We start from the raw sequence: 72,089 nt of genomic DNA on the forward strand, positions 1-72,089 counted from the left end.
TGGTAAAAGTGAAGAAAGAGATTGCTACTAGTGTACCATCGATATCACTTACATTAAAGAAGAATGTGGTAAAAGAGGAGGAAGTGGAAGAGGAGGAACTGATTGCTACTAAGCGACAGATATCAAAGAATGAGGTAAATGTGAAGGTGGATTGTAAACAAATAATTTTACATATATGAGTTCTTAGATTGTTACTTAATTGTGTAAGGTAAAAGCTTCAAGGTCGATGACAAAGGAGGTGGAAGTTACTAGTGCACCATCTAATCTACCAATTCAATTGAAATATATTCTCCGATATGTTGAAAGGGTAATGGTTGATGGGTCTAATTTTTCCTTTCAACTACCTTTTGAGTTATTTGGTATATGTCGAAAGAGGTATGTCTTGCGAGAAGATGTCATTGATTTTTCCAACATGCAAAAAGTGAAGACTTTATCAATTGTTGCTTATATCACGTAAGTAAATGTTATTTCTTTATGATATATGTACTCACACTTTTTAATTAGTAATAAGTTGATGTGTGCAATTGATTTATTGTAGGTACTTACACTCACTCATTATTGATTTAAAGAAAGTTTCAAAGTACGTTTTTGTAGATCCATCTGTTATTTCAACTGGCCATAGTACTCGAGAGATTAGAGCTCGAAACCTTTGAAGTAAATTAATGACTTCTAAACAAGATCAATTAGTTATTGATCTTTATAATTTTGAGTAAGTATAATTTTTATCAATTTAAACTTGGTTAGTAGCAAGATACTAATTACTTGCATATATATTTCATTTAGTGATCACTGGTCATTAGTAGTCATTAATGCATATGATGATGTGAGTTACCATCTTGACTCATTGAGAACAAGTTCCCGAGAAGATATCAAGTACATAACGAATACGTAAGCTAACTCCATTTATGTTTTTTTTTATCCCTAAAAAAATCAATTTAATTTTGATTTAAACTATACTTTGGAAAATGTAGGGCCTTGACAATTTTTCAATCTCAGAAGAATTTGAAAAAGACAAGAAAAACAACATTTTGGAAAACGGTAAAGGTAAATATATTTATAAAATAATTTTTATTTTAATCTAGCACATAATATAATATATATGCATTGTTAATTGGTTGTGTTATAGTGTCATTTACAAATAGATACTATTGAATGTGGATATTATGTCATGAGATACATGTGAGAAATTGTGACTAAGGACACAAACATTGTCACTCATGCGGTATGTTTCTAAACTATTTACATTATAATGTTATAGATAGTAGGATTTTTTTTTAAAAATAATGTCTTTTGTAAAAGTATTTACAAAAATAGGGTAGTTGGGAAAGTATTTTCAAAAATAGGTGACTGAAGTCGTGTAGGGGGTACACGACTTCCACAAATCGATTTGGTGTCGTGGACCGGGCTTACGATATTCGAGTGGAGTCGTGGACCCGGCCCACGTTTTTTGACTGGAGTCGTGTACCGGGTACACGACTCCCGTACAGCTGGCACATTTTGCCGCGTATGGTGGAAGTCGTGTACCCCGTACACGACTTCCGTACAATGAGTCAACGGTCAACAGTCCAGTCAACCGTAGGGTTCACGGGTGGACGTAGGGTTCAGAGGGTGTGGACACGTGTCGCGCATGCAGGAAGTCGTGTACGGGGTACACGACTTCGCCTATTTTAAAAACCCTAGAATTCCCTCATTCTGCCTTCATTCCAAATATTTTTTCCTTCCTCTCTAAATTTTTCCTCTTCCTCTTTTTCGTTCTTCCTTCCTCTTTCCTTTCCTCTTCCTTCATCTTTCCTTTCCTCTTCCTTCATATTTCCTCTTCCTTCATCTAGTTTTCTCTCTCTTCATCTTTCCTCTTTCTAACCCATTCTTCCTCCCAACTTCATCTTTCCTTTCCCACTCTTCATCTTTTCTCTTCCTATTTCATTCTCCCTTCCAACTTCAAATTTTCTCTTCCCCTCTTCTCTTTTCCTCTCATCCATTTTTCCTTTCAAATTTTCTCTTCCTCTCTTCACTTTTCCTCTTCTATTTCGTCATAAAGGTATGTTTTTCTAAAAATCGTGGATGAGTATACGATTTTGTTGTTAAAATTATTTTATTTTATTATTATGTTGATAAAATAATTTATTTTTTGTTGTAGGCTTCCCCTATCCTCCATTGTCTCCTATCCTCCATTGTCTCATTCATCTTCACAAGGTATGTTTATTCTAACCCTAATTTTATTTAGATTTGTTATTTTATTTTCTTATTTTGTGGAAAAAAATTGTTTGAATTTAGTTATATTTTTTTGAATTTAGTTATATTTTTTTTAATTTAGTTATGTTTTTTTGAATTTAGTTATGTTTTTTTTTAATTTAGTTATATCTTTGAATTTAGTTATATCTTTGAATTTAGATATATCTTTGAATTTAAATATATCTTTGAATTTAGATATATCTTTGAATTTAGATATATCTTTTGAATTTAGATATATCTTTTGAATTTTGTTATATTTTTTTTGAATTTTGTTATTTTTTAACCTTAATAATAATAATAATTTAAAATTATTATTATTATTATTAAAAATAATCATTATTAATAAAAATCAAAACCTAACCTAATTAATGTTAAATATACTTTTTTTTCTTTCCCAATTGATTTGACTAATAATAATAATAATAATAATCATAATAAAATTATTATTATTATTATTAAAAATAATAATTATTAATAAAAATCAAAACCTAACCTAATTAATGTTAAATGTACTTTTTTTTCTTTTTCGATTGATTTGACTAATAATAATAATAATCATCATAATAAAATTATTATTATTATTATTAAAAATAATTATTATTAATAAAAATCAAAATCTAACCTAATTAATGTTAAATGTACTTTTTTTCTTTCCCGATTGATTTGACTAATAATAATAATAATAATAATCATAATAAAATTATTATTATTATTATTAAAAATAATAATTATTAATAAAAATCAAAACCTAACCTAATTAATGTTAAATGTACTTTTTTTCTTTCCCGATTGATTTGACTAATAATAATAATAATAATAATCATAATAAAATTATAAAAATAATCCTGAAATGAAAGGTCAACGATTGAGCCTTCCTTGGTTGGCAGAACAGTTCACAGAATTGCCACCGGATGCTGATGTAGTGAGCGTTCAAAGATACGCTCGTGCATACATTATGCAGTTAATTGGAGGCTTTCTATTTGCAGACAAATCAAACACCCTGGTCCACTGTATGTTCCTCCCGCTTTTAATTAATTTTGACCAGGCTGGTACGTATGCTTGGGGCGCTGCATGTCTCGCATGGTTGTATAGGGAATTGTGTCGAGCGAGTAATGCATGATCTTTTGAGATTGCTGGCCCATTAATATTGTTGCAAGTATGGGCGTATGACAGATTTCCTATTCTGGCACCACAAGTACCAGTTGAGGTGTCAGTTGGTTGACCTTTGAGTTTAAGGTATTTTATATATATATATATATATATATATATATATTTTTAGTAAAATTTGCAGGGTTTATAACTTATTAATGATTTCATTTCTCACATTAGATGGAGCGGCGTTATACTATTGTCAGAACTGTCTGCAAATATGTTGATCACCTACCGAATGTTTTTTGATCGGCTGATCAACTCTCAGGTAGTAAAATGTTATACCAATATTGCGTAGGCATGTTTTTTGTTGTTTCCTTATGTTCGTTTTTTTTAACAGATTAATTGGACACCATACACGTCCCACATTATGGCATTGCTTCCACGTCAATGTTATAACGGTCAAGCGATGTGGACATATGTGGGTCCTATGGTTTGCTTTCATCTCGTTGAGAAGCATAAGCAGATCATGTATTGCGACAGTTCCATATGCTACAAATGCCACCAGAGTTTTGCTCCACAGATCAGGACCTACACCAAATTGATTTAAGAGGCAAGCACGATCAAGATTGGAGTAGGATTCATGCAGAGCATATAACAATGTGGCATTCACAAAATAATTTTTGTGCCGAAGCAGAAGCAACACAGAAGCCGACAGTATCAGATAACTACTTTTCCTGGTACACATCGATTACCCGACGCTTCATGACACGTGATGGCGCTTCCTGTTATCACATGGTAATAGTTTTAATATGATTTATAAATTTAATACAAGCATGAACATTTTTTAATTATATTATTTACAATCGTTCAGAATAATTTTGTTGAAGACGTACGTCGAGTCTCCATGGAAAACAATTTTGAAATTTTTAGTCCAATGTGTGACGAAGTCATGGGAGATATAGACAGCCTTGTTCAGCGGACTCGACGTTTAAATGTTGTCGACACAGATCGTAGACGCATTCGACGGCGACGACGACGACAAGGCGATGATGTCGTAGAGGGAGATGGGGAAGCTTCTTAAGTTGTATAATTTAAGTGTTTTTAAATTTTGCTAGAACTTATTCAAGTTGTATAAATAAAAAGTTGAACTTTTTAAAATTAATTATAAATTAGAAGTTGCTAATACATGATTTAGATGTAGGAGTATTCTTAATAATATCAATATATAATATATATTTTTTAAAAGTAGAGAACCAAGTATTAAAAAAAACGTTCAAAATTCTTATAAGATATCACTAATGATGTGTTTATCTTTGGTTTATTTTTTTAATTTGTTCATAATAAACATAAACTACCAAAAATTTGGCCATTTAAACAAAAACTAAAATTTTCACATATTTAAAGTTGAAGATTTAAACAAAAACATAAATTTCCAACTACCCTAATTTTGAAAATACTTTTTAAAAACACATTATTTTAAAAACAAATCCGTCTTTCACAAATGTTTTTACCCTAAAAATGGTTAATCTTTTAAAATATAATAATTTTAAAAACACTTATTTAGGAAGTCGTGTACCCCGTACACGACTTCCGTCCACGTGGGTCAAACTCGTGCATACGTGGAGCGAAGTGGTCAAATGTGCTGACATGTGCATTTAGGAAGTCGTGTACGGGGTACACGACTTCGTTCAATTTCATTTGGAAGTCGTGTACCCCGTACACGACTTCATTCAATTTCAAAAAAACACCTATTTTTGAAAATAGTTTGGGAAACAAACTTATTCTTATAATTTCTTTCCCAACAATCCTATTTTTCAAAATATTTTCACAAAACACATTATTTTTTAAAAAAATCCTAGATAGTATAATATGACTAACTCAAATATTTTACAAAGTGTATTCTACTTTTTATGTTTTATCGATTGATACGAGAAGCCCATACACAAAACTTGAATTGGATGAAGTACGAGGGAAGTGGGCTGAATTTTTAGCTCGGTACATATATATGATAGACACACCTAGATATGATCATGTCAATTTTGTAAATGGCTAAGATATGGGAATGCTCATAACCATTTTTGGAATAGGAAACAAATAGGAAATTTTATATGTTTTGGAACAAAAGACACAGATGAGTTATAGCATATCGAACATGTTTTGGAAGCACGGATCTGATGGCAACAGGGAGCAATTGTTGTAAGAGGATATGACAATCATGAGATTTTAGACCGTTCAGTTTTGAATCTTCTATTGACACAAGATTCCTAATATTGGAAGAGTAACCCCCGAAACTTTCATTTCTGATAACGTCTTTAAAAGAAAACATTTTTCTTTCTTAGTAAGAGTATAACAAGCAGGGGGAATGAATATGTTTTTATCCTCATTAATAGGAGTAAGCTCAGGTCGAATCTTTAAATAAGTTAAATCACGTCTAACATTCAAACCGTCCTTAGTTTTTCCTGGAATATCAAGAAGTGTACCTAAAATATTCATGCAAATGTTTTTCTCAATATGCATCACGTCTAAACAATGTCTAACATGAAGATGCTTCCAATAGGGGAGCTCAAAAAAAGCAGACTGCCTATTCCAACAACTCATTGTGCTTTTTTTAGAGTGTTTTCTTTTCTTGTTTATTTTTCCTCTTTGAATGTAAAGATTTTTAGTTTTGTCAAATACAACCTCCCCAGACAAAGGTTCGGAAATACTTCCAAGTTCTCGCTGACCATTAAACGGTTTCTTTTGACGACGAAAAGGATGATTCTGTGGTAGAAATTTTCGATGCTCAAGGTATGCCATTTTTTCCCCATATTTCAATCGTATTGAAGATGTGTTATCTCCACAAATTGGACATGCCTTATACCCTTTCACACTACATCCACTAAGGTTTCCATATGCTGAAAAATCATTGATCGTTCATAATAAAACTGTTTTTAAGTTGAATAGTTCTTCATTGTAGGCATCGTAGCATTGCACACCACTTTCCCACAAAAGTTTTAAATCATCAATCAATGGTTCTAAGTATATCCCAATGTCATCCCCTGGTTGCTTTGGACCTGAAATCAATATTGATAACATCATGAACTTTCGTTTCATACACAACCATGGGGGAAGATTATAAATCACCATCACAACTGGCCAACAATTGTACTTGGAGCTCATATCACTATGTGGATTTATTCCATCTGCTGACAATGCTAAACGAAGATTCCTAGGTTTGGAACTAAAATTTGGCCACATGGTGTCGATTAACTTCCAAGATGGAGAGTCAGCAGGATGCAGTAATTTATCATCAATTTCTCTTTCATTAGCATGCCAAGTTAAGTTTTTAGCACATTCAACACTTCTAAACATTCGTTGAAATCGTAGAATTGGTGGAAAGTACCATATTATTTTAGCATGAAGTTCTTCGCCATGCCAAAACCAAATCTTATAACTTTCATCAATACCATTAAAATATAAATGATCTCTAATATAATGAGTTTTATGTCTTTGACAATTTCCACACTTTAAACAAGGACAACGTATAGAAGTATTATTTGTATTGGAAAATCCAAATCGGATAAAGTTATCTACACCCAACTCAAACTCTTTAGATAATCTACTCTTTGACATCCATGATTTATCCATACTTATAATATGTTGATCTTGGAGCTACAAAAAAAAATTACAATATTCCAAATTAGGTAACTCATACAATTCATAAATATTATATAAAATTGATATTTCTTATAGAACATAAGTATTTGTGACCCAAACTATGATCAAAATTACATAAGAGATAGTAACACTTATTCAACATATTGCTGCATGATTCAAAATTAAAACAAAAAGTTAATCAATATCAACATTTTGCTATCATAAGGAAACATACAAAGGATTTGAAAGAGCACATTCAGAAGGATCATGAAAAATCTAAACTCAACCAAAAACAAATTTTTTTATGGTTCCTAATTCAATACAACAATCATTAAAAACCCATTAATTTACATATTAGGGAATGTTTGAATTGCCTCATACGCCCATTCTTTTTAGTATATGATTAAATATGAGGGTTTAATTTAATTATATAGATAAGTTGGATCACTTAAATATTAATTTTGAAAGTTTAAGGAAGTAAATTTAATTGTCATTTGCCATAAAAAAAAATGTACAAATTGTAATTGAATTGCATTTGAGGGTATTCATCTAAAGTATGAATCTTACCAATAAGAGTAAATATATCAATTCATTACTCATTTACTATAAAAAAAATGGCATTCATCTAAAATATGAATCTTACCAATAAGAGTAAATATATCAATTCATTACTCATTACTATAAAAAAATCAACACTGTAATTATAGCCATAACGATAACTTAACTACTGTCTTTCTAAAAAAACATACAAGAGTCACTCTTAATTTCTTAATTTCTCATTACTCATTACTTAGAAAAATGATAGTCTTTTATTTGTCAATTAGATTATATCATTTGTTTACGAATTTGAACATAAACAGTATCAACACATAACACAAATAATATATAAACATACGAGAGTCACTCTCAATTTCTCATTACTCATTACTGTAAAAAAAATAACAATGGTAAAGAAAAATGATAGTCTTTTATTTGTCAATTAGATTATACCATTTGTTTACGAATTTGAACATAAACCGTATAAACACACAACACAAATAAATATAAACATACCAGACTCATTCTCATATTTATTCTCTTTGTGTTTTTCTCACTTTGGATTTACAATGTCATCCTTAATTACAAGATATAAATCAAATTCAAGGGAGCATTATTCATAGAAAAATGTTAAATACAATAAGAATGGGGAGCATAATACATTTGAACGCGGAAGAACTTCGCTGTTCGGAAGCGGTTTGTCGTTTGCCGTTTGCCGTGGAAGCCGTTGGCCGTGTGGAAGCCGTTCGTCGGGTGGAAGTCATTCGTCGTTCCCGCTCTGTGTTGTGTGGAACTCGAGTGTGGAGATGAGAGTAGGGTTTCAACAAACGTGGAGACGTGAGGGATTTAGGGAAATAAAAGATTTTAATATATTTATTTGATATTTTTAATTAAATGAATTTAATAAATTTAATTAAAATATTTCAATAAATATATTTGATAATCTTTTCAAAAATTTATTTTTTTCCATATATAAATATAAAATAAAACAAGCTTGGGAAGCAAGAATTTTTTCCATATATATTGTTTTCAGGTTAAAACTTGGTAAGCAAGAAATTTTTCATCTTTTCATTGGATACATCTTTTAACAATATATAAAAGAAAGGAATTGTTATTGAGGAAATTGAAAAAAAAAGCCCACTAATCATTTTCAATAATCAACATGAAAATTTCCATAGAAAAAAAAAATTAAAGAGACATTAAAAAGGAAAGAAAATTACATGAGTTTTTGTGAACTTTTGAGGAAGATCCATGGATTGATGAGAATATAAAAATTTGAGATGATAGATATTTTTTGAATTAGGGAGAAAGGTTTTTATAGGAGAAATTAGAAATTGATAATAGAAAATAAGTTGAAAGGGTGAAAATTTGGAAACAATGGATTTATATAGAATAAAAGTAAAACGGTTTAAGGGAAATATAATGTATAAATGAAAAATAAAATAGTGGAATGATTTTTAATTTAGTATCTTGTTTTCTCAATTTATTTTTATTATTATTTTTTTTTCTTTCTTAGTTTTTGATATTATTATTTTTAATTATATCATTTTTTTAAAATTAAATAGAGCGGTTTGTTAGTGTTTGTTTCAATTTATTTGTTTTTATTAATTTATTCTTAATTTTCACTATCATTGACCAATTTTCTTTTTAGGTTTCCAAGATCTTTTAATTTCTTTTGGTAAATAACCTAATTGAGTTATATAGGCTCACTTTAATTCTAATAAAATAATTTTTCTATTAAAAAAAACTTCATAAAATCAAGTTGATGATGTTTGAACTTAATATTCACTTACCAATTCAATATTTAGATATGCATCTCCTGAATATCACCTATTTTTGTCTATCAAATTGTCCAATTATGTCACAAAATTTGTAATTTCTAATAACAATTTGAAGTTAGATTTTCACTGAAACCGTCCGTTTGAATTTTTTTAAACGATCATATCTTAAAATAATGACAAACATAAATTCAACATTCTTTGATTATTTACGTTCCAAAATATTTATAAAAAAAATTGAATTTAAACACCTCAAAAAAGTCGTATTGTTATAACAATTTAAATTTTAAATTTTATTATTTCCTAAAATCGCCTTAATTACATTTTTCACTTATTTTATTAAAAAAATTATTATCCCATTAAATTGTGGAATATTTGGTTGATATCCAAAAAAATAATGACAAACATAAATCTAATATTTCAGATTATTTATATTTCAAAACCTTTATAAAAAAATTTGAATTCAAATACTATAGTTAATAACATTATGAATTTAAAATTGTATCATTCCCTAAAATCGTGCTAATGGGTTGTTCCTTATTTTAAAAAAATATTTCATAGTGAGAATTACTATTATCTTAATTTTTTTTTAAAAAAATTATATTCATGTGGGAGTTATATAGATTTTTTTTAAAAAAAATAAATAGAAAATATACCTTGGTTGTTTACTATGTATTTGCTGGTGCTTCTGAAAATAGCTCGTATTTGCACATTAAACTACCCAAAACTCAAGATTCATATCATGAAACGAATGTATAAAATTTGTTGAAACTTAACAATACATCCTCATTATCTGAATAAGTTGGAATATGCGATTGACTACAATATAAATCTTATTATACTAATACAATGTATTTTAATTGATTTACAAGTTGAGAACACCATGCAGATTCGAGAATAACTGTGAACTCCCCAAATTTAGGTATTTTTCTTAACATAATTATCTTATTTTATTAAGATTTTAAAATTTTAGACGTTAATTTATCGGACTTTGGTGTGAACAGTTTTTCCGATTATACCCCTTTACATAGGACAATTCATCTCTTACAAATACAGAATACCACAGATTCACAAAAACCACATAGGCATAGTTCAAAACTGTTTCACGAATAAGTGTATTTGCAAACAACATTCAACTTTGATAAATCTTAACTAAATATGATATTTTGCACCAACATTCCGTAAAAATATGACGGTATTTTCTACCATATTTTTGGATTATCAGGATTCAAATCAACTAATTAACAATTTATTTGTACTAGATTTGATGAGCACCTTCACAAGGTAGAAAAGGATAAAGAAGAAGATTTTCCGATTAATATTTTAATATTTTTCGAATTCTTAGAATTTAAATCAATCAATTAACAATTTATTTCTGTAGTTCATAATAGATACGTTTAACAACCTTTTGAATTCAAATTTTAGATCTTACCCGTAAAATAATGGTAAAGATAATGACAAAGATAAATTCAACAATTTCCGATTCTTTATATTTTATAATATTTATAAATAATTATTAAATAAGACATAATTCATATTTTTTATAACAATTTGAAATTAGAATTTATATCATCCAATTTGTATTCAAATCTTACATCATATCCCTAAAATAATGATAGATAAATTCAATATTTCAGATTCTTTATATTTCAAAATATTTATAAATTGGGCCGTGTAGGAATATAGACAAATTGTTTTTTTGAAAGATTTAGAGAAAATATCTAAATTTACTACGAAATTTCACAAATGTCTTAAATTAAAATTTATTATCTTGATTTGGATTTCATATATTTTTACGACAGTTATAACATTATCATAATTATTAATTATATATAATTTTTGAAATTAAATTCAAATTATTTTCTTATTTATGCTACTAATTATACAACTTTATTATGAAAATAATTTGGAAATAGTTTATTAATTAAATATCAAATAAAATCTTTTCTAAAATGAAATAATTTAATAATTAAATATAACCGTATATCCTTATTTTCACCACATAAAACATCTGAAAAATTTCATCCGGTGTCGACAACGACTTCTTCATCCTTCAATTTTGGTCTTTTCTTCTATCAATTCCGGTGTCTTCAATTTTGTTCTTCATCGTTTTTTATTTGGTCTTTAGTTTATTTCGTTTTTTCGTTCTTGTCAAACTTCTGGTGGGTTGTCTTACTCAATTCCATTACATCGTACTTTACCTGAACGTTTTAACTTTTTATTCCATAATATTGTTTATACATCTATACCACTTTATATATAGAATAAATATATTGACATATAGTAACACGCCCAAATTTTTTCCTTCAATAATGTTCTTTGTTATTTTGTTTATCATATAGTAATATTAAATTGTTAGTCATATAAACATTATATTTAAAATATAATGTAAACTACACGTAGTAAACTACATAATTCCGACAGAATTTGAATTTAAAAAATATATATAATAAAATAATACTAAAATAGTATAATTATTGGTACTTTATATTGAATGTTTTAACTTTTTATTCCATAATATTGCTTACACATACATACAGTAAATACAATAAGACATATCGAGTGACATACAGTAACATGTCAGAATTTTTCCATTTAGTAATATTATTTGTTTTTTTGTTTATCATATAGCAATGTCAAGTTGTTATTGTAGTAAAAATTTCTATTTTAAATATACGGTAAATTACATGTACTAAACTACATAATTTCGACATAACTTGGATTTAAAAATATATATTTTATATATTAAATAATAATAAAACAATACTATAGTATCTATAGTATGTAGTGAGAATATCATCCATACACATTCTCACTTCATATTATATACCTTATATTTGTCATATATTTTTTCAAATGAACAATATATACTATAATTGTCACACCCCGTTCTAGGTTTTCAACCTAGATCGTGGTGTGAATATACACTTTAAAACATTCTCTTTTTCAAATGTAAGGTTAATAGAATATTTTTTCAATCAAAATTCTACAAAAATTTTGGCACCACCTCCCCTAAAACATGGGTAGCCAAACTTGAAAATAGGATATCTTCACTTCTAAACACATATAACTAAACTTCAAATACTACAACGCAATAAGTGTGTCACACCACATACATCCAAGCGATCTTAGAGTTCAAGTAGAGATTAAGAATCAAGCTTGATATTACATACAAAATTATTACAATTTATTCAAGAATATATATTTCAAAACACAAGTCCCTAGTGTCTCTTTTGCTACATCTAACCCATGAAGCAAACACAAAACTAACTATATACATACAAAATGAAGATCTACAATCGATGATAGAGATTCAACTAACACTTGATACTTGACCGCTACCTGGGGGAGGAGGGGACATTGAAAACATGAGCTAAACTAGGTGAGTGACAAGTTTAGTTTCTAGAAGTAAAAGCTTGTAAAACATACTTTCAAACGGTTTAAATGTAACATCCATAACAAAATAATAATTAAAACATTAAAATCATATTTTACCATAACTCACAAGTAATACCAAAAAACCTGTAGTCAATTTGACCCTGGCAAGATGCCTAAATATACGGTCAAGAATAGCTCGCACATGATCAAAGAATCATGCGGCCACAACTAGCTCACACATATTTAGTACCCACCACAAATAGTAACCTCCATCCAATCCGATCATAATAACATACTAAATACACGATCCGTAATAGCTCACACCCGATCCATATCCATAAGGAAACACGCGGCCAAATGAAGCTCACACATACTTAACACCTACCACAGTAACAACATCCATCCAATCCAACCATGATAGCATGCTAAATACACGGCTCAAAATAGCTCACACGAGATCACCACAAAGAAACATGTGGCCAAACAGAGCTCATACATATTTAGCACCTACCACAATAATAGCATCCCTATGCTCCTATGTGCACGTAGAGTCACCCACCATGGGTTAAGCAAGACTCGAAGCCATATCAAAATCCTCCATCCACATCCTCACCTAGGCTCAGGTTCTCGGATCTCCAGTCACGACCTCTTTCAACCCCGAAACTCCTTGACAACCATAGGTGGTGCTATGAAAACACATTCACGTAGTCTACTGGTAAAATCACCTTGGTACATCAGTTTTGTGGTTCAAAAACCAACCTTAACATTCCATTATCATAAACCAACATCTATAAATATGTTTCATAATTTTTCAAGCAATTCAAAGCTAAAACAGAGTTTTCTTAATAAACAAACAAAACATTCTCATCGATAAAACCAAGGTAAACATATTTTATCAACTCATTATAAAACACATTTTGATCATAACTCACAAAAATCGTAATTAAATCAAATTATGTTCAAGAACACGTATTACAAATTCACATTGTAGAGAACTCATGCAAAGCCAAAGACTTTCGTTAGAGATCATTATCAATAGTACACTTTTATTAAAGCAAGTTATACCAACACTTATTCACAAACTAAGTTTAAAAGTACGTTTAAAACAATTTTCATATCCAATGTTTGAAAGTAACCACACTCACCTTAAAAACTCGATCCCCCGAGATTTTAATTTGGCCTAAAACATAGAAGGTCTCATCATTGTTTGCACATAACACGAGGCTACAACTATTTGCAAAATACCTCATAAGGTAACCTAAATCCATTTTATGTTTCTAAGGTCCTCAAATTTTCATAGTGGTTAGGACTAGACTAGACTTTTCACCTACGAACCCTTAGACTTGAAATATAGATACTTAACCCAATAAACATCCAACTTAGTTCAAGCTCAATGGTTCTTTTAGGTGGATACACTTTTGGACCCTTAAACTTCAACTTCAACTCTTAACCATAAGCACCTTAACTTAAGTCATCTTTTAATCCCATAAGCTCTTATATCAAATATTCCTACTTTAGAAGTTTAGATCCATTAACAATCTCGATACCAATCTAACAAGTCAAATACTTAGGAACTTACTTAAACTTGTCTAAAACGATCTTAAATAGTCTTATCTTTCTATAATAAATTAAGATGACGCACAAACTATGATGCTCATGAATTCTACACTTAACAAATAAAATCATAATTCGTACTTTTCTAGAAATTGTTAGCTTTAGTAGGCTAGCTTCAACAACTCATAACTTCTTCAATACTTAATAAAATTTAATGTATTTTATATTAAAATCTTCATTTTGGAACCCCTACACCTTACTTGAAGAAATAAAAGTGAGATTCCCACTTAATTTATCCATAATTATCTCAAAAAACAAGTACTCCAAAATTACACTCTGCAACCTCCTACTTTCATCCTAAATTTAAACATATTTCTAATCAGAATTGGCTAACGAGTGCTTCATGAAAGTTATAGGACATTGAATAAGATTTCCAACCATATCCAATAGGGATTTTAGTTCCATTTGTACACTCTAGGATACTCGAAAAACCAGAGACTTCTTGAAATTGTGTGAAAAGTCTGTGACCTGTTTTCTACTTCAAAAGTCATTCACTTAGCTTCAGAATTTGCTCAAGTTTTATTCACAAAACTTGTTAGAAATTGAGTTAAATTTCAAACAAATCCAACCTTACATTTTTAATTTTTCTTGTGTAGCTCAAACCAAAATAAAAACTAGAGACGGTATGTGAAAACTATTGTAAACCTTACCAAGAGCTTAATAAAGTACCCTTAACTTCAATGCACTATAAGTACTTTCTAAATTTGAAAACAAGCATCCAACATCATAGGTTATTCAATATTATCGCTAAGATTAGATGGGTACTTAAGACCCACTCCATAAAGCTTAGAATCTTATCCAAATTTGTGCCAACACCCAATTTCAAGTCTTCTCACGGCTAGACAACGGCTAAAATCTCCCAATACTCTAAATCTAACAGCTAGAAGTAATGGGTATTGCAAAATCAAAGTCGAAACTTAATAGGTATTCTAAATATTTACAGGAACTCAACTAAAGCAATGAAATTTTATTCCAAGACTCAAGTATCAACCTTTCAACGACAATGCATCGATAAGACAATAAAGATTTGATACTCACCAACACACCGGAGGCTCAATCAACACACTGCAGACAGGACAACTAGCTCAAAACAAATCTCAGAGGTAGCGTGACTGTGGCCAAGCGGCAACGTGCAAGACAAACAAAAATGGACGGCCAGGAGTTGGTGAACGACTTCCAATCGTTAAATAGTGGCTGATCGGAGAAGGGACAAAAAGTACCACACAGATCGGCTAACCTTCGATTCCGTGCGAAAATAGCTGGCGGTGGTGCGTTTGTCTGGTCGATGTTCAATCATTGTAGTCGACAACGTGTAGCGATGGAGAGAAAGAGAGAGACACGGACTCCAGCTGTTGGGTGTGGTGTTCTGACGTTGGAGGAGAGTTAGAGATCTAGATGGTAGCGTGAGGGAAAGGGATCGGTGGAATGGAAAGAAAAAAAAAAGAGACTCAAATGCTCCTTTTGCCATTTTCTTTAACTCTTTAAAACTCACTCATTTTTCCAATTCTTTTACCAACTTAAATTATTCCAAACTCTCTTGTTAAAGTAATTAAGGTTCTAGTGGGTGTAAAATGTGGTTCAACATTGATTTACACATATAAGAAACATTAGAGTAAGTAGAAGAGAAAAACTTACAATAATATACCTTTAAAATATATCGAATATCTAAAAGATACTCAATATATCTTAATCTACTTACGATTCAAAATATATAATACTAATCTTAAAGTTTAGATCCAAAATCTGTCGAAAATCTACTAATTTTGCCGGCTGTCGAAATCTCACAAATTTCTTACTGTAAATGGCTACTTTTGCGAACATAATGGAAGGAGTAGACCCACCGTAACCCACATTTGAAGAAGGAAAGTTTGAATTGTGGTTGATTTCCTCCCAAAACACTAACCCATGTTTTTTTTCATTTATTTATTTTTAAAATAATTTAATAATAGGAATGTGTATATATGTGTAATTTGGGCTCTACTTTTATGTAATATATAGGTCCATTTAAGACATTTTGTGAAGAAAGCTTTAGACAAAAGACATTAATTTAATAAGAAATGTCACAACTGTCCTAATTTGAAAATTATTTTATTAAATAGGAAAGATAATATTTTACGAGCAATCATAACCTTTCATTAATTATTAACTATATAATACGAATATTAATGAGATATTATATTTATAAGATTATTTGAAAAATTACCTTATTTAAAATGATTTGAATTTAATATGAATTTCATATCTTCCATAAATTTATTTGATTAATTAATATGGTAATAAATATCAAGTATCTTTTAAATTAATTATAAATTAAAATATATTATAATATTTACAATTTTTTTCTAATTTGTAGTAAACTATTTATATATTCTTTCCAAAATTATATCTTTACCTAATTCTTCTCCCTCTCTGAAAGTCGCAATATACTTATTCTTCTTCATCACTGACAGCTATTTTTACCTATTATTCTCCATCATTTGAAGCTTTTAGATATTCAATCATAAAATTCGAACTTCTTATTACATTGTTTTCTCAATTTGTATTCAAATTTTTCATAACCGTAAGCTGCATAATCTTAACAAGTCGTCGACATATACAATTCTTCATCACCTTAAGCTACGATAAAGTCATAGTAAGTCATTTGTTCTTTTACCCATTTAAAATTAAATAGTTAAACAACAAAACTACCTGATTAGTTCATTCTGAGTATATCATATGCGTATATATCGTATATATTAACAATATACCCCTCATTTTTAATGTTATTCTGATATGATTTTATAAATATATACCACATATTATTTATGATTATACTAGTTTTATAATATTGTCGCATTATATAATAGTTTATATACGTGATTTATTATATATATACCATATCTTATTTACATTTATATTAGTTTTATATATTACCCGTGAGATATAATACTTTTAGTTGATGTTTTATATGATATATTATATAAAACATCAACTAATGTTTTTCTCAACATTACATATACTATAAAATAATTAATATTCTAATGACATATATTATACATGTTCATCATAATTATTTCTCATTCATGTTTCTGTTGTCATAAACAACTTTAATACATAATCAATATTATTTCAAACACAACGTATTATTTACCATATAAAATATGAATATTTAAATAAAAAACATAAACAAATGGATATAAGAACCTTTCACTAATAAAATATACACTGAATTTATATATGTTATTTAGTATATATACCTCATATTATATACAATAATACCTTATACATAATTCCTACAGAATTTGTGTTTAAATTTTTTGTTTGTAGAATAAATATTACTAAAACAGTAGTAAACGACATGATCATACATACATATTTTTCTTTTATAAATGTATTTGATTACATTATACTTTAATATATCCGCAATCTATAATAGTTATGTTCTATGTTTTAATATATATATACCTCATATTATATACAATAATACTATATACTGACATATAGTTCTATTATTTTTTTTGATAGAATGACCGTTCTTTTTCAACGTTGAATTCTTAATAAACTCTAGAATGTATCACATTCAAAACTACATTTTCATTTGATTGGCTATTTAATTGAATATCTAAGATATACCTAATATACTTAATGTTTCATATGTGTTGAATATATACAATACTAACCTCAAAGTTTTTAACTAGATTATGTTCGAGAAGTTTTGTATTTGTCGGCCGTCGACTGTCTTTTCTTCACCTCCGAACTCTATAAAATTTCGAAGTAAAAATCCTAATCCACGTTGGAAGGAGTAGGCAACCGTTTTCGTGGAAGGAAAGCATGAAAAATTTTCAACTTCTTTCCAAAATCGTATATCGTTATTTTTTCCATTTAGATATTTGTTATAAATCAATTAAATAATAAAAATTTGTATTAAATTATTTTGGGACCATTTATTTCCAAAACGGTATCCCACCATTTTTTCCATTTAGATATTTCTTATAAATCAATTAAATTAAATAATAGAAATTAGTATTAAATTAATTTGGACCTCACTTTTTTTCAAAACTATATCCCACAATTTTTTCCATTTAGATATTTGTTATAAATCAATTAAATAATAGAAATGTGTATTAAAGTAATTTGAGCCTACATTGATGTAATATACTAGTCCATTTAAGACTTTTATGAAATTTATTAGTAATTTGGATCCTTCATGTAATATCATATAACAATTTAGGCTATATGAGTTAAAGACCCTTTTGTGAAATTTATTAAAAGCTTAGGTCCATAACCTAATATCATATAATATTTTAAACTATTTTAACGAAAGACCCTTTCTTTTTTATCATATTATTAGTGAAAGATTTAGCAACATTCTATGATCTTTTTTAAAATTAATGTAAAATTTGAAACATATATAAAAAATAGGGTGGGTGCAAAACTATTTTTAAAAATAGGTGATTTGAGGTGATTTGATCCAACATTCTATAACTAAATTTTTGCGACCATTTTGGAACATTTTTTTTTCTCTTCCCATCTTTTAATTTCGTGATATTCTAAAATATATATCTATATATATATAATTTCTCAATTTACTATTACTTACATCAACATTTTACTTTTTGTTTTTTATTAAATATTGTTAATTACTCTTTTTCTCATGGATAATTTTAAATTTTTTTTAATTCTTCTCTTGTTAAATTCATTTTCTGAATTTCAACTTTGTTTTTGTTTTTTTATTAAATTGGTTGATATTCGTGTGTTGGATTGATGTTTTGTTTTTCATTTTAGAATTCATATTTTCTTCCATACTTATGGTTGAAATTAATTACCTTTTCATTGAGACCTTAAGCATATGTCGAATATATAGAAAAGTTCAAATATACATTACCTTTTTGCTTTTTTTGGTGTGTTTACACATACATCACATTAAATGATTCTAATAGCGACCTAATCAATTCAACACAGATTAAATCTAGAAAACAAACCAAGACAACTAGTAATTTGGAAAGCTTAATTACCAATTGATTAGATGCTTGGGTGAATGTTTTATGACAAAATAAATTGTCGTAGACAGTTTGGAATTAACTCACAAAGCAAGCCATAAATTCAAGCCCTAATTGAGATTTATGCACAAAGATGCTATTATCTCAAGTAAAACATAGAAGAATTAGTAAAGTCCAACATGAATTCAAAGTAAACAAGTCTCAACCAATGTACACGATCAGTTCAATCCTATCCCTAAGTTAGAAATCACTTAGACTTACCTTAGCTACTCATAAAGTGCTAAGACGAAGTTCCAATGTTTAAATAAATGAAAAATACAAAGAAGTTAAGGATAGGAAGGTGAAAATAGAGAGATTGACCTGAATTAGCAAAATGATCATATATAGAAGTGTTGTAGCATCGGTGCCCAATTCATGACTTTGCCCCCAACCTCAAGTGTTGTGCAGCAGCGTAGTTGGGGCACAGAGGCATTAGGCCCGTATGTCTTTGACATTATAACAACACTCCCTCTCAATCTTCTAACATCTTATCCTCTTCAAAAACGCCTGCGCGGACCATCGAACATCTTCCAACGTCGATCACGGCCGACCATCTTCGAATGCGGCTAACCATCTCTGACTCCAAACGCAACCGACCTTATCCGAATGTCGTTGTCATCGACTATCGTCGACCATCTTCTAATGTGTCCGACCATCTCCAAACACCCTCAACCACTCCAAATGCGGTCGACCATCTCCCAACACCGTCTGTCATCGAATTTGTATTTTTCAGGTCAGGGTTTGTATTTTTCATCCGTCGGCATCGTTTCCTGAAATTTGTTGTTTCCTCAACCTCAAATTTCTAATACAATGTAGTTTTCTCCTTCTGATAGTGCAACTTTATTGAACATACTGAAATTTGTGTTTTTAGCTTCTAACTCCCTCTTTTACAACATTTTAATAGTATTGTGATTTTCAATGACGGACTTAGGTTATGTTGGAGTAGGTGAAATGAACTACTATTACTTCACATTGTTGAAATGGCTGAGCTGAGACTATAATGCTTCTACTTGTCTTTTCTTGTTATGTTCTTTTTACGTTATTATAATTATGCAAAGATTTTTTAGGTTCGCAAATCTTCCAAGAAATTATATAAGGACAATGAATATCATTTGCTTGATTTTTTTCTTATGCATTGACATCAGTAAGTATTTCATTACAATCTTGATATCTTTTTTGCACCTTTTTAATTTGATTGAGGGAGCAGAGGTTTAATAACTATACTCACCGTAGAATTCTTGGCATCTTAATGTTGCTAACTTTTGGAGGACTTGGAATCATAATTTTTTGCACCTTTTCAAATCAAAGTTACATGTTTTGGTATTTTCCAAGTTAAATGAGAAATAATGACTTGGAATCTTCACATTTTACTGTTGGTAACTGTTGGAGGACTTATGTGCAGGTTACACCCATAACTTTGTACTTTGTTTTGCATACATTGTTGTTAAAAAGGAAGTGTTTGAATTGTCAAAATAGTTTTTTTTTACCCATATTCAAAAGCTATCTTCAAACCTCAAAGCACTTAGTTCAAAATGTATATTTTTCACCGTGAGAGTGGTCTAAGTATTATTTGTCTTATTCTTTCATGAAATGATGAACTTTTGGTAAGACAGAGAGCTCATCCTTCAATAGTTTTGTAGTTTTTGGATGCCCATACTCATCCTATTATGTTTGAGTAGTTTTAAATTATTGTTTCACCTTTTTGTTTCAGGGTTTGTTTATTGGGGTCATGATCATTTTACAAGTCAGTGGTGGGAAAAGTTTGCATCTATTGCTCTTTAGCAAAGACACGTTCTTCATTTATCTTTTGCCTTTGATTATATTCAACGCCTGGTAAAGTTTCTGCACCATATGATTCATGATGCCTGCAACAAATTTATACTGGTAGTGGTCCTTTTATACATCATAAGCAATGGGTGAGTTGTTTTTCTTCATGCATAATTGTTGACCATGACCACAGCTACATTTGGTCTGTACTTGTTGCTGTATTATGGTTTATTTAGAAAGAAGTCAGATTGTAGAATTGAACTTCTTGTCATTTGTGCTGCGCATGGTAACCTAAAGTTATGATCCAACATGTTCTAGAGGTTGAAGCAAACATCTTTTATTGAGGTTGAATTAGATTTTAGCCAATTCATTGTTTTTCATGATGTGTTTAGGCTAATAAAGTTGTAGTTGAACGTAGTATAATAACACTAAAGTTTAGGCTAATAATTTTTTCGTAAAAAAGTTGTATGTGCTGCAGCCACATTCATTTCCAAAAGAAACGAAGATTATGAGGAAGTGGAGGTGTGCTTTTACATATGAATCTATATCTTCCTAGTTACAATGTTTTTGTGTCATTGTCTAAGAAGGGCATGCACCTGCATTTTGCTTATGTGTCCATGTTTCATGCATATTCGTTACTTGGCCACTCCAACACTTGTTACAAACACATCAAATACTTGTATGACACAATAGAGACTTTAGACAGGTGTAAGACTTCAAAAGTTAATATGGGTCAAATATTTGTTAGATGTGTATCAAACACTTGTTCCATGCTAAATAGACACATACATTCATCTTTTAAGCATTTCTTTTTTCCAAGTTTTTTGAAACTTTACTAAAGCAAAAGGTTAATAAATTCCCAAGTTGGTAGTGTTTGTTTATGAAATTTGTGTATTGTAGGATGTAGTTACTGATTGATTTCCTTAAGTTGTAAGACCATCTATTTTGTAACTAGGTTTGTTTAGAGGCCAATTTAGAAGATTTAATTTTTATACAGCTACACAATGGACAAGTCATGGATGACAGAAAACAGAATGTATAGAGAATATGATTTAGGAGTTGAAAAGTTCATTTAATTTGGTCTGAGTCATGCCAAAGGTTCTAATTCAATTAGATGTCAATGTTTGAATTGCGAGAATCGTTTACTTAAGGATGTTTCAATAGTTCGTTATCATTTGTATGCCAATGAAATTGATAAAAGTTACAAGGTACAGTTATGGCATGGTGAAGATTTGAACTCAGAGAATGTTACTAGCATAATGAAAAATACAGTGGATGAAAATGATGAAAACGAGGATTTATTTATTGCATTTAATATGGTTCAAACCGTTCATAGACAATCTAATACGTCCAATACCTTTGATACTATGTTCGATGATGCAAAGAAACCCTTATACCCAGGATGTAATAAATTCACCAAGTTGTCAGCGCTTGTGAGATTGTACAACTTAAAGATTAGGTATGGTTAGAGTAACACTAGCTTCTCTGAATTATTGTTCATAATAAGCGGTCTTTTACTTGAAAACAACGAAATTCCAAGTTTCTTATATGAAGCGAAGAAAACACTAGGTGCCTTAGGACCGAGTTACAAAAAAATAGATGCATGTCCTAAGATTGTTGTTTATACATAAAAGAGTATGAAAACATGACAAAGTGCTCTAAGTGTGGTTTGTCAAGGTGGAAGATCGTTAAGAACTTTAAAAAATGAAAAATATGGAGTGGCTGCCAAGCAGATGTGGTACTTCCCAATAGTTTCAAGATTTATAAGAATGTCCAAGAGATTTGAGAATACTAAGAACTTGCGTTGGTATTCAATTGGTAAAAAAGTTGATGGTATTTTGAGACATTCAACTGACACTCCATCATGGAGGTTGATTGATCAAATGTGGCCAACCTTTGGGTTAGAACCAAGATATCTCTGTTTGAATTTGTCCACTAATGGAATTAACCTATTTGGAGATCTATTAACGACCTACAGTTGTTGGCCCGTTATTACTACAATATATAACCTTCCACCATGGTTGTGTATGAGAAGAAAGTATTTAATGTTGACAATGATAATATCAAGTCCAAAGCAACCGGGATATGATATTAATACGTACATATCACAATTAATTGATGACCTAAAAATGTTGTGGGAAGATGGAGTTCGATGTCTCGATGCATAGAAAGAAGAATATTTCACATTACGGACTGTCTTATAATGGACTATCAATGATTTTCCAGCATATGGTAATTTGCGGTTGTAGCGTCAAATGATATAAGGTTTGTCCAACTTGTGGAGAGAAGACTACTTCAATAAGACTACAACATGGAGAAAAAAATTCTTATATAGGACACATGAAGTATTTGCCAAGACATTATCCATATAGAATACAATTTTTTTTTTTTTTTTATGGTAAACAAGAGCATGAAAGTCCTCCACAACCCTTGTCGGGGGAGGCCATATACTTCAAACGGGAAAGACATGATATTTTCATGTGAGAAGAAGTGTGGGAAGACATTGTCTAATGAAGGTGTTAATGACTATTGAAAAATAAGATCATAATTTTTTGAACTACCATATTGGAAACACTTGCATGTACGACACTGTCTAGACGTAATGCATATTGAAAAGAATGTATGCATGAACATAGTAGGCACCTTGCTTGATATACCATGAAAAAGTAAAGATAGGATGAATACTAGACTTGATTTAGTTTAAATGAAAACTAGACCAGAATTAGCACCAATGTTTACAGATAATAGAACTTACATACCTGCGACATGCTATACATTGTCAAGAGAAGAAAAGTATCGATTTTGTAAGCTTTTGTCTAAAATTAAAGTTCCTGAAGGGTATTCGTCAAATATTAGATGTCGTGTCTCTTTGGATGAATTAAAACTGATCGGTCTTAGATCGCATGATTGTCATGTTTTAATGCAACAACTGGTTCCAATTGCAATATGCTCAATCCTACCGAAGAATATGAGGTACACTATCAGTAGAATGTGCTTTTTCTTCAATGCAATTTGTGCGAAAAGTTTTTCTATCTTAGAGCTTGATGCATTGCAAGAAGATATAGTTATGACTTTATGCAATCTTGAGAAGTATTTTCCACCCTCGTTTTTCACAATTATGGTTCATCTTGTCGTTCATCGTGTGGGAGAAGCAAAGCTTTGTGGACATATACATTTGTAGTGGATGTACCCATTTGAACGATGCATGAAAGTTTTGAAAAGTTATGTTCGTAATAAAACTCAATCGAAAGGATGCATTGCAGAAGCAAAAATATGTGAGGAGGTTGTTGAATTTTGTTGGGATCTTCTTTCTAGATTAGGTCCTATTGGGCTTGGGTCACTCAATTCAAGGGAAGACAAACAAAGCGATGGACCACTGCTAGCAGGAACATACGTTCGGCTTGACATACAACAACTGAAGCAAGCACATCTTCACATTTTACAGAACACTGAAGAAGTACACCCATACATAGAGGAAGCATTGCTATGATTATACACCCCCATTTATTTACCCTTCACAATGAACGATTTTAATATATGACACATTTTGTAAACAACATTTGAAGTAGTTAAAAATGAAAAATCGAAGAACCAAAAATGAAGAATGGCTACAAGTTGAACATAATCGATCATTCGGTGCATTGATACAAGATTAGGTTATTGAACTATCAACCCTGCATTTTGTTTTCTTATTATTGGCTACTAGTTATAACAAATGACTTTTCTCTTCAATAGGTGATGGGTGAATTACATGAAGAAAAGGTTGTCTCGAACACCACACTTTGGCTTGCACATGGACCCCCACTCTACTTTAACGACGTATGAGGGGTACATGATTAATGGATTTTGTTACCACACAAAGTTCTGTGATGACCACCGAACTGTTCAAAACAGTGGAATTATGTTAGTTGCAACAACAATGCAAGTGTCTAGTGCGAAGGACAAAAATTCGGTCATTTTGTGACATGTCTTTCTATAGGACGATTCAAGAGATTTGGGAAGTCAGTTACAATACGTTTAAGGTTGTTCTTTCAAATGCAATTGGGTTGAAAATAATGGAGGTGTTCGAATGAACGATCTTAATTACACGTTGGTTGACCTCAACTGAATTGGACACACTTCAGATTCGTTCGTTATTGCCACATACGGTCGACAAGTATTCTATGTTACAGATCCTGTTGATGCAAGATGGTCGATTGTTGTCATACCACCTGAGAAGGACTTTCCTTACAAATGTTTTAATGATGACATATAAGACATGTTGCCGCACTATCCCCTAGTCTCGAAATGTACAACATGTAATATTGATGAAAGTGGGGAAATATACGCTAGACCTGAACATGAAGGCACATGGGTTACTAGTTGACTTTCAGAAGTATGTATAGTAAGAGACATACATTCAGTTATTTGGTTGTGTTCAATGTTCATTACATATAGTTAATGATTGTCGTTTTTTTTTTTTGTGTAGAACAATGTCATTTTCATATACGACTATAATCTACCGTTATCAAGTTTTAATTTCATGCTCATAAGTTTATTTTTTTTCAAAATTAGACACTATAATGTATTAGATCTGCTATATTGAAAGTGTTATGTGTTCTATCATAGTTGTTATGAACTTTGTGTAAGTAAGTGTGTAGAAGAACAATTTCTTTATTTATTTTAGAACCAACAACTGATTCACATTTCACTATCAAAGTCCCGTTGTAGTTATCAAACTAGTATTCTCTTTCTTTCTTATAATTACATACGTATTGTTACTAATAGTCTCGTGTGTTATGTTTGAAACCACATTTGTAGTAATGGTTCATTTAGGGAATGATGATGCGGTATGCGACCAGCTTGCTACACCCCATGAAAGAGGGGAAAGCAGTAGCCACAAGAGAAAACGTGGCCCTACGGGAATGAAGGAGATAACACGTGTCAGTAGTGAGGGATGAAAAGATTGACTAGGAATAGTTCGAGGAGTGGAGAAGTACGTCACCAAGAAAAAGTATTTCCAAATCCCGACATTTCAAAATTGAAACAAAGTAATGAGGAGAAGACAATGTATGAAGAACGAGATGAAATGGCAAAAAGAATTAACGAGTTAGAAGCAGAGCTACTAAAATGAAAAAAAAAGGTGAGTGTAGCATAGGAGCCGAAGAAGAACAATGTAGTATGTATTTAAGAGGAACACCATCAATGAAAGGGGATTTAGATAATGAGGTTGAAGATGTAGCCACTAATTTAGAACCAGAGAAAGTCGTTGATGAGGTGACCGAAGTCAAGAAAGAAATGGATGTTTATTTTTTACGAACCCTTAAGTTAGATGTTTTGTTTGCATACTGTTCTGACAAGACATTTTCTTTACTAATGGTTAACGTGGAAGGAGAAGAAGAGAATGTTGAGATCAAATCAAATGAAGGTTAGTTTTGATCACAGTTCATGATTCTAAAGTGTTGTGTGATTATTTACTATATCTACGTGTACACACACATATTTAACAAATACTTCTACATAGGTTGGAATCCTGTGTATGTTGACATTTGAAACGCAAGATAATATCATTGCCCGTGGAACAATATTTGATTCAAAAGGTGACAGTGACAACATGAAGGTGTCAGTTGATGTTGTCTTAATGGTGAATGTGCAATTCCCATCCCGAGGAAGAAAGAACTCACCAAAATGTCACAGAAAGTGGGTTCACACTTAATGTGGCCACAACATCTTGTCATCACCAAGAATGAGAAGGTAATTGTCTTCTTGCGTTGCTATTCTATGCATCAATTAATGCTAACACTAGTTGTAATCTTTGTGTTACAAGGAGACTGCGAGTTTGAGTAAGAATCCGCCCACATTCTCGAGCGCAACATATGAGCGTGTTCCAGTGGCCCTTCGGTGTTTGGTAAAATTAGTTGAGCATATGGGGTCGCCTATTCAAATAACCACGCTCGTTGAGGTCTTTCGTGTGAGAAGGAAATGTTACGTAATGATTGAGTCGTCGAGAGATTTCTCCTCGATGCAGCCAACATGTACTGCATGTCTCGATACATACATGATGTAAGATTTGTTAGTAGTACTCTTTATTATTTAGTAAAAGAAGCATACATATTTTTTGCATTTCCACTTATTGTAATTCCATTTTATTGCATTTGCTTGTCATTGCACTTGTAGGTACCTTTACATAATTATAGATGAAGGCAAAAGTTTGAACTTATATAAGTTCTTGGATGCCAGAACTGTAAGTTTTTCGAGCTACAAAGAATTGCGCGCACAGTTATTGAATGCTCGATTGCTTGGAGCGAAGTATGACCAACTAGTACTATTTTCTTACAACTCCGGGTAAGTGCATGATCATGATCTTTTCATTGTCATTCATGTTTGAAACCACTAGTTCAATGTGAATTCATACTATTTGAAATGTATTCTTAGCAATCACTGAAGTTTGATCGTTGTAAATCACACAAAGGGTGCTGCGTTTTTTATTGACCCTTTGAAGAACCGGATTGAAAAAGACATGTCTGAAATACTTGTAATGTATGGCATACTTATATCATTAATTTATTTTTCTGTATGCAACAACTTTAAGTACATAACAATTCTATATTATTTTGTAGGTCATTCAATATATCGAACAAAAAAAAACCAAACTAGAAGGTCGTGAATAATGTATGTGAATTTGTTAGTTGGGATAATTGTAAATTTGTTATTACTTTTAATATACATGTATATTGTTGTATGTGCATCCACAATGTCCCAAATAATCAGGGTAGTAGAATGCGGGGACTATGTCATGTGGTTCATGTGTGACATAATCTTGTCAAGGAGTACTTATATTGTAGGTATCGTAAGTACACCAATTTTAAAAATATCATCATGTCATTTATTTTGAATCATACTCTCTCATCGATGAAGTTAGATATGAATGGGCAGAGTTTCTATTTAAGCATGTATATCGTGCTTAGCGTTAGATTTTTTTGCAAACTTTTTTGAAGTATTTTGTCGATCTTTTTTGGTGGATATAATTTTATTGAACATGAAAGATACATATGTAAATGTTTAAACCATATTTTTTAACAAACTAAAGGAGCACAGAGGTAAGTTCATAGTTCTCGTCTCACATTTATATATATGTTCCCGATTGAGAATTAAACTTAGACAAATATGAATGTGTGTGCATTTCTTTTTTTTCTTAGGGCTGCAATTCGATCCCTTCTCAATCACCCACAAGTTTGTCGATCTCGTAATGCACAATTGTTTGGGATTCTACCTTGGTACGTTATTTGTAATTTTATAATTTGAATCTACTTCGTTTTTCATTTTTCATTTTCTGTAAGTTCATATTTTTCATGAAGAATTGTGCATCTTGTTTCATGCCGAGTTTGCAAATTAAGTTATATTTCATTTAGAGGATATACTTATGTTTCAGTTAGGAGAGCGTTATTTGTAATTTTAGAATATGAATATATTTTGTTGCTTCATATCCAATTGGACAGTTTACATGGGTCAATTTTCAGCCTTCAATATATTTGTAACTTCATTTTTATTTTATGCATTTATTTTATGCATTTTCAACTTTACCATGCTTCCATACCTATTGGTTTCTTCATTTTTTTTAAATATAGATTTGGTTTTTTAGTTATGGCGGGGGGAGGGTGGAGAGTTTACATTATTGTTTTCAGCCCTCTTGATTGTATATACATGTTTTTTTTTGCAGAATTTGTAACTTACTGCTTATATACTTACATGTTTTGACACTCTAGTTATTCTTTTATAATCTCACTATTGTTTTTGATGTACTTGTAAATTTTTTCAAACTTGATTGGAAATGTTATAGTTGAAGCTATGATTGCTGTTCTCTTCTATGTATTAATTACTTTAAAATGAGATTTTGTTTTCTTACTAGGTTTGGAAGAATCTATTCGACAGTGAAGCCAACAATGGAGCAATGGATTGATATAGGACTTTTTGTATGGTTGGTAGAAAAATCTTGGTTCCAATGTATTGATGTTAGGCTTATTGGTACCTAAAGATCTTAATGTTTATTCTTTTTGTAGGTAAACTACCTTTTATTGGGTGTACGAATATTACAAATATTACAAAGATCTTAATTGTTTTCATAGAAGAGAACAGCAATCGTAGCTCTCTACACGATCCCTTGGCTTCACATCATGGTGCATTATCAACTCATGGTCATTCTCTTGAAAATTATCCAATCCAAAGAATGCATAAATAACTCATTATTTAACCACAATTTCCATAAATCTTAATTAACCCCTAAAGAGCATCATGTTAGAGTTTAAGCATCATTATCAATTCAATTAAAATTTTCAAATAAATTCAATAACCAACCTTAAGTCCTCCCAACTCATTTTAATGTCCATTTTTCAAGTTAAAGTATCTAGCTAATGCTTTCCAAATTGTTAAGAATAGCTTCAAATTACTTAAACGATCTTAAATCCGATTCCCAAAAATAAGCGTATCATACTCATATATTTAGACTCAAATAGAAACAACATGCATCATCTACCCTATTATGAAATATATTGAAATTGATAACAAATGTATACATATAGATGCAATTTAAAAAAACTGAAAATCCAAAGGGACCCAGATGAGAAGTTATCTAAATAGTTATAAATTTTTTCTTCAAAACAATCAAAAGTCATCGTTAATGAGATAAAGGGATGAGTGTCACTGTCTTAGAATCATTAAAAACAACAAATTTGTGAAAACAGAAAAGTGGTACCTGAAGAATATCAGCATCAGTTTGAACTTTAGAACTTGTTCCTTCCCATAGACCTGCTGTCAACCAAGTATGCAATATATTGAATAACAATGTGAAAATGAATATTGCTTTAAGCTTCATTCTGAAATGAATAAATCCACTTAGTGAGGATTAAACTAGCAAATCAGCTGTCCGCAAAACAAAATCTAGCAAATAAGGTGAATATAAGGTAGAAATACCTTTTTGGAGATAAAGAAGTCGTCCTCATCGTCTTCCAGATCACCAAAACCTCTCCTATTCTCTACCTTTTTCATAAACATAGCATTAAATCAATAAACACAGGCCAATCTCACACCAACCATTCATTTCAAATAATGCAAAATTTCATTTGACTGTCTATTGTTATGGGTTCCATTCAAATTGCCTCCAAAATCATCAGATTTAGAACTAAATTAAACAAAATTAAGAAAAACAATAAAAACGAAGTGCTAAATAATAGACTTCATAAAGACATAATCAATATCTAACATCATCATCAAGTAATAAGCCACTACTAAATAATAGACTTCATAAAGACATAATCACTATCTAACATCACTACTCATTGGTGCGAAATAAACACAACAATCACAAAACTAAACATAAAGAGAAAACATAGTCTCCCAAAACAAAATATTCAGCCAAATGTACAACCAAATCAATACTATAAAAGAGAACACAATATTATAACTGAAACTACTTCAAAATTTAGAAAATTAAGTTGTGATGGATGAAGTATATATCAATGTCACTCTCTTGCACAAAATAGAAAATGTTGGATCAATGCTCACAACTTAAAAATTATATATCTAATATTTTAAGCTAAGTATGGCCGATGATTATTTTTAGGATTCAATGAAGGCATTAGTTCTTTTACTGATAGATCATGTAAAGTAGTAGGGTGACCTGCTGTTGCTTGTTCAAGTGTCATTTATAGTTTAAACTTAAAGAATGGAATACATTCAATGCATCCACTGTATGTGAATGACATTGAATAATACATTCAATCACACTAGAAAGTACTAGAATAATGGATGCACAAATGACAATATTGAATTATACTCTATACACGGTCCAGGTACTTTTTATACTTCAGACTTATAAGATTAAGACCTTAATTTGTTGTCTGGTTGAAACTTCAACACAAAAAGGTAGGAATCTGAAAGGCCCATATACTTTCCAACCATGAAAATACGAACCTAATAGTGGCATATACGAAGATAAATGTTAAAAGAAATAGTAGACAAGCTAAAACCTGAATTTAAAACAATGGGGAGTAGTAATTCACCGGTTCATGTAGTGAATCATACATTTTGGCCCTAGCAGTCCACTCCTCTAAAGCGAGACCACCAGCTATACTGCATATGCCATAGAGTACGAGTGCAAGAAAATGAGAGAGTACAAATCCATCTTGATGTGTACTGCAATCATAATTGAGCTCATCAAACAAACCTGTGAAGATTCAGCTGTTTCAAGATTGCTTTATGCGCCTTTTGATCCTAATAGGAGAGTTAAGGAGATCAATATTTGCTTCTTCAAGTCAGGTCAACCTTCGTAGTTCCTTTAACACTATGCAGAGTTGATTTTGTTTTCTTAACATAGCAAAAGGCCGACCAAATCAGAAATTAAATTTAAATAAAAAATTAGTAAAAATGAAATAAAGTTTAGGAACTACTAAAAAATTTAAATCCCTATAACCAAACTTAACATAAAATTGGTAGATATTTCTCAAATAGTATTATATACCACTCAATGATAGATAGTTAAGTAATTTCCATATCAAAATACTTGAGAATGACTCAAACAGAAACTTCTTTTAAGGAAATTGTTCCCTTAACATACTGATTTTTAAATTGTTCTCTTGACATAGCAAGCTCGAAGTCTCCAACAATGTAGGCCTCTGCAACACAGCTTTTGTGATTTTTTCCTCTAACAACCCCATCTCTATCAAATTCAACCTAAAAACACTTTCAAGAAATTTAGTATTCAATCATTATTCCTGAAAATGAAGACAGTATATAGATTGCAAAATAGTTGAAAAAAAACCATTAAAAATCTAGTCCTCATCCTTGTGATCACAAGAAAACTTGAACCATTCTTTCACAGATCTTGTACACTCAAACCTGGTGGAAGGGATTGCTTCAACTTGTCTGCCTTCTAAGAGTCGAAAAGACAAAGTATAAAGATATTTGGAGCATCGAACTTTGAACTTCACCACATCTTTGCTCCTCTTAATTTTCACAGAACGAGCATCCTTCCTTCTAGCAGCGAGAAGGAAACCTTTGATCTCATGAATTTGTTTTGGCATTTTGGTGGCAGAACTGAGACTGCCGCTTAGTTGCTAATTGTGGAGGCTCCCAGTATTCAATCATTATTCTCGACAACATGCACATGGAATAATACTATAAAACATAATTTTCAAATAAAAAATAGGGGGAGAAAGAAAATAAAATCTATCCATACTCCCCTCGACAACTCCATTAATATCATCCTAAACCATATTCAATATAGAGCCAAATAAAAGGGAATCATCAAATCATAAATATTCAACATAAGTATAATCAAGTTGAGACATATTAATAATTCCAAAGGGTATTGGTTTTCTATTGGTAGAAGGGTAAAACCCACACTAAATTAACCATAATTCAGGCAACAATAGGAAGAAAAAAATCAGCATCATGATTGAAATATAAACAAAAGAACAGACCGAAAAACGAGAGTTGAACTAGTTCGTTTCTAATAAGATTAGGGAGTATTGAAAGAACCTGATAATTAAGAAGGAGAGTGGAAGAAAGAAATCTTGGTTTGCCCAAATATTTTTGTTTAGGTCTTCCTCTCGTTGTGGTGCTCTTAAAATCACTGTGTTTTTTAATGGGAGCTCGAACATTGAAGAAACTTTTAAATTTTTTTGAAAATTTTGAACTTACATTGGTTCCATGTATGCCCTAAATGAATCATTATGTGACTTTGGTAGCGCAACCAAATGAAGCTCGAGGATGCTTGATGGTGGTGGACGGGTGCCATACCTTAAACCACAATAAAGGAAATATGATAGTGATTTAATTACAACCTTGAAATTATCGTACGATTTTTAAATATCCGGAGAAAATATAATGCCACAAAAGTTGTACCGAACGCCAAACACATTCAAAGACATTCTTAATACGAAAAACTTAATGTGATCAATTCAGCTAAAACTTGCACTTTATTAATAACAGACATTTAGTACAACAATGTAAAAAAACAACTCTTAATCAAAAGTTAGATTTAAGTACACTCTTAAACGCCTTGTAGCTTTCTCATCTCGCTGCAAAACCCTCTACTTCCTTCTTTACTTGGCCTAAATGCTTGATCTCGAAAGATTAATTTTGAAAACATTAGTCAAATGACTCAGTGAGATTTTATGAAAACCTTTCGCAATACATTTTCATAATCATTTCTAAAAAATAATATCAAATCATTTTAAACATACCAACAAATCATTTCATTTCACATAAATCTTTCTTTATGCTTAACAAATCATTTCCTTTCGTCAAGGATCTCAAATCGTTTTCTATGTGCGGTCTCATTACATCGCGTTTAGACTACTGTATTAACAGCATCTGAGAACATATAGATTCGTCCTTGTTGCTCAGGTCGCTAAGCTTTATACACTCCTTTCAACGCATAAGCCAACTTCTTATCACCACACATAGCCCGTACACCCCATGTCGGTCTTAACTCTTTATGTGCACATAAAAATTAGCATTATTTCAAAGAAACAATTAATGACTTGAAAACCATTTTATAGTATTGAAATCATAATCATGAAATCAAGCTTTAACATTATAAATCATGCTTGAAAACATAACTTTTCATATAAATCTCTTTGAATCATTCTCATTTGAATTCTTCTTTCAAACTAGTAAAGAGAAACCATAAAAAAGTTTTTACCACAAATTCATTTGAGAGAAAGCACTCACAAAACTTTACTAAAGAGGTTCTTCTTCTTCTTCTTGCAAGCCTCTTTTCGCATAGCTAAACCAACAACACTTCAACATTTCAACAAAAATTCCATCATCCCTTCCTTAGTTACCCAAATCCTTTTATTTATAAATCCCTTAAACTAACTTAGTCATGCATAAACTATTCTCAGTTCGCCAGCTCCTAGTTAAAACTTTACACGTGTAAATTTAATATTCAAACTAGCCATGCTTAAATTCTTAATCTTACATGTTAACCTTTGTCAAATCAGATTTGACATTTTCTTTGCCAGACCTTACTTTTCGCCTAACTCAAACCGTGAATAACCTCAACCACTTAACATTTCTTGCGAATAACCTTATTACATGGTTATATTTTTACTATAAAAAACCTTCCACGTGAACTAACCAACTTTTGCTCGCATAAAACTCTTATCGTGAACTTAAACTCTAAAGCTTCCTTGCAGACTTCTTTTCCACGAAACACTTGGTTCTTCTTGCAAAAACCATCCAAAACACCTAGTCTAATACTAGCATTGTCAAAACTTTTACTTCTTAACTTACACGAAGACTTTTTCTCTTCTTATCACACAACTTCTTTCGAGAACTACCCACTTAATCGCAAAAAAGTATTCTTAACAATAAAAGATATTATCGCTTAATCCTTGATGCAGATTTATTCAAATGCCAACTTCTTAATACTTTAACTGAATTTTACTTCCTTACTCAAATTAGAAATGGGTCTCACAAATGGTGCGTGAGGAAATTGATCGACAGCTACTCGAGCGAGCGACATTATGATCGACATCTAGTGGCATGTGGCATGGGTCTCACAAAGATTTGTTTTCATTTTTTTCAATCGACATCAAAAGCCATATTTCTTATTGTGATTATTTTGGTCAAAATAAATATTATTTAGTTGGACTAAAGTTCAATTGAGCCTAAAAATATGCTTAGTTTAGCCTGAATGCTAAATATGATCAAAATCTATGTGTTTGAGCCCATGGGTATGGTCCGTGGATGAACTAGACCCAAGCACATAAAGCCCACCGGAGAGCTCTATAAATAGAAGAGTTCTCTTTATTTGTGGGGTACATGATTTTTTTACTCCAGAAGGTCTATAGAGAATTCTTCCAAGATCCTAAAGACTCCTTAACTCTCGAAGTCGACCGTTCAAGAAGATTAAAGTTCCTTTGGAGATACAAGTTTTCTTCCAATACTCCAATTAACTTTTAGAACACACGTGCTCTGCTTCCTCAAATCAAGTGTAGACCATTCAGCTAAGAGAGAATCAGAAGATCAAATACTAGAGATTCTACCACATCGCATCAAATCAATACAAACACAATATAAATACAAGTTGAACTCCACAAATTAAATTTCTCCAGAAATCTCGTGTGAACTGGTTTTATCTTTTTTGAAAGATTGAATGTTATTGTAAGGCCCTGATCTAGAAAAGGAAGTCCTATGAGGAATGATCCTTGTTGAAAGTTGTTGCAGATAAGTATCAAGACATCCCAAAAGAAATGATGCGAAAAGGGAGTGGGCAATAGAAAGAGAGACAAAAACCAAATGTTTTATCACGTGAAGGTAAGTAACTTGATAAGGATAACTGGTGAGGAAGGCACTGTGTTAGGCGTCAAGAGGGAGGCATTTGGCACGATGCTGCGAGAAGAATTATATGCGCTCAAGAGATCAATTCGAAGGAGTAAATGTCTTTTCAAAGCGACTTGATAACTCGCTGTGGAAAAGGAAACGACAGTGACTTTTTGGAAAGAGAAGGACTGTTATACAATTAAAAGTTTAGCTTCCCAAAGAGATAAGATATGCATCTCAAGGAAAAGTCAAATCACCGTTGACGGTTGAATTCAGATTGGTGGCATAGTGTGGTTTGTTAGTAAGGTGACACATGTAAAGTATGAAAGTGACCCTTGGAGGTGAAAGACCTCTATAAATAGAGCCAAAAGCCAAAAGAAAAGGGGAAGTTTGTTTCGAAAGACTCTAGATTTTCTGATAGAAGTGAGAGGAAAAGGTTTTGAATGCTGAACGGACAGCTCCTTCAATCATCGAATAAGAGGAGAAAGCTGAAAGCCAAGAAGGAAAAAGTTGAGGCTAAGTATCTTCTGTGAGTGACAAAATGAATTATATGTTTTGTTTGTGAGTGATACAATATCTTACAAGCATTGTTTGAAACTAATAAACATGATTATTTATAAACGTTTTCGATGATTGATTAATTTTTTTGTGAAAAATCAAATATGTTTTATATGTTTTTTTGCTATAAGTGATGAGATTTGTTTTATAAATGATTGTGAATGATTACACGCTTTCTATGAATAGATATGAGCATTCTTCTAAGGGTGATAAAACAAGATTTATAAACAATTGTGAATGGAAAATCAGATTTCGAATGTAACTTCTAAACTTTGATCCTCATTTTGAAAAAAAGAAGATGTTCTATAAACGTGATCTTTTAGGTATTCTTTCCTCTATGATTGTGTTTATAAGACGCCCTTACTAATCTGTGATAATCTGTGCTAAGAGTATGTGGTGAGCCATTGCTCCTTTGTGGTTTTGAGATGGTGATGAGACACTACTTGAGTCTGACTTCCATGTCTGAGAATGATTGAATGTGGCGAGACGCTGGTGTGAATCTCAGGTAACTCACATAATACTAGTGAGAGCGAATCACAGGTCTAGGTGAGGGAAAATCTCAAGTTTTAGAGTTGAGCTTGTTGTGAAATGAATCCAGCGTATGGTGTTGTAGCGTTCACTGTACAGAGTTTGAGTAAGATGGTGATGAGACGTTGGTTGAGTATAACTCCCAGTTCTGAGAATGATTGAATGTGGCGGTATGTTGGTGGAAATCCCAAGTATCTTGAGTGATATTGGTGAGAGAGAATCTTAGGTCAAGGCGAGGGGAGAATCCTAGGTTTCAGAGTTGAGCTTGTTGAGAAATGATTCCAGCGAATGGCGTTGTAGCATTCGCTGTGTGATTTGTTTGAATTATTGTGGATGATGTAATGTGTGTTATTTGTTGTGGTTTGATGAGACGTACTTTATCTGTTGTGGTTTGATGAGACGTACTTTATCTGTTGTGGCTTGACATTATTATTTGTGGATTTTATGCATTTTTTCCAAAAAAGTTTTTTTAAAACCTGTCGCTCACTTAGTCCATTTGACTTATGTTTTAAGTTTCCCTCTCCAGGTTGCCAGGCGTTGAGGCCATGCGAATATGGGTTATGAGACGTTGTAGCCTAGTTAAGGAGGAAAGGCATAGTTACTCTATAGTCTTACATGACGTGCTAACTATGGCATCTCATCATACACCTAAGGAGCTTGTTGGTAAGCGGATGACTCCTTAGCGCGAGTGGTCAAACTTCGAAGGAAGGCGAGTGCTATACCCAGATTGGTGAGGTCTAGCCTCGCGAGCTAGAGAGCCAAAGAGTTAAGTATGGGAAAGTTAGCTCTAAACACGGTCTACTAAGAGAGGTGGTTGGACAACCAAGGGAGAGGAGGAAGGGCCACCTTTACACCTCTAGGTACTCACCACAAGGAGCAACGTTTAGCGGTGAAGAGAGAAAAGGAAGACTCTGGTGGATGTCTTTGGGTTGGAGTGAAGATGACAAAAAGAAAAAAGGACGTAAGCATAGTGTAATGCGCCTAACCACCACTACAAAGAGTAATATTAGGAAGTGGATGAAGGAGTGCGTGTGTGCTGCATCTGGTAAGAAGAAGAAGGATGTGAGAAGATTAGAGTTGGTTTATTTTATTCAAAGTGAAAGTTGTAAATTGCATTTTGTACTTCTGTAAGTGTTAAGTTTATAAAGGGAAGAAGTTAAGTTATTTCACTTGTGTAAGTGTTCTGTATTTCTTTGAGTTATTTTTTCGCTGCAAAGAGACAAAGAAAAGAGTTGTTTCGCTCATTAAGTGTTCAACACGTTATCTCGTAAGAGGTATTTGTTGAATGTCTAGGCGGCATGCCCTCCATTTGGTAGCGTGGTGTGACATTTGAGGCGGGGCATGATAATTATCAAATCTCTTATTTTTATTTTTCCTTTTTCCTTTTGATGATTTATCTTTTCTTTTATTTTGTAGACTTGTTCAACTATGAAGGATAATATTGTTAGAAATTAATAACCTAGATACATTATGGATAACATATTCCTAGATACATTTTAATTTCAAGATACATGTAATTGTTCATGAATGGTAAGTATGCATGTACTTCATTTATTTTGTGCCTTTCAGGAAGTGTCTCTTGAGTGCTATATAAAAAGTTCATTTCCTTCATTTGTATGCAAGAGAAAAATATCAAATCAATTGAAGAAAATTGAAGTGTAGAAAGAACATGAGTTTCAAGAGAATAATATTCTCTTGTGTGTTCTTGAGCTTTCTAAGATGACAAGTTTCTTCTCTTTGAAGTTTTTGAGATTTAGAATGAATTTAGAGTGAGATCGTCAATGCTTCCAACAAAGTGGTATCAGAGTAGAGGATTGAAAGATGTCATCTAACATGTTGCAGCCTCAACTTCCTCACTTTGAGGGAAAACCTATAGACAGTGAAGCCAACAAATGAAGGTTCTTTATGGATCTCAAGATCTTTTTGTTATTGTAGAAAAATGATATTTGGAGCTAGAAAGTGAGAATGATTTTTCACCACAATAACTCAATGAGTTGTGAGATGCTAGAAAAAAAGAAAGATAAGAATGCATTATTTTTTATCTACCAAATTCTGGATGAAGATATTTTTAAAAGAATATTAGGAGTCACTACTGCTAACGTAGCATGGGATGCATTGTAGAGTTTGTACGAAGGAGAAGAAAAAGTAAAATTGTTCTGATTACAAATAGTTCGAGCTAAATTTGATACCATACGAATGAACGATGCTGAAACTAATGAAGAATTTTTCAACTGTGTTCTCTTAATCATTAATCAAAGGGTGATTGGGAAGATCTTGAGAAACATGACTCGAAGATGTGGGCATATTATTGTAGCAATTGAAGAACTCAAAGCTCTATCAACTCTCTCCATCAATAGATTAATGGGATCTCTTTAATCTCATAAGCTCAAATTAAAGTTGTTTGATTTTACTCCTTCATAAGAAGCTTTTCATATGCAATCCTCCTCTAGAAGGCGATCTGATGGAAGAAGAGGTGGACATGACGGTAGAGGTCGCAATGGACTATCCAGCATCGTAACAAATACCTGGACAAAGAGCAGAGACAATCACTATTCTTCAAATAGAGGAAGGGAAATAAGTTCAAATAAAGGAAAAGGAAGTAGTGGTGGTCGTGGAGAATTTTTTCACATATAATGTTTCAACGTTATGAACATTTACAAGAAAAATTTTGGTCTAAGAAGGCTAGTTCTAATCAAGTAGAAACCTTCTAATGCTTGAGCAACAAGATAATGATCAAGATCTTCTCTTCCTCACATTCAACGTCCAAGAAACAAGCACTTAAGAAATATGGTACTTTGATAGTGGTTGTCGTAACCACATGACTGGAAGAAAGGATATATCTTTAGATGAATCTCACTAAAATTTAGTTAAGACCGGTGACAACAAGAAGCTTCAAGTAAAAGGAAAAGGAGATATTTTTGTGAAGACAAAAAGGGGAGCAAAAAGAATTACTGATGTGTGCAATGTTTTAGATCCCAAACACAATCTTTTAAGTGTAGGAAGACTTTTTCTAATAGGACATGATATTATCTTTAGAGATAACTATTAAAAGTAGAGACAAAGAACACACAAATTTACATGGAAACCCGAGTACTAGGGTTTATGATGAGATTCATCATAAACCTAAAGATTTTTTTTTATATCTTTAGTTTATGTAAATATCTTTAGATGTAAAAATATCTCACAAAAATCCTGTTGTGAAGATATCAACAACCTGTTGGCTCGAGGATATGTAAGGAATGCATATGCTACCATCGTCAAGTTTTTCTTTGATAAAGTGTCTATCAATCTCCACTCCACATGTTTAGTCCTGTCATGTTGGATCCAGTTATTAGCAATGTTAATGGCTGCCTTGTTATCACATAATAGTTTTATAGGCACCTCATGTAACGACCCAACTCTTTATACTAAGCTAAGGTCACTGCCTTAAAAATAAATAACAATTTTGACAATTTCTTTGAAAGAGGAAAACTAAATTTTTATTATAAATACCACAAAAACATGTTGTAGTGGGTTTTACAAATTTTAAAGATAATAAAAATAAATACATAAAAAATATTTGAGCTCAAAACACTAAAAACAAACAATGAAAAGCAGAAGTAGAACTATGTCTTCATATGGCATGCCATGGATTATCCTTTCTACCGCTCACCAACTTTCCTCTATCTTTACCTTTGCCTGAAATGTGGAACATAGAAAAGGATGAGTATAAACATATACTCAGTAAATGACCCACTACTAGTCCCGCTAGGTGTCTGTTAACTTTCCATTAGAGTTCCATAAGGAAGTACCCCAAACTATCATGCTCTCGAACACACGCTATCCAATAATCCAGTAGGGACACATCTAGGCTCTTGGTGAACGAAAAAAAACACCTAAGAGAATTGAGCTGTAAGTGACACCGTGAGACCACCCATAAAACATAACATGACATGCAAGTGGTTCTGTCTTACTCACATCAGTCATAAAAAGGTGATGATCCCAAGGACACCCATATGGATACAACCCTAATAGACAAAGTTAACAGAACTCCTATACATAACATGTAGCATATGATAAACATCATAATCTGGCATGAATTCAATCATAATGTCCTTATCATGTGGTTAATATTTCATGCATCATAATACATATCAGTCATATCATATCGGTCATAACATCTCAATCATCCATATCAGTCACATTATGCATTTTAGCTATATCAATGCATAGTGGAAAATACATGCAAGCTCTTAATTTTATTTTCGAAAATCTAGTAATAGAATCTCTTATCTGAGAGATTAGCTAGAACATTGCTATATGACAATCAAATATTTTCCAACAAACCAATCCTAGGGAAAATTCAACTTAATTAATAAATATTAATGATTGGCTACTGATAACTTGTAGAAATACAAGTTATTATAGCTTCTTGAGTAAAATAATAAAGTTGTACCACATGAAAATAGGAGAAAATAAAGAGAATAAGTAGGTGAGTTAATTACTATGCGAAAAGTTTACTATGAAAGAACTTCATGCATGTTTTATCCTCTTTTAGTGCTCTTATCGTAGATTATTAAGCAAAGAAGAGTGAAGCTCAACGAAGAGAACGTGGTACATGAAGAGATACCACCAACTTCTACAATGAGAGGAAATAGATGCTAGGTGATCAAGCTGCTAGCAAATAAAAGAGGTTGGCATAAATGTTAAGAAAGGACAATAGGGCAGGTGGCGCATAATAACTAAAACTTTTCAGAAGCACTAATGGCACATATCAGCTTGTTGGCACCACTTCAAGTATATAAATAGAGTTTTCCACCCTTTTAGGGTGTGCATTATTTGGCTGAAAAAGCAAGTTCCTCACATTCTCCATTTTCCTCTCCATTATTTTGAGCTCTAAGTGAGAGCCTAGAGCAAGAGAGAGAGAGATTCACCCCTTCCATTAATCCCTCTCACATATAGGCAAAAATCAAAGCTATAAAGAATGAGAGATCAAACTCTTTGGCGTTTCCCTTTTATTGTATTTCCATTTTTGTGTTTTTACATTTTGATGCTGTGTAAATAGGATGTTATGGTCGAGAGGTCTAAAATATTATGTACGAAAGCAATGCATTTTTCCTTCCACTCTCCCATCTTTCTTATCTTTGCCATATACATATATTGAATAGCTAAATAGTAATGAATAATGTATTCAATACTTAGGAACTTATATTGCGTGTAGTAAGAGGTATGCACAATTAAGTGTGAGCATCTTTACCTGGTTCATTTGAAAGTAGAACAAAAGTATAGAACATAATCACTAAATACTTGAGAACCACTTTTGCTATGCACTTAGTTATAAGGAGAATGCAACAAGGCATTCTTGTCACTAAGCTGATCCTCTTCACATATTACTTAGAGGTTAATGTGAGTGGTAAAAAGCATTAAGAGGTGTACCTTAATTGAGGATTAACTACTATTACTACATCTAAGATAATTAGATATAACACGTCATTCTTGAGTATTTACATCCCGAAAAGTGAGCAAGTATGGTAACGCACTTAGAAGTGTTCACCTTAATTCTTGGTTAACAGATGTTTGTATCACCTCACAGTATTGAAGCATTAGTCAGTCTGTTTAGTAGTTTAATTTAATTTTCCTAGTTCCTTCCCTACCTTGCCTATGATGAGATCATCTTTCACCGCATCACATTACCATGTTCACCTTGCACCGCCAAGCATTGTAGTGTAAATAGCTAGAGTAACTTGTATACTATTCATCCGTTTTACTAGACAGTATATACCACATGATTTTACACTCAATTAGATAAAGTTAGAAGGTTGAAATTCACCACATTTTTTTTCGCATAATCTTAGTTCCCCATCGACAGTTCGTACTTTTAGAAAGTGCTAGTAATGAGAATATAATACTTGAGATAACCAATCCAACCCGCTACTGTCATCCAAGTTCTCCAATTAAACAACTTACCTAAAGTTGAGTTGAAACCAATTTAACCTTAATAAAAAAATTTCACGAATTTATTTTTCAAAAATATTAGCTCAATGAACTTTGAGGGGGAAAATCCAAATTTAAGAAAATAAGCCAACTTATTCCAATTTAAACTCAACAAAGCTCATCACTCAAAAGCAAATGGCTTGGAAAAGAGGCTGCAATGGCTTAACTTAGTATAAAGGGCGCTGGAATGGCTTGTGAAGAAGGCCGAAAACTCGTGCGGCTTGGCTTCACTTGAAAGTGACTCGGGTGGTGAACTATCGATCAATGTCGACAATAACTAGATATAGGTGGAGATGACAAACGTTTGCTTGACGTGGAGTGCAACTCGTGGAGGAGTACCGACCCACAAAAGAGGTGGAGATGATAAACGTTCGGCTTGGTCTGAAGTTTGAAAGAGACGCTCAACTTCAACGAATTGTGTTTGGGCTTAGGCGAGGCGAACGGAGAGTCGTTGATCGGTGACGATCAACAAACGACTAATGAAGACGTCCGACGAGTCATGTGATCCTTATGGCGACTAGGGTTTTTCTTTAATGAAGATATGAGGAATATTATTATTATTTTGCTTTCCTTTTTCTTTTTCTTTTCTCTAAAAATAACTAAAATCTTCTCTCTACATTAATTTTTCTATAAAATCTTCTTTTTATCTTCCTAAAATAATTATCTTTTTACCAAAATAACTAATTTCCTTCTTTTCCTCGATAAAGATCTTTTCTTTATGTAATTATCCTTCAAAATTATTTATCTTTTATCTTTTATCTTCTTTCTAAAATACAATATATTTCTCTTAAACAACTATATTTTAACAAATATAATTATATTTTCATTTTTCAAAATAACTAGAAGAATTTTAAAAAAATTGCAAATTTTACAAAATATATACAATTGATAGCAAATTCTATCGATAGTCATTAGAGTGATAGAGGACTATTATTGATAAAATATAAAATTTTGTTATAGCGTGTAAATATTTTAATTTATTTTACTATTTTTAAAAATGCCCTAATAATTATGTATATATATATATATATCCATATTATCAAATTTCCAACAAAATTTTCATTCTTCAATTTAATTAAATAACACCCAAATTATTTAATTAATTTCAATTTCCACAAAATCAAATAATTATCCAATAAATTAAGAACATTTTTTTAAAATAGTAGATTTTATATAATATTTACGACCTATAGCAAATTCTATCACTAATAGTCATTGATATGCTAGGGATAGAATCCAAATTTTGCTATAGCTTGTAAATATTTTATTTTATTTTGCTATTTTTAATAATGCACCATAAATTAAACATAATTAAACAAAATTATGATAATTAACTCCAAAAACTATCTTAATTTTTAGGACGTTAATCCTCATAGTCTTGACAAAGATTAGACAACACCTTTTAGAGCCAGATCTCTTCCACACGCTCAAACTCATAGCCTTGTATTAGGTTTCAATGATGCTCACTACAACAAAAATGGTATACGACAACAGTTATTTTCTGTCGCGAATAAAATCCGTGACATTTATTTATAGTCATAGAAGCGAGAGTCATGGAAAGTCCTTCCATGACAGTTTTCGAAAACTGTCACAATAAATTTTTTCATGACAAAAAATAAATGTCGTTAATTACTATTTTATGACAACAAATAACTGTCATATTTTATGTTATGACAACAAATAACTGTCATCATTTGCACATTAATGACAGTTTATTTCAAGGATATGTCAATCGTGATAGTTTTTTAAAAATAAATGTCATTGTTTTGCTATTGACGATATTTTTTTTTTTGTCAAATATAAGACAATCGTGACAGTTTTTTTATAAAAAAAATGTAATTGTTTTAGTATTGACTACAATTATGGAGTATAACAAATTTATATATTATGACATTTATTTCATGTTGCAAATTTCTCAATTACTACCATTTTTTTCTATTCTCCTTGTCGCTCCGCCATTACACGAATAATTTGAATGACAATAATGTTATAATACATAACACCCATATAGAAACAAATGGTCGACACTTTAATATATATACACTACACTTTGTAATATTCGTACATTTCTAATCAAGTTTGAAAACTTTACAAGTATGGAATTACAACCGGTAATTCTTCACCTCTGAAAATATTCTTTGTTGCTTGAACCATGGTCAAATCCTTCATTTCTAAAAATAGCCAGTATATTTTGATGACCCTGATTAGCTTCTTTGAAGGAAATTTCATGAACTTTGTCGGCTCCATTAGAACCTACAAAGACAACATGAATATAAGCATACATCACAAGACAAGAGAGTACAACTCGCTTAAAGAGAGTACAACATGAATATAGTAGACAATCACAAGAAATTTAAGAAAGTAAGCTAAAAGGATAATGTCAAATGGTTGGTGGATATAATGGAAAGAAGTAAAAGAACTAAAATACGAATTCGTTATGGATTAGCTATAAAGTATAATATGGACAAACCAGGTTTCGTATTAGATCGTCCATGCTTTAGAAAGCTAGGTTGCCCCAGTACATTTGTTTGCATCACTCTACAAAACATTATCTAGATCTCAAAAAATAGCAATATATATATATATATATAATCAATTCATACAAAGTTTTATACACATAATAAAACAAAATCTCATTTTAGAGTATGACTAAAGAACATTACTTATAAGAAGGTTCTATTTAAAAGCTATTTAAAAGTAATTAAGGAACATTGCAATTAATGTAAGATTGAAAAAAAACAATAGTGAGATTATAGAAGAATAACTAGAGTTTCCACACAATAAAGTCATCCAAATAGATTAGTGAACTCAAAGAACACGTACTAGGATCCTGGCTTCTCAACCTCCCTGACAATGTGGGTCATTCCAGCCTTGTAACTAAAAAAGGCAATTAAACTAGTCAAAACATAATGCGTTAAACTAGTCTCATATGTGTTAAACTATTCTCATACATCTCTTTGGTTGTTAAACATAATGCATTAAAAATTTCACTCATCAACCAAATATCATGTCTCCTTTGGTTGTTTTAATCAAGATACACTTACGTTCAAACATAATGAGTTGAACTAGTTAAAACCTTAAAAAAAAAAAAAGAAGAACCTTTTCCACGGTGATGAGCTGCTCGTTTTCTTGGAAGAAGGACCCATGCCTTGGGTGCTCAAATTTCCTATGAAACATTTTCTTCTTCGTTCACATAACCAACAAACATTTAATCAATATCAAGGAAATTAATTTATCAATACCAAACACTATAAGAACATCTCCTATAAGCAAATCTAACTCACAACATGCAATTACTTATAGTAAAAATTAGTTTTTAAAATTGAAAATGTTGCTAGGCTACATCTCAACAAATCAAAGTGCGAGATTATTTAATAACAAACCACATAAGACAACATAGCAATAGATTGTCAAACAAAAACCACAGTGTAGCTGCATTTAGCAAACCTTCACATAAACCAAACTCGAAAATGACTAAAAACAAAAAGATATCAACTTCAAAGCAGAACCATGGAACAAAGTCCAATGTGAAAATGTACAAAACTATTCAAAATCAGGTATAATAATTAGGGTTAAGAAGAAACAAAGAGGGAAGAAGAAAGAAAGAACCCGTACTTTCCCCTGCAGCTACTGCAACTGCACAAGGTGGATGAAAACATGGTGGGATTTGGAATCAGTTGTCGAATTGAGTGTAAATATAATGTGTAGTGTGGCTTGGTTTTGGTTAAGAAATAAATAACTTGTGCCTAAATGATAAAATTATAAACATATAGAATACATATATATTTCAAAAGAAAGATGTGATTAAAGTACATACCAAAAGATAGACAATGACCAATTGGTCTAAAGTTTTACTAACGAGGCTTCAGTGAACTATACCTTGAGGATAAACCCAATGAAATAAGAATCAAAGTATATGGCAAATCCCAACAAAAAATCAAGAAATGATAAAAGGAAAAAAACAAAGAGTGAAGGAGAAAATGGTAGAGTTGACATTAAGACAAGGGTAGAGTTGTGTTCATACAAATTTAATAGTTATTTTTATTAAAGCTGAATATTTTTTTACTTATTTGCAGAGTTGTGTTATTAATGCAAGTGTTCAATGTGAAACCATATCCTTGACAATTAATACTACCACAGCCATAGCCACAACCCCAACCTGTGCCATGGCCAATGATATGGCTGGAATGACCACATAATCAATTCTTTGAGGCAAACCAAGATAACAATTATATAGATGTTGTACAGTTATGTAAGTGTTTTGAATAAGATTAAATGTAGAAACTATGAACTATACTCAATATATGAATGCAATAGTTTCTTCCTTTGTTTCTGGAAGAATAATACCAAATTCTTGTTTGTGCCTTTTTACTAGATTTTTACCATTTTTTTTCTGTGAAGTAAAGTTATTTTTTGTTATAAATAATAATAATATAAATTACCTGCCCAGAAATCTGCAAAAACAAATCAGTCCCAAACTTATTTACCCACTAATCAGAAACCAACCTGGCTTGTCAAATGCATGATTAAAAGTAAGAAGATGATAATGGTTGACCATGCACCTTTCTCTCCACTATATCTTTTAAGAAGCTCCTCAAGAGGAAGATCCACTTCATTTTGCAAAGCTTCCAATTCTTCTTGCCTTTCTTCTTTAGTTATTATAGCTTCATCTATGGTCTGCTCATTATCTTCCTAAAACATTTGTGACAAACCATATTACTTGTAAGGAAATTGAGATTGAAATTACAAAAAAAAAAAAAAAAAAAAAAAAACACAAGAGTCCATAGTATGTAAAGCAATAAGAAAAAAGCAAGAGGTGTCAAACACTATATGACATCAAAGAGTACTATTGAAACCTCCAACAGATCTCCAAGCAAGAATACTATAACGTATAATGAAGTATCAAGAAATATGATCTGAACAAATTGAAATTTAGCATCTAAAACACTGAAAGGCATCTCCAAATTTTTTTACTTTTTTATCCTAATGCCCACCTCATAACAATTGGGCCAAGTGATTCAAGATCCACATTTTATAATTGTTCAGTCAAATCATTTGATCAAAAAAAAAAAAAAGAAAAAAAACTAAAAAAAAGAAGGAAAGAGGGAAGAAGCAAACCACCTTTGTTGGTACATCAAATTCTTCATCAAAGTCCACAGAATCTGACTTGTGTTCTGTGAAATATATTCTCAATTGTTTCAACTTAAAAACTGTAACATTTTCAAAGTAATCACATAGAATATCACAATTTTCAATTTACCACATATTTGTTGATTTTCAATTTACCACATAATTGTTGACAGTTCTACATACATGAATTTACGACTATATTTGAGATATATTTGGTTTAATTTTTGAAGTGCTTAGTATTGAAACAATTTATTTTAAATTGTTTTTATAAAATGAGTTCTAAAAAAAAAGGTTTTTTTCTAAACATTTCTCACCCTAGTCCATCCAAATAGATCCCTCGTCTATGTAAACTCTTTCAATTAGAAGTCAATCATTTCAAATTTTCCACAGGTTAATCTTTAACTCTTCTCCATAAGTTTATAATCAAGCATGGTTTCAGTTTCTCATGAACGATCTCCTCTTTTGTACGCGTAAGTGCAAGATTGACTAGTGCAAAAGGCAAATATATCAGTTAACATTTATTTCCCAAAATACACACAAACATGGAAAATTAATCTATGTATTCTTTCATGTTCCCAACCTCAACAGTACGTGAACTTTGTGAAGATATACAAGAGCTAAAGATGAGATATACCTCAAGCATAATTACCCAACACGGCAACTCCTCCACGTCTCCTGTTATACAAGGGGATGGTTAATATTACAACTATACTGTAGAATCATAAACAAAAAATAATGTTTATGACTATTCATTTTACATTGGCATCTGCTAGATACAAGGAAGAACAGCAAAAAGAACACAGTTTAAACTTTACACACTCATATCTACTTTGGAATATCTTCTCCTCTCTCGCTCGACACATGGGGGACTCTCCAGCACAAAAGAAATAACTGCCTATTCCCATGTGAGAACTTTCACCCATCTATTCATCTATTCAACACTTCAAACTTAATGCTTAACCCCACACCCACCAACACACCACATACGCATTAGTTTAGGGAAAAAAACGAAAACATACCATATCCACTCAAGTCAATAGCATCACGACACTCTACTTTAAATTTTAATTGGTGACTACGAACCTCTCCAACAGTTTGTCTCTGTATCTCTGCTAAAGATGAACTTATTTCCACTGAGCTACAATCATATATATGTAATTTTCACATGAAACGTGAGGACCGAATATTGAAACAAGAGGAATTAGGAAATTGTGAATTTTTCAATAATTTCTTATATAGAAATCGATGTGTAGGTTTATGTTATTTTACGAGTACCAGTGAAATTATTGTTCATAATTCAAGAATAGAAGACCTTGAAAACTATTTTTATATATTTTTAAGATACAAACAGAACATAAAATTCTTTTCCTTGTGATGTATCTTATGATATCCGAATAATTTATTCACTAGTCAAAGTATTCATTAAAATAATTGCATTATAAAATATATGATCGTATACATATTGTGGAGGATTTTTACAGGAAAACTAAGAAGTCTATAAAATTCCCTCTTTAAAAACTAACCCCCTTTCAGGCTTTCGCAAATAGAAAATTGTTGGAAGTTGTTCCTTCCTCCTTGGTTATATTAAGAGCACAAGGTAGATGTGATAAGCATTAAGTAATTCAGCCTAAAAGCTAGAAAGATATCTCAGCTTGGTGCAAGCAGCAGAAGATATTTATCATTTCATGGTAGAGAAAAAATGCAACAAAACCACATGCGTATAAGTCATATTCTTGTAAACTCTTGTAGGTGCATTCAACATTATGTAATCCATTATCCCCTTTGCACACGTTCCTGATCCGCCACCAATTTCATATGTTTGTGGATGCACAAAAAACACACACATGCACACAATCAAGCAGGCATAACATAATTAAATTAAGATTAAAAATATAAAACATAACTTGTTCAACTTCTTGAAGGCTCCTATTTTAAAAGAAGGTTATAATTAATTAATTGTTTGACTGCCCGTAATACTGTCAATGGAATATTTGGACCGAACAGAATAAACCTGTGAAGAAAAATATAGAGATACTTTCCAACCTCCTGATTTTGTTGATATTGGTGCTTCTTTATTTGTATTGTTGCTAATAAGGAGAAAGAAGGGGGAGATTTTTGTGGGCTATTAATTTGCCATGATCTTCCTAAATGGAAGAATTAAGTTATTTTTCTATTTATTGTTTTTGGTTATTTGTTTTTTTAATTATGTCCAAAGTTTTAGCAAGCACTAAGTTAGTGGGTTACTAATTTTTGCTTCTTTTTAGACTATAAATATTAGTCCATCAAATTGAATAAAGGTAAGAAGTTCCATTTAATTTTCTCTCCCTCTTGGCAATATATCTTACAAAGTATTTATCTTTGCTTTCTTCAAGAAGAGTGCGTGAGATTTTATAGATCCTTTGTTGTAAAACCAACATTTGGTATTAGAGCAGGTTGTCTTCTCATCGCATATTCCAATGAAGATGGCAAGCACCTCGCAGCAAACAAAGGAGAATGGTGGAATGCAGATTCTCTACCTGATGTTAACTCCACACAACTACACGATGTGGACGATAAAGGCAGAAGCAATCATCGATGCCCAAGGAGTTTGGGAAGCAATAGAGCCAGCGAGAGGAGCCGAAGTGGATGTGAAGAAAGACAAGAAGGCGCGTGCATACATTCTCCAATGCATCCCAGAAGATGTGCTTCTACAAATCGCTAAGAAGAAGACCGAAAAGGAAATATGGGATAGTCTCAAGACAAGGTACTTGGGCAGTGAGCGGGTGAAGATGGCGAGAGTTCAAACCTTGAAGAGTGAGTTTAATGTTATTCGAATGAAGGAAACCGAGACGATCGATGAGTTCGCACGAAAAATCAGCGGATTAGCAAGCAAGTTCACCACCCTCAGAGTTGCACTTGAGGATTCATCATTGGTCAAGAAGCTCCTCGATTCCGTCCCCGACAAATATCTTCCCCTTGTCGCCGGAATTGAGCAATTTCAAGATCTCGAAACCATGCCGTTTGAAGAAGAAATTGGACAGATGAAGGCGTACGAGGAACGAACAACATGACTTCGAGAAAACAATAACAACACCGATAGACAACTCCTACTTACCCATGCCGAATGGAAAGCTAGACAAAAAGGACATAGTGGTGACAACTCCTCGATGAACAAAGGGCGCGGATTTGGTGGTACCGATCGAGGAAGATGGCGACGACGTGGTCGTGGCACTGAGCGTCAAAATAGTGCGAGAGGCACTAGCAACACTGGAAATGACACTCGTGATAAAAGTCACATTAAGTGTTTCACTTGCAACAAGATGGGACATTACGCGTCGGAATGTCGTGGAAAAGGTCGTGACGAGGAAACTCATCTAACTTGTGCCGTCGAAGAAGAACCGGCTTTGATGATGGCCATGTCCCAGGAGGGGACACGCACTAGATGTGATCAGGAGGATGCCATACTACTCAGCAAAGAGCGGTTGTTGCCAGAGATGTATTGCAACGACAAGAATGGAGAAAATAATGATGTTTGGTATCTAGACAACGGTGCTAGTAACCACATGACTGGCCATCGTGAGAAGTTCCAAGAATTAGATGAAAGCTTCACTGGGAGGGTGAAGTTTGGCGATGGATCAACCATTCAGATCATGGGAAAAGGAACAGTCATGTTCGAGTGCAAGAACGGTGATCAGAAGGCTCTCCAAGAGGTGTATTACATTCCAAAATTATGTAGTAACATCATAAGCCTCGGACAAATGACAGAAAACGGAAACAAGGTGCAAATGATAGAAGATATCATGAAAGTGTCTGATAGGAGTGGGAAGCTTTTGATGTCGGTGAAGCGAACTCAAAATCGTTTGTACAAGATAACTTTGAAGACACTCAAGCAAGTCTGCCTTCTGACAAGCCTAGAAGATCCAACATGGTTATGGCACGTGAGACTTGGCCATGTAAATTTTCATGACTTGAAGCTCATGGGGGAGAAGAAATTGGTAGTTGGAGTACCACTAGTGACTCAACCGAACAAGTTATGTGAAGCGTGCGTGATTACCAAACAAGCCAGATTGCCCTTCCCCCGTCAATCAACATATAGAGCAGAGAAGCCATTAGAACTCCTCCATGCTGATATATGCGGACCGATTTCACCATGTACTCTTGCTGGAAACAAGTATTTTTGTTGATCGTTGACGATTCCACGAGATGGATGTGGCTGTATATGTTGGAGGCAAAAAGTGACGCATTTGAAGCATTCAAGAAATTCAAACTCTTAATGGAGAACAAGACGGAGTACAAGATCAGAACGCTCCGGACGGATCGAGGTGGTGAGTTCTTATCTGCAGAGTTCACTCAATTTTGCAAAAAAGAAGGAATCGAACGACACCTCACCGCTCCATATTCACCACAACAAAATGGCATTGTAGAGCGTCGTAACCGCACCGTAATGGCGATGACGAGATCACTCCTCAAAAGCATGCATGTGCCTGCAAAATTTTGGGGAGAGGCAGTGAGACACGCGGTTTATTTGTTAAACCGTCTTCCAACGAAGGCCCTTGGAGAACGCACACTATTTGAAGCTTGGATGGGGAGAAAGCCACATCTTGCACACTTGAGAGTCTTTGGTTGTGTGGCATATGTAAAGAACACAACCCCTCACCTCAAGAAACTCGACGATCGAAGCTCACCAATGGTATATTTTGGTGTCGAAGAAGGATGCAAAGCCCATCGCTTATATGACCCAGGCCGTGGAAAACTACAAATTAGTAGAGATGTTCTTTTTCAAGAGAATCTTGAATGGGCTTGGAACGAAGTTGTTAGTGACGGTAAGGAGATTACAGAGTTTCAGGTGATGGACCAATTTTATTCTGACGAGTTCGAAAACTTGGAGGATGCAGAAACTGGGGTTGAAAATGCCTTACCACATGCAACTGAGATACTTGCGATTGGAGAGACCAGTTTATCTCCTCCATCGACGAACACACCGGTCCGTCTAAGATCTCTCAGTGACATCTACGCCAACATAGAGGAAGTTGTAGGTGATGATGAACAAGAGAATGAGGTGATGATGGCGTAGTGTCCGAAGAACCGACTTGTTACCAAGAAGCTGTTACAGAGGGTCGCTGGTACGAAGCAATGGAGAACGAATTAAAATCCATTGAGAAAAACAACACATGGAGTCTGACCGAGCTTCCACTAGGACACAAACCCATTGGTCTAAAATGGGTGTTCAAATTGAAGAAAGACCCTAATGGAGAAGTTGTCAAGCACAAAGCAAGATTGGTTGCTAAAGGCTATGTACAAAGACAAGGCATTGACTTTGAAGAAGTTTTTGCACCGGTTGCAAGACTTGACACCATTCGAGTCATTCTTGCACTCGCTGCAAACCAAAGTTGGGAGGTACACCATCTAGATGTGAAGTCGGCATTTCTCAATGGAGAATTGGAAGAGGAAGTATATGTTACTCAACCGGAGGGTTTTGAGGTTCCAAATGAAAAACACAAGGTGTATAGATTGTCAAAGGCTCTCTACGGATTGAGGCAAGCTCCACGAGCTTGGAACATTCGACTTGATAGGAGTCTCAAAGATCTTGGTTTTAGAAAATGCACTCAAGAGCAAGCAGTCTACACAAGAAGAGAAGAAGAGGAATGTGTTCTTGTTGGAGTGTATGTTGACGATCTCATTGTAACAGGAAGTAGCACTGAAAAGGTCAATAAGTTCAAGCAACAAATGATGGCAAAATTTGAAATGAGCGACTTAGGCCTTCTCTCTTACTACTTAGGAATTGAAGTTGAACAACAGAAGGGTCGAATCCTGCTCAAACAACCAACTTATGCCAAAAGAATTTTGTCCCAGTTTGGAATGGCTGATTGCAATGCCACAAAGTACCCGATGGAACCCAAGGCACAACTTCACAAAGACACGGAAGGAGCACCAATTGATGCTACGGAGTACAGAAGCATCGTTGGTTGTCTTAGATACTTACTGAACACAAGGCCAGATCTTTCATATGCTGTTGGGATGGCGAGTAGGTATATGGAAAGGCCTACAACCATGCATTACAAGGTGGTCAAGCAAATACTTAGGTATTTGAGAGGGATGATTCATTTTGGGCTCACTTATACGAAAGGTCCCAGAGAATTCAATATATTCGATTACTCTACTTAAACGAAAGTATAATATCCTACTTAAACGAAAGCTTGGTTTCATGGAATTCGCAAAAGCAAAAGACGGTGGCACTCTCATCTTGCAAAGCCGAGTTCATTGCAGCCACTACCGCAGCTTGCCAAGCATTGTAGTTAAGATGCCTTGTTAGCGAGATAGTTGGAATGAAGCCAAGGCTAGTAACATTATTTGTGGACAACAAATCCGCGATAGCTCACATGAAGAATACCGTATTTCATGGTCGCAACAAGCACATAGATACATGTTTTCATTTCATTCGAGAGTGTGTCGAGAATGGACAAATTATCGTTGAATTTGTCAACACTGGAGAACAACAAGCCGATGTTCTGACTAAAGCATTGACGGAAGTAAAGTTAGCTGCTATGCGTCAACTACTTGGTGTTCGTAACTTAGAATCATGTCAGAATTAGGGGGGTAGTGTTGGCTATTAATTTGCCATGATCTTCCTAAATAGGTGGAAGAATTAAGTTATTTTTCTATTTATTGTTTTTGGTTATTTGTTTTTTTAATTATGTCCAAAGTTTTAGCAAGCACTAAGTTAGTGGGTTACTAATTTTTGCTTCTTTTTAGACTATAAATATTAGTCCATCAAATTGAATAAAGGTAAGAAGTTTCATTTAATTTTCTCTCCCTCTTGGCAATATATCTTACAAAGTATTTATCTTTGCTTTCTTCAAGAAGAGTGCATGAGATTTTACAGATCCTTTGTTGTAAAACCAACAATTTTTGTAAACAGGCTACACTATGAGAGGTCTTATGCACTTGCCCTCTACTTTTTGTCTGTCGTTAATACAAAGTTTTTGCTTCCAACTAGGAAAAATTATAGAAAGGGAATATCCATATACATTCAAAATTATGATCCTATGAATAACATTAACACCAGGGGCTGTTTAAAAGTAGTGTTCAAACATAATTTTCTGTGTTTAGAAATAAAAAGCAGATAATTCTTAGTAAAGAAATCTTGTCTGGATATTGATCGCGATGGACAAAAATAACAAATAATTTCACTCATTCTCGTTCTCAACGAGTGCTATCTTTCAGCTTCAAGTCTTAAATATTTTTTGGTCTAGTTTAATTCACATACATCATGTACGGGTGTTTGCCCAAAAGATGGAATTCAGACAAAATTGAAAATTGCACACCTTACAGACGATCCATGGAGTTGAGGGAAAGAGGGAAAGAGAATAAGTTCACATAGAGAGAAAAATAGAAAATGAACAGACGACTTACCGGTGAGGAGGTGATGGCTGCGGATTGAATGTTGAAAAGAATGCGGCGGATTGGAGATTACGGGCACGGATTGAACAAAATATGACGAAGGACGTTTCGTCTTCCAGTATATGAGGTTTCAGCGGAATTGGAGAGAGGAGACAGACACGAGGGGGCAGTGGTAGTGACGGAATTGGGCATTGTCCAGAGATGACCTTCAAAGAGTTCAGAGATTGGGGCGGAACCGGGCGGTGGAGTGAAGAGATGGACAAGAATGGAATGGGGGTTTTTAGATAGGGGTTAAGATTTAATCCTAATTAATTTTTTATATATTAAATATATTATTTTATTTCTCTTCTATGATATCAAATAACTGTTGCAAAAAGTATTATCCAAAAACTACTGCATTTTTCCACTAAAATCGCGTTTTTTCACCTTTTGTGACAATTTTTTTCTTCTTCCGCCATTTTGTGATATAAATAATTGTCGTAGTAGAGGGTTTTTCTTGTAGTGGCTTCTAGTCGCAACTCCTTGCTTCTTACTTCTCCAAGTAACAAGATTTCCCTACACAAGAGTATAATATCCTAAGGTAGACTTTCTATCAACAATAAATCCTACCCAGTTAGAATCATTATAAGCTTCAACACATCTTCTGTTATTTTTCCTAAATCTCATACCTTCACAAGGAGTTACCTTTAAGTACCTCAAATCCTGTTAATCGCTTCCATGTGATCCTCAAAAGGTGCCTGTAAAAATTTATTGACGGTGCTCACAACATAGGAGATGTGAGACCTAGTGTGAGATAAGTAAATCAGCTTTTCCATCAAGTGTTGATATTTTTCTTTATCAAGAGGAACCCTGTCACCTGAATTTTTGAGTTTGGCATTGAACTCAATGAGTGTGTCAGCAGGACCACATCCTAAAATACCTGTCTCAGCTAATAAATCAATGGTGTTTTTTTTTGGGACACTGAGATGCCTTCTCTGGATCTATCAATCTCTATCATTGAGAAAGTACTTCATATTTCCAAAGTCCTTGATTTCAAACTCAAACTCCATCTACTTCTTTAGTTGAACGATCTCATTAGTATCATCCTCAAATAGCACAATGTCATCGGCATAGACAATCAATACTGCAAGTTTCCCTGCCTTGGAGACTTTGGTGAACAAGGTGTGATCAAAGTGCCTGATTGTACCCCTAAAACTTGATGAAAGTTGAAAATTTATCAAACCACGCTCTTGGTAATTGTTTCAACCCGTATAAGAACTTCTAAAGCTTGCAAACCCGATTATTAAATTAAGCTTCAATTCCTGAAGGCGGATATGTGTACACTTCCTCTTTAAGACATTTTCATTCAAAAACGCATTCTTAACATCAAGATGATATAAGGGTCAATCTTTATTCACTGCAAAAGACAACAAAACTCAAATTGTGTTCAAATTTGCAATAAGATAAAAAGTCTCAAGAAAGTCAATCCCATAAATCTAAGTGAACCCCTTCCGCAACTAGCCTCTGGCCTTATGTCTATCAATTGTATCATTTGTTATGTACTTGAGTGTAAATACCCATTTACATCCAACAGTCTTGTGTCCCGTAGGAAGTGTGTAGAGATCTCATGTCTTGTTCATTTTAAAAGCACTCATTTCTTCCAGGGACATCAACTTTCTACGACAGAAACCCTAATGCAAGGTGGATACTCTTTGGATATTGTGGTAAAGTCAAGACTGACAGTAAAAGCACTAAACTGTGGTGAGAGATTCTCGTATTATAAGATCTGTGTTTGAAATAGAAGGACAATTTTTGACTAAAGTGTTAAGAGAAGTCTTTTTTTAAAGGAGTTTGAGTTTGAAGGCTAGCATTATGCATTTGAAGTTTTATTTCGTATTAAAGTAAGGCGACGTGAGAAGACATTCGACGTTTAAGTATAAGTAGGCATTTGGAGTACAATTGATAACATGTATAATATCCGTTATTATAGCCCATTTTATTGGAATAATTAGGCAAAAACGCATAAGAAAAGAATCAAAATGTGTAACTTATATTGTAAATTCATAAGTATTTAAAAATACATCTTACATAAGCACCATGCTTGTTTTACACGATTACAATGTCTAAACGCAGAATAAGTAGAAAGAAAGAAGCTAGTGAATCATAGGAGACAACTTGCACAAAGGCCACACGATGGGAACTCGCTCGGAAAATAACATTTTCAGACGAGGAACACTTCATCACAGAAGGAGGGTTCACTAGAAGACAAGAATGATAATTGGAGTTGATATGACTTCACAAGGCTACAATCGATGTTGACAATCGTAAAATAATTTTTTTTTTTTTTTTGCCAAAAGCTGCTTATAAAAAGACTTCATCCCCACTAAGAGAATCAAGTCTGAATTGAACCAAAAGAGGCCTGCATAAGTCTAGTGAAAGCCTGTAGGGGATAAAGGCCTAAGACGGTCAATCCCTAGAGAGAGAGAGTGGCAAAAAGGAATAGTCTTTCCACCATCTGTAACATTTTTTTCTTCTCCTCTGATCAGTTGTAAAAGCAAAAGCTTAGCATCTGAATAAGAAAGAATCCATACTTTCGCTGCCCCCTAACTTGTAATATTTTTTCACTCTTCTTTCTCTCCATAGTTGCACTTCTTTGTAATATATGTTGTTCATATTGTACAATGGTCAAATGTCTACATTCTTTATATATATATTACATGTTTATACCTTTTCAATCCATCATTTCTTGACTTCTCACTTGTCAATGTGTTATTTGTTGTTAGATTTGTGATAAGTTCTTGATTAAGGAGCCTAGCTTATAAGTTTTATCGCATTAGTTGAGCTATATTCATCACTTGGCCAGTGCCAATCACTAATTAATCGAGAGGGCAATTAGCAAAGATAAAGCTAATGCATGCAAGGAAGAGTTTGACAACAAACTCCACCTTGGCGAGACAACTTCCAACATTTGTATCCCAAAAGGCGAACAAGTGTGGACATTAGCTGCTGAGAGATTGCTATCCTTAAACAAGAAGTTCTATAAGTTTTATAAGTGAATTCTCCTAGATATATCTCACTTGATCAAGCACAGTCATTTGCATCTCGAAAGGTGAGCAAGTGTGGTGTCTAAACACTTTGAGAGAAGGTCACCTTAATCATGGACTGATTATGCAAGTTATATTGCATTGAGGCTCTCACATTGCTTAATTTCTTAATGATGCATAGGCCTTCCTTCACATTTTTCTCGCATACAAGTTAGTTCGTAATTCCATCTTGCATCCATTACTCTCCTTTACAGATTCTCTCAGCGTGCATAAGTAGTTTGTATTCCTGGTACACGATCATATATTAAGTACAAGTACAAGTTTTTCTACTGCTTGTCCAAGTGCAAGCGAAGCAGTAGGTTTACGTGATGATCCAAGATCGAACACAAGAAATTGATTGTTTGGTACATGATCATTTAGATTTGATCGTTTAAATTTGAGCAGCCAAATCTAAACGATTTTTTTTAAAGATTATTTAATAGACGATCGTTTAAATTTGGCTATTTTTGTACACGATCATTTAGATTTGATCGTTTAAATTTGGGTAGTCAAATCTAAATGATTTTTTAAAAGATAATTTGGTAGATGATCGTTTAAATTTGGTTATTTTTGTACACGATTGTTCAAATTTGATCGTTTAAATTTAGGAAACCAAGTCTAAACGGTTTTTAAAAATGATTCTTTGGTGTTTAAATTTGACTATACTCGATCATTTAGATTTGACTATCCAATATCCCAATGAATTTTCTCATGATCTTTTATATTTCAAATAACAGTTGAAAAAAAATGATATTGTATATTTGGTACATGATCTTGAACCAAATAACGATTTGAAAAAAGAATAAAAGAAAAATTGTAGAAGGAGAAAAAGACGATGGAAAGAAGAAAAAAAATTGCATAAGAGGAGAAGAAAGACGTTGAAAAAAAAATACCGTCGAAGAGAAAATAAAGAATGATGCAGAAAAAAAATCGAAAAGAAGATGAAGAATTGGAATTGAAAAATCGTTATAAACCACTAAGGACAAACATGAAATTCTAAAAAAATAATCAGCCTCAATGGGCTTTTCTTAAATTGTTATATGAGCCGTAAATATTTTGATGCTTTATTCTATTTATGTAAATTAACCTAGTTTTATTATACATATGTTAATGTCCCAAGAGTTTGAAATGGTTAGTATTTAGTACAAGGAAAATTGCATAGGATAGCATTTTAAGAATATGATATAACAATTTTAGCACATTGTTTTAGAATTTTGCAAATATGACAAAATTTTCACTTCTTCATCTTAAATTTGTTATTCTCCATCTTAAATTTGTTATTATTCCTAAACTACCTTTCAATGACTTATTTAACTTCCTCCTTTTATTGTCCTATTCATTATTTATTTATTTTACCACTTTTTGAGGCCCTAATTATTTGTTTGTTCTTATGCTAGAAAAATTATTTATTCTTTCGATCTTAATCTTAATTTTAAAATATAAATAGTACAATAATTGCAATATGAAATATAATATAATGGTTGTTGATCGGAGTAATTTAACTTCATTTGTGATTTTTTTTTACTTTCTTCCATGTGTGTTTTGAGTTGAATATGATTCCAAATGATTTTATTTTTTTTTTACATTAAATTTTTAGTTTTACTTTATCTCAGTTTTGTATATCAGTGTTGTGATATACTTATATTATATCTGTTAGATGGTTAATATATTTATTACATGATTTTTCGTTTTTTCAAATTTTATATAATTCATTAGAGTATTATTAAGTGTATGAATGATGTAACTCAGTGTATCATTATCAAGTATATCAATACAATATATTGTTAAAGCATATCAGTAAAGTGAATCATTATAAAGTATATGAATCAAGTTTATAAGTGTATATCAATAATATATCAATTGTATAAGTAGGACTTCAAGCATATCAAGTGCATTTAATCAATCAATTGTATAAGTGAAGAATACTAAAGGGGCACTTGTAAAAATAGCAAAATAAGTTATAATAATTAAGTCCATAACACACACATTTTATTATTTGCGAAAATGGCAAAAACAAAGTTCAGCCCACACATTAAGAGGTAAAATGTCACAAATGACCTCGTTACTAATATACGTTTGATACACCTTATACACGTTGATATATCCCTTGATACACTTGATACTTCTTGATACACTTGATACTTCTTGATACATCCGAAACATTTGATTGATACACTTGATGCACATAATACCTTTTGATACACACCTAAAACATTACTAATATATGTTTGATATACCTGATATACTGCAGATACATTTAGTACTATTCACTTATACAATTGATTTATTAAATGCATTTGATATGCTTGAAGTCTTACTTATACAATTGATATATTATTGATATACACTTATAAACTTGATTCATATACTTGATAATGATTCACTTTACTGATATGTTTTAACAATATATTGTTGATATACTTGATAATGATACACTGAGTTACATTATTCATAAACTTAATAATAATCTAATTAATTGCATAAAATTTGAAAAAAACGAAAATCACGTAATAAGTATATTAACTAGGAGTGAAATCGGGTTGGGTTGGGTTATCGGGTTGTATATATAATTAAAAAAAAAATTCTGTTTTCTAATTTCTAATGATTATAAAAGTTTGAAATTGTTACATTTAAATTTCAAACATACATAATTCAAACTTTCATACAATAAATTCAAGATTTATATACCTTTAATTTGTTTTTTTATTAAAATAATATGTGTATATATATATATATATATATATATATATATATATATATATATATATATATATATATATATATATATATATATATATATTTATTTATTGATATATTATATTAATTCAGGTTGGGTTGGATTGAACCGAATTTTTCAACCCTCCAACCCGAGACCCAACTCAACCCGAAAAAATCAATTTTTTTTAACCCAACCCAACCCATATTTTAACCTAACCCAACCCAACCCTTATAATATGGGTTGGGTAGTCCGGGTTATTCGGGTTCAACCCATATTTGTACACCCCTAATATTAACCAACTAATACATATAATGTAAGTATATCACAATACTAATATACGAAACTGAGACAAAGTAAAACCAAAAAATTAATGTAAAAAAAAAAAACAAAATCATTTTGGAATCAAATTCAACTCAAAATATACATCGAAGAAAGTAAAAAAAATCCCCTCCCTTGCCGCAATAGTCCACGAACCTTGCTGCAATCGTCATCGAACACTCGCTGCTATTGCTGCATGCTCGCTTCTTCAATTGCCTCCCTCTCTAGTTATCTCTTAGTCCCCCTCCCTCTTGTTTTTACCAAATTTGAAGAATTTGTGTGCTATTTTGTGAAATATTACATGTCGCCTTCATCATTAACATTTTTTTTTAATCACTCACTCATTGTGGTTAATGGGTCCAATCAGAGGGTTGATCGAGAAAGAAGAAGAAATTTGAGAGAAAGCTCGATTCGAATGGTACTACTGATTTTTCTCAAAAGGATGAGGCTGTAGATTGGTGGGATAATTTCTCCAAACTAACCAATGATTATATTTCTATCTTTTTCTTTTTAATATCTCGATTTTCTCTTTACTTTTAATCGAAGTTCTTCAATTATAAGATTGGTTCTGTTTGACTATCGACTGTTTTGGAACAAATGATTTGAACTTGGTTGACTTCTTATCTAGTTTGTATAGAAAGAATTGATGGTACTACATGCATTGGGAGGCTTGGTAATTATGATAACTTCGAGTTATTATACAGAAGGGCAAGAACTTTTGTTGAGTTTCTACGAAGAAATATGTATGTTATGTGATTCTGTTTATAAAAGTCTTAGCTAGGCAATCTTTAACTTTTAGTGATTAATGTAATTTTAACTATAAGCCCTTAGCTTTATTTTTTTAAAAAAATGTAAAAGTAGATTTAGTGGAAAATTTTGAAATTTTCTATGGGTACCAGACACTATATATTAAACATATGTTTTGACGTTTCACGGATACTCCAATAACAATCACTACATTTGTAGTAATAAAGAAAGACAGACAATTTTCAGATGATTTTTGTAATGTAAATATGTGAATTTAAAAATTGCATCAAAAAAAGAAAAAGAAAGAATAATACATTTTCATTGAATATTATTAAGAAAGTGGAAGTTTGGATCACCAACTTTGTTGCATTTTTTTAAAAAATGCTTGTTAGATAACAAATGAGGGATAAGAAATAAGTGATATAGGCAAGAATCAAATTCACAACCAGGAGGTTTTGCAGTAGAGGCACCGCTACTATACCAAAACCAAAATTTAATCAAAATGAAGCTAAGATTAATATATATTGTAATCTGATATTTCAAAATTAACATTAAAATACAAAAATCGACAATGTGAGGAAAGGAACCAAAATTTAATCAAAATGAAGCTAAACTTAATATATATTGTAATCTGACACTTCAAAATTAACATAAAAATACAAAAATCGATAATGTGAGGGAAGACACGTACTCTGTGACCCCTTAATAAATCCAACCCTGAGTAGATCTACCTCTATCAATATTAATCCTTAATAAATCCACTCCCGAGTAGATCTACCTCTATCGATATTAATTTTAACTACAAGTAGAATTATTTTTAAATTACTAAAGGAATAGATATAATATTTAATAAAAATATGGGAGTACAAATTTGTCTAAAAATGGTTTTCTACGATTCTAACTTTTTATATATTACATATACATACATATACATACATATATATATATATATATATATATATATATATATATATATATATATATATATATATATTATAGATTACTTGAAACATGATCTACCTCTATATATGTCAACTGCATGTTGCTCTCCAAGCCTCAAGAAATAACCTTGAATTTTTTCTCATAATGGGTAACTAATTATATTGAATATTTAAAACAACCAATTATTCTATCAAATAACTAATTAGCTACATACATAGATATCAATTAGATTAGAAATGGATAAAAAATAGTGAAACCAAAAGAATCACATTGGAGGATGTATTGATTCCAAGATGATTTTTCTTCACAAAAAGAGTTTGATGGAAAAGCTCATTACAACCAAAAGACATTCCATTAAAGTAGAAAGATTAGGATTCTAAAATAGTTAAAACCATCGTTATGCAGCTGCATAGAAGAAAGGAAATAGTAATTAGCAAACCATCTGTCGCAACAATAATCTCTTCCATCGGAAACCTCAGTGAAGCAGCCATTGGTTCCCAAAAATGATGGCTATTAGCAATTACTTCTCAACATCTAATGGCATTTACTCCACTCATCATGTTTCCCCCCATGCAACGGTTTTAAAAGGTACTCAAAATTTTTCTTCTCCTCTACTTTTTTATCATCCCTTTTCTTCTTTTAGTTTTGAATCAACTATCTTCAATGGCGTTTTTCAAGAGCCTTCCTTGTTCATGCAAAATAGAAAGAAAGGAATTTGTCCTTTCACTAGACAAATATTCAACTTCTTTGCTCTATTCTCAAATATTAAACCTCGGTAACATGCCTAAAGATTTTAGGCCCATAAGCCTCACAACCTCCTTTTACAAGATCATAGCAAAGACCTTAGCTAACAGACTGAAGCCCACATTGCCAGAGTCAATTTCTGAGAATCAACTAGCCTTTGTCAAAGGTCGTCAGATAATTGACACCATTCTTATGGCTAATGAAGTGGTTGATTTGGAGAGCTAGCAAAGCCAAGGGGTTCATTATAAAGTTAGACATAGAAAAAGCCTTCGACAAGATAAATTGGAGTTTCATTAACTACATGCTTTATGTTAAAAACTTTCCTCGCAAATGGAGAAGTTGGATTGAAGCTTCTATTAGCAATGTGGTTTACTCCATTCTCATAAATGGCAAGCCCCATGGTAGAATCCAAGCCAATAAGGGAATTCGTCAAGGTGATACCATTTCTCCCTTCATTTTCGTTCTTGTCATGGACTATCTAAGCAGATTATTATCTCATCTTGAGAAAAATAACTCGATAAAGGGAGTCAACTTCAACAACAATATTTGTTTAACCCATCTCCTTTTTGCGGACGATATTTTCCTATTTGTCGAAGACAATGAAAATTACCTCGCAAACCTGAAGATGGCTTTAACTCTTTTTGAAAAAGCTTCCGGGTTAAACATAAATCTATCTAAGTCCCCCATAAGCCCCATAAATATCTCAAATGGCCGTGCTAGAATTGTCGCGGACAAGTGGGATATTCCTACTATTCATCTGTCGATTCTTTATCTTGGAGTCCCCTTAGGAGGCAATCCAAAATTGAGTTCTTTTTGGGACAAGGTTGATGTCAAAATCAACAAGAAGCTCACTAATTGGAATTACTCTCAGCTTTCAAAAGCAGGTAAACTCACCCTCATCAACTCTTTCCTATCTAGCTTGCCAACCTACCAATTGTCAGTGTTCAAAGCTCCTACTTCTACTCATAAAAAAAATAAAAAAATACTGGACAGATTTTCTGAGGAAAGGTTCCGGCTTAACTAAAGGTTCTCACTTAATTTGTTTGGAGAAAATAACTACTCCTCTGACAAAAGGTGGGCTTGGGCTCTCAAAAATCAATATACAAATTTCTCCCTTCTATCAAAATGGCTGTGGAGATTTCATAATGAACCTAATGCTCTATGGAGGAAAAACATTATAGCCAAATACAAAGCCTCCATAATAGGTAAAATCCCAACTTTTAGTAAGTTTTGTACTGCGAAAGCCCCTTGGAGGAGTATTGTCAAAGGTTTGGATTTGTTTGAAACAAATATTACTTGGGAAATTAATAATGGTGAAAACATCTCTTTCTGGCATGATAGGTGGAGTAGGTTTGGTGCTCTTGCCAATGCATACGCAAGGCTTTACGCTCTCTCCCAATCGAAAATTTGCGAGGTTAAAGAAATGTGGAACTCTATTGAGAAGAAATGGGATTTAAAGCCTCACATACCACTAAACGACAGAGAATGTTATCTTTGGAATCAAATTTCGTTTGATCTCCCTATTCCGAATAAAGACAAAGGTAGAGGCAAGCCAAATTGGAACCTAGAAAATAACAAAGTCTTCACCACAGCTTCGGTAAAAAAGGCTATTCAAATCTCCCCAACCAACGAGAATAACGGAGTCGACAACCGGATTTTCAAAGCCCTTTGGAAATCACCAATTCCAAAGAAATGTAAATTTTTCCTGTGGTCCATTCTCCATGAAGGTATCAACACAATGGATAAGCTTCAAAGAAGACAGCTGAATACGTGCCTTAATCCTAATTGGTGCGTCATGTGCCACTCTGAATGTGAAACAAGTGACCGCTTATTGGTAAACTGTAGACCAGCTAGCTTTCTCTGGGAAACATTGCAAGCTAAAACTAGATTATTGCATCATTCGTTCAATGATCTAAAAGCGATAGTTACTTCCATTCTGAACCAGAATTATGGTAATATATAGAAAGAACATTATCAACACAATTGTTTATGTCGCTATCTTTTGGACCATCTAGACAGAAAGAAATAGTAGAATTTTCACCAACAAACAAAGTAGTCTTGTTAATCTATGGGAAGATAGCTGTAACTATATCGGTCAATGGTGTAGCCGCCTTCACCTTCTTAAAGACTACTCTTCTAGTGCGTTAGCTCTTAACTTCACTGCTTTTCTTTAAAAGCTTGGGGCTTCTCTCTAGCCCATTGTATGACCTTATTATTTTAATAAATTCGGTGTCGGGAGCTTTTCTCTCTCAACACTAGTTTCCCTCTAAAAATAATTAGCTACATACTTCCCATTGTTGGAACAAAGATGAAATGTTTATGATACTCTCTATGAAATGCTAATGGCAATCAGTTGTTATGAATCATACTTGTGATCTTAAGATCAACAAACAGTAAAAAGTACTTTAAAATAATGACCAGAAAGCTATACATCAGGGATACCAATTAGGATTACATAAAAAATCACAAACAAGAAGATTAGAAATTAAGGCAGAAAGAGAAGGTGCCTCTAGGCTCAACTTCTAAAGAAGGAGAAGAAAAGGAAGAAGTGGGTAATGTTGTTGCAACACTACTAATTAATGCCATACCCTCACTTGAACTATTATTACCATGCCATGAGTTTATCCTTTCTTATACTTTCAAAACTAGTAATACTTTCCAGTTTCCAGTGTTCTTTTTTTTTTTTTGAAAAATAAGCATATAAATACTATATTTTTACTTATAAATCTACTTTCCACACATTTCTATATATCCTTATCAATCCAATCTATTTTTTTTATCGGAAAGGGGATAAAGTGATAGTAAAAATAGATTTTGTTTTATTTTTCAAAAGGTATTTTTTTAGTATGGGAGATCAAACATTCAATACACGTACAACATAGTTAAGTCAAATTACCATTAAGTTCAACTCATATAGAGTTTAGATCCAGAAAATACTTAATAACATTTTCTTTTTTAATTACAATGCCTAAAAGTAAATTAAACCTTGAAAATAATATAACACATAATACCTCATGATAGGGAAGAAGGAATAATTTTCTTTCAATATTCTCATCCTCAGGCTAAAGTCTTCAACATTAGAGGAAAAAGCAACCAAAGAGTGGTGGTTCCCGTAAACATCGTGGTTAATAGTGTAGAAACTGCCCTTTGTAGCTGCCATTTTTTCTCATAAGCCCTCTTCAATTCAATCTCCAAGGCCAAACACACTCCATGAATCACAAAGAACCACGTGAATTCCCACGTCGGATTCGCTCTGACCATATAGTAATACAAAAGCTCATGCATAAGCCCCGACACCACAAACACAGTCACCACTGCCACCCACCGTGGCATCCCTACTTTGTAACGAATTGGTTTGTAGATGGTGCTGTGCAAAGTTTCAGATACTAATAGATTCCACCTCCGGCCCCATAAATTTTGAAGCGATGTCGCCAGATATGGCTCGTTGAATGGTTGTCTGACCTCGACGCCGAAAGTTGATTGAACAAAGACATTGGACAAACTCATAACTACGTCTAAGTAGAAATACACGGTAGCACCATTGATCCATGACTTTACATTATTGGGACAAACAAGGTCAATATAGCTGTTTCCTAAGATCAATATGGCAAGTATCACCACTTTGGTTGGCAAGTTTAGAGGCAATAACTTTGGAAGCGATTTTTGATCATGTGGGGTTGTTTTGTTGTGCTTGGTTCTAGTTGGAAAGAAAGCAATGGAAGCAAAAAGAGGGAAGGACAATGGTGGGTTGGAAGCTAGAGGACCCGAATCAAATGTGAAAAGAAGTAGCTTAAAGGTGGTAAGCCAGGTGACGAATAAGCCAACACTGCTAGTGAAGAGGATGGAGGAGAAGTAGAGAGGGAGGACGACGAAGATGGAGAAGACAGGGAGGAGAGAGAGAAGCCGGAGTTTGGCTTTGGAAAACTTTGAAGCTATGAAATAGCAATACAAAGAGGACAAAATGAATACTGGCAACACCTTGATGAATCTCACGATTTCGCCAACCATATTAGATGATTTGCGTTTGGTTTCTTTTAATTTCGAGTCTTTTCTGTTTTGTTTGCTTATTTCTGGGCTCTTCTTTCGGTGTTAAAAGAAATCTTTTAACATACCTTTTTCATACTTAACAACAAGCTGATGTGATTGCCATGGAGCCTATGGTCGTCTAATCTTTATTGAACTTCAAACTTAACGTGAATTATATACGTTACTTGCACAGTGTAAAACAACTTTACACACACTATTACAATAAACATATTGTTTGGCCACATTTCACGATCAACCGATGATACGGGCGACAATTTGTAAGTAGATAATTCCTGTTGAAACTTCTAGAGAAACCTGGTAGAAAACTAGTTATAAAAGGATGTGCTAAAGAATACAATGAGTGGCGAGAGTTCAATGAAAATAATTTAAGAAAATATTAACATCAATCTAAATAAAAATTCAAATCTAAAATTTGATGAAAATTAAGATGAATGTAAAAATTGAGAAAAAATCATAAGAACACTCCTGCACACTTCGACATATACTTTATAAAAATCTACTGTTAAATCATATACAATACCACTTAATTTTGTAATTTGTGTCAAAAATATTTTTAAATCTCAAAAGTTTCGAAAATACGTTTAAATTTAACTTTTAAAATAGGTTTTATAAATATCTCTCTTATTGTTATTGTTAGTTTAATTAGATGAAAAATGTTGGTCATAGTGTTGTTTTGTTAGAAATATGGAACAATCAACTTTAACTTCGAAAGTTAAAAAATATCCACTCCTGTACATACAATATATATATATATATATATATATATATATATATATATATATATCAATACTATCTTCTCTATGTTCCCTCATTTTTTATGGGCTTCTCTTATTCAATACCTTCTTACAGATCTTGTTGGCCTCTTACTTTCGATTTTATTAGTTATTTGACATTTGTCGTTTATCAAAAAAAAATAATAAATAAACAATTACATATTTCATATAATAAGATAATATAGAAACATCCAGAGAGATCTTAGAAAACCATTAGTTTTAGATGAAAATCTTTAGATAACGTTTCAAGCGTGGAGTGGATTATTATAGTTATGAGTTATAATAATCTGTGTTTGAGATGTCAATTATTATAGTCTTCCTTATTATTATAATCTATTTTAGTAAAGTGAGAAATAGTGAAAAGGAGAGTAAAAAATCGTGACATAGAAGAGATGAGAAGGTGAGAAATAGTAAAAGAGGAGAGTTAAGAATAGTAACAAATAAAAAAAATAAGAGAAATAGTAGAATTTAGTCATAATCCTAATCTTAAGATTAGGATAACTCCGGAACTAACATGGAGTGGACTAGAACTTTTTTATAGTCGGAAGGTTAAACGTCTCTTTAGTGTTTTATTTCAAAATACTCTAACCTACGAAAGTTCAAAAATACCCTTAAATGTAAAACGAAGAATATCACAAATACATTTGCTATTAGTACATGAACACAAGCTGTGTTTATACTCGTTTCAAATCAAAATATCCATCAACACAAAGTGTTTATTTGTAAGCAATCACAAAAGTGGTAAAAATAATGCTCATAAGGTATTCCAACTATCGGGAAAGAACTAATTTTAAAATAAATTATATAAACCCATCCTTTTCATCGTATTACTATGAATTTTCTATTGTTTGTCTAATTCTTACACCACCTTTGTCATATAAAATATAAACAAAAACTTGAAATTAAAACATATGCAGTATTTGTGTTATAATCTACCCGTGCCTATTTTTAGGAGGTAATTTCTTTGGATTAAAATATCATTTTGGTCTACCTAATTTAAATTTTGTTCAATTTTAGTTTATATATTTTTAGGTGTCCAATTTATCTTCGTACTTTACGTTCAACCAATCTTAAATTTAATTAAAGTTAATTCTACCAAAAATAATTAAATAGTAATGATAATTTTCATGCAAAAGAAGTTCAATACACAAACATATTTTAGAAGTTTATTGAAAAAATGCTATAGTTAACAAAAAAAAAAAAAAAAGGGGAGGGTTGTCTTTTAAAAAAACAACAATAAAATAGAATTGGAGAGTAAGTTTAAATTTTATTATTGGAAAAGCTGTATAGAGAATAAAAGTTGATAATCATAAATATATTACAATTGAACAGAGAATAAAAGTTGATAATCATAAATATATTACAATTGAACAAGTTTGTAGGAGGTAAAAATTAAAACAATTTAGTTTTTTGAAATCCATAAATAAAAGGTCAAATATTTAACAAGTAAGGAAGATTGGAGAAAAAAAAAGAGAAAATAAAGAAAGGATAGGACACAAAAAAGAAGAAGCAAACTTAAAAGTTGAAGGAGATTTGGTATAATTTAAACTAAGAAAAAAAAGGTGTTAGATACGTGATTAGGACAGAAGATAAGGGTATTGAAACATTTATGAACAAGTGGGTATATGTAGCCATTTAGAATGATGATCACTGAAAATGGAAAAAGAGAGTTAAAACCAGCAACCACGTGGATAAAAGTGAGGGCTTAAACATTTATGATTATCATCTATATTTGTTGGCATTTATGAAGATGTTGGTATCTCAACATTTAAATTCATATTTATTATTACCTGCAGCTAACACTACTATACGTTCATCAACTGAATAGTTAAACATTTATGATTATGATTATTTGGGGTATGTGGGGTATTTATGATAATGTGATTGTGGTTGGTCGTTAATTGAACCATTTTTTTTCTCTGTGTTACAATATTATGCAAAGTAATTTTGGTACTACCTCTATTTAATTATTGTTTAATATGTTATTCAATATTTTATGGCTAGAATAATGTCTTTTGAATTTGTTATTTAACACTACAACAACTAAACCATCAACTTATTTAGAATTGGTGTTTAGTTTAAATTCTCTAATCTTCATGGTGCATCTTGTTTGTACTTTGAAAACATTCTCTCTAATAAAATTATGTTTCCTTTTTGTTAAAATTAGGTTTCCTTTTTGTTATGTAGTAGTAGCTAACACACCGTTAGTGAACTATGTATATTTATGTGATGATCTCTCTTTATGTTTCTTTGTGTAAACAAGAAATCTATGATATTTAACAATGCATAGAATTAGTCGCTAAAGATATTCCTTTCGTTGTAAATTCTTTTTAGCGACCAATATAAACCATTACAATGATTTGTTGCAAAAGCTAAGTCGAAGAATCCCTTTTACATCGTATTAAGTGAAATAAAAAACGTCGCAATCTGTGACAAACCATACAAAACGTCACATGATGCGATGTTTGAACGAAAGTAGCAATATATGACATTTATTAATATTAAATAATTTCATTCCCGCCGTCTTTCCTACTATTTCTGAACATCAAAATTAACGATATATATGTAGATATAAATATATAGAAATAGAACAAATAAAACCAAATTAACAAAAGAATTACAAAAATTAATAACACTTGAAGAATTAGAAAAGGTACATGTACAAGTTTTCATGTAAAGTTGCAAAGTTACAACATAAGCTAGAATAAAATAGACATTTAAACTATAACGACGTTTACATAAGTTATCTGAAGGGACAGTTCTGTGTATGGATACAAACAAAATACTTCTTTGCATGTAACTTTAGGTTCTCTCTTAAAGAAAAGCTCTCCAAGCTTTCTTTCTTTTCTCTGTTTCTATTGGTTCTTCTTTTGGCTTTGATCTTAGAAAATTGAGAGATGAGAAAAGATGAAAAGAGAAAGAAGGAGAAGATGAACCCATAGTATTTTAAAGTGGTTCGGCAAATATCTACGTCCAATGTGCTTAGGAGCAAGATGTTATTTCAGTTTTATGTTTTATAATTTCAAAATGATACAAGGTATTTATAGTCTTTCCTATGACTCTAATTAAAACTCTAGTTAAATCAAAAGTTAACCAATTAGGAAACAATATCCTGTTAGTGACCTTCTCTTGTCCAAATCCCCCGCATAGTCAGAATCTACAAAACCATAAAGCTCAAACAGTTCTTTAGGACATATTTTGTATATCAATTGAGCATTCATAGATCCATTTAGGTACCTAATGACCCATTTGGTTGCTTTCCAATGTCTTTTGCCTAGGTTAGCCATGCATGTACCTATTAATTAAACTAGAAAAATAAGATAAGTTAGGTCTAGTAGAAATCATTGGGTACATTATACTTCCTATCACTTGTGAGTAGGGGATGTTTGCCATGTATTTAACATGGTTGGGATCTTCTTGGTAGTTAGCAGCTGATAGTTTGAAGTATTATATGCAAGAGGAATTACAACTTGCTTAGTATCTAACATATTAAACCTTTTAAGTACTTTATAGCAGTAGTTACTTTGGTAAATTGTTAGACACCTCTTTGTTCTTTCTCTTGTGAGGTCAATGCCTAAAATTCTCTAAGATTCTCCAAGTTCCTTCGTATCAAATTCTTCCTTCAAGGCGGTCTTTAATTTTTTAATATCAATTTAGATTTTTCTACAAGTAGCATATCATCTACATACAAGAGTAAGTAAATCTTTGAAGAATATAAATTTGAATTTATAAATGCACAACTACCATAGGAAATTTTATTAAAACCAAGTTTAGAGATGAAATCATCAAACCTTTTGTACCAACACCTT

General features: G+C 32.2%; 2 protein-coding genes, 4 long non-coding RNA genes and 1 pseudogene across 6 annotated transcripts; 3 read left to right on the forward strand and 4 right to left on the reverse strand.

Moving 5' to 3' along the window:
* The first annotated feature begins 3,551 nt into the window (after positions 1 to 3,551).
* LOC116405289 lies at positions 3,552 to 4,572 on the forward strand. Its single transcript, XR_004218446.1, has 2 exons — positions 3,552 to 3,649; positions 3,722 to 4,572. It is a non-coding gene; the product is annotated as an uncharacterized LOC116405289 (long non-coding RNA).
* Positions 4,573 to 12,722: 8,150 nt separating this feature from the next.
* Positions 12,723 to 15,714, reverse strand: LOC116405212. The gene is made up of 2 exons (XR_004218375.1): positions 15,306 to 15,714; positions 12,723 to 13,365 (listed from the first exon to the last, which is right to left on the reverse strand). It is a non-coding gene; the product is annotated as an uncharacterized LOC116405212 (long non-coding RNA).
* Positions 15,715 to 19,878: 4,164 nt separating this feature from the next.
* Positions 19,879 to 21,430, forward strand: LOC116404969. Its single transcript, XR_004217987.1, has 2 exons — positions 19,879 to 20,018; positions 20,997 to 21,430. It is a non-coding gene; the product is annotated as an uncharacterized LOC116404969 (long non-coding RNA).
* A 3,449-nt stretch (positions 21,431 to 24,879) lies between these two features.
* On the forward strand, positions 24,880 to 29,234 carry LOC116404967. The gene is made up of 6 exons (XM_031888417.1): positions 24,880 to 26,459; positions 26,556 to 26,785; positions 26,859 to 27,094; positions 27,209 to 27,376; positions 28,231 to 28,308; positions 28,941 to 29,234. The coding sequence occupies exons 2-6, from the start codon at positions 26,720 to 26,722 to the stop codon at positions 29,062 to 29,064; spliced, it is 672 nt and encodes a 223-aa protein (XP_031744277.1). The 5' UTR covers positions 24,880 to 26,459; positions 26,556 to 26,719; the 3' UTR covers positions 29,065 to 29,234.
* A 407-nt stretch (positions 29,235 to 29,641) lies between these two features.
* On the reverse strand, positions 29,642 to 32,855 carry LOC116404968 (annotated as a pseudogene).
* An 11,573-nt stretch (positions 32,856 to 44,428) lies between these two features.
* LOC116405219 lies at positions 44,429 to 48,480 on the reverse strand. The gene is made up of 7 exons (XR_004218381.1): positions 48,307 to 48,480; positions 48,183 to 48,223; positions 47,540 to 47,592; positions 45,518 to 47,110; positions 45,242 to 45,295; positions 44,889 to 44,956; positions 44,429 to 44,671 (listed from the first exon to the last, which is right to left on the reverse strand). It is a non-coding gene; the product is annotated as an uncharacterized LOC116405219 (long non-coding RNA).
* Positions 48,481 to 66,517: 18,037 nt separating this feature from the next.
* On the reverse strand, positions 66,518 to 67,468 carry LOC101217501 (probable long-chain-alcohol O-fatty-acyltransferase 6). The gene has a single exon (XM_004140024.3). It carries the CDS (start codon positions 67,466 to 67,468, stop codon positions 66,518 to 66,520), a length of 951 nt encoding a protein of 316 aa, XP_004140072.1.
* Positions 67,469 to 72,089: the final 4,621 nt, after the last annotated feature.

Source organism: Cucumis sativus, chromosome 7 (genome assembly GCF_000004075.3).
Source record: "Cucumis sativus cultivar 9930 chromosome 7, Cucumber_9930_V3, whole genome shotgun sequence".
NCBI classification, from domain to species: Eukaryota; Viridiplantae; Streptophyta; class Magnoliopsida; order Cucurbitales; family Cucurbitaceae; genus Cucumis; species Cucumis sativus.

Bases quoted from the DNA above. Each gene is read 5' to 3' on its own strand.
- LOC116404967 (XM_031888417.1), top strand. From the start codon at position 26,720: ATGTCACAGAAAGTGGGTTCACACTTAATGTGGCCACAACATCTTGTC. The intron at 27,095-27,208 runs GTAAGATTTGTT...TTGCACTTGTAG, and splicing joins TGTCTCGATACATACATGAT to GTACCTTTACATAATTATAG. The intron at 28,309-28,940 runs GTACGTTATTTG...TTTTCTTACTAG, and splicing joins TTGTTTGGGATTCTACCTTG to GTTTGGAAGAATCTATTCGA.
- LOC101217501 (XM_004140024.3), bottom strand. From the start codon at position 67,468: ATGGTTGGCGAAATCGTGAGATTCATCAAGGTGTTGCCAGTATTCATT.